Genomic DNA, 72,089 nt, shown 5'->3' on the forward strand with positions numbered 1-72,089 from the left:
TGCATTAAATGTACTTTTCATTTAATCTTTTTCAAACTTTTCGCGGGGCAGGGGACTTCCTATCAAAACTTTACTTGAGGAAGGCTCCAATGCTGAAATTCAGATCCGGAATTACATCTGGCTTTCAGCATTGCCAATTGAAGATGCAAGTGGAGCCAATAGAGTGAGTGGGTGGAGTCGGGGAAAGTGGGTGTCGGCCTCCAACAAATATTTGAGCACCTGCACTTCATATTTTATTTTACAAATTAAGCACTGCTTATTCCTAACCTGAGAAAGAAAGCTTAGCAGGGTGTGGGCTTCTGAACATTTCCATGTATTCTTGTATGGGAAACCCTTCACACTTGTAACCGATCTGATTGGCTGAGTGTTCCTAACTACATGTGGCACCTGACTTTGTGGTATTTTGGGAAGGCGCGCCCTTAGTGTTTTATTGGGGCCAATCTCCTCACACCTTTTGTGGTGTAGCTGCATATCTGTGGGATTGATCTGGGTTTTCCCTGTTAGAGCGTTTGTTTTCTTGCTAACTTTAACCTCACCTGTGACCTATCAATTGGTAGGCTTGAGTTTGGCTCTGACCACGTATTCCTGACTGGGGGTTGATGGGGAGGTCATGCATCTCAGGTGGATTCGACAGCATTGATCCGAGTTCGCTATTATGCGTAAATATAACATGATGGTCATTGATATTGCGTTTACCAATATTAACATTATTATGCGTACATTTGTCATGGTGTACATCAACATCGTATTTGCCATTACTGTCGTTGTTATGCATACATATATTATGGTGTACACTGACATCGCATTAACCGATATCAACAGTAATGTAACCCATGTACATATAAAGCACACCAATACCTTCGGGTCCAGTTTGCGTTATGTAAAACTGCAAAAATGTGCCTTTTAAAAGATTCTTGTTCTGCAGCAGACAAGGATGTAGTTCCACCTTGGAATGCTGACATTTACCCTGATGCTGTTGGACATCGAACTAGATTACACGATAAGGAATAAAAAGCGTCCTACGTGCTTAATTATTTTCTGGGATTCCTCGAAAGAGTAAAGCAGGTAACTTTTGCTCACTATTAGTTTACCTGCATGTTTAACATTATAATTTCAGGTTTAACTAGCAACATACTTAGCACCCTTGGTTCATTAATGGTTAAAGGTTATCCTTTATTTTGCCTGAGTAGGGGACAAAGAGAGGAGACAGGAGTGAAGGGAGATAAATGAAGCAGTCAAAGGGACAAAAGATGATTGGGAGGCAGGCGGACAAAGAGAAGGATGGGGGAGTAGAAGGGAAAGTAGAGGAGAGACAGCAAACAGATAGAGGAAAGGAGACCTAGAGAGCCAGAGAAGTAGAGGCAGATCATGAAGATAGGAAAGGGCAAGAGATAAAAGAAAATAAGGTGGGGAAGCAAAATGTAGTGGAGGGAGGCGAAAAAGAGCGAGAAGACTAAGCATCATAGTGAATGATGAGAGGGGAGGGGAAAGTGTTTTAGGAGTTTTCTGATCCATAACAATAAGGAAAGTGTGGATATTGTGACTGCAGCACTATTTCAGTTCACGTGCGACCCACCAGTCTATAGGGCTGGATTTCAGGTTGGGATTTAATGCAGAATATTCAGCTTTCTAAATGTAGTTTTAAATCTGGAGTTAAATCCACCAGTGGAATTCCCTTCATATACGCATAGTACTGCAACAGGCGTATTACTGGTTGAGCCTGGTCTGGTTTTACCACGCCCTGCAGAAATACGATTTTTAATTGCATTCCAAAGAGGGGGCTCATTCCAGATATTTACCTCCTTACATGAACGTAACTGCTTTATCCTCTTTAAATTATCAGTCATGATGTCACAAATATATGCGCTGAAAATGCAACACATATGAGAAGTGAAAACTTGGCAGCTAAATACAGAAACCAGAGTGCAAGATAGGTACCCATGAGCTTTATGCAGATATGACTTTATCATGTAATTGTTCAGCCTGCTGTTAGTTGTCAAGGTTTCCAAATACAAGACTTGCCCGGCCTGCTAAAATTGTTAAAGGCAGTAGATTGTTTTTTAATTATTTTTGTGATAGATTCTAAGCTAGGTATAAGATTTAGACTTCCAGTGGTTCTAAGTTCCTCAACAATTATCCATTTTACTTCACTTGTTCGTGGCCGAAATACAGTCACATGATGTACATTGATCAGTGACAGTAATGTTAGTTAGAATCGCAGTTTCACGTCTGTGTCAAGGACTTAAACTCGGTACAAAAGGGGGTGGTGGTGGTGATGGACGGAGCATCTGAATCAATCAAACACTCACACCCAGTCAAAAGATCTGGGTGTAATCCATCACCGTTCTTTAGCCCACTCTGCCACCCCAGTTCAGACATGGCTATATGCAAATCAGTCTGACCCTGTGCATCATGGGAAAAGTCCAGCCCGAACTGCCAAGCCATGTCTTCCCTGGACCGGAAACAAGCTTCTAAGTTCCTCAACAATTATCCATTTTACTTCACTTGTCCATGGCCGAAATACAGTCACATGATGTACGTTGATCATTGACAGTAATGTTAGTTAGAATCGCAGTTTCACGTCTGTGTCAAGGACTTAAACTCAGCAGGGATTTTATCTCATTGATATAAATTTGATTGAGTTTGTTTATAATATAATCCTTGAAGATAAAAGAACCATATAAATGGGTTGGTACCAATTTTAATTTAATTATTTTAAGTCCTTGAGTAATAGCACGAACTCCAAAGATGCTGGAAAATATCTGATCTGGTAACAGTGATTCCTTCCTTCCACTTATTTTCTCTATGCTTAGACCAGGTTAGATAATTTTCGACAGCTAACAGCAAACAGTCATATGACTTTACTTCTTCTATATGACTTCCATCAATGAACCATCTCAGACCTTTTCTGATCTTCCCTAAGATCAATCTCTTTGTTTTCTCTAGGTTTACCTGTAAGTCGTTCTTAGACTTAAATTCTGCCAATTTAGTTAATTGATTTTGCAGTTTGGTTGAAGTTAAAAAGAGAAATATAATACCATCTGCCTATGCTAGGTAAATGATAGGCTGTTTGCCAAGTTTTGGGTCAAAGCTACTCGATGCCCCCGATATAGTGTTAGGGCTGAGATGTACAGTGAGAAAAGTAAACGAGCCTGTATACAGCCTTGCTTCTGAGGACCGGTTTCTGGCATTCCAGCCGTCTTCAGTCCGGCTTGCTTGAATCCAGTGGCAAAGTGAGCAAGGGACTCACGTCTGAGCATACCCTGCCACACTTATGGCGGCCAAAAGCGGTACAAAAGGGGGTGGTGATGGACGGAGCATCTGAATCAATCAAACACTCACACCCAGTCAAAAGATCTGGGTTTAATCCATCACCGTTCTTTAGCCCACTCTGCCACCCCAGTTCAGACATGGCTATATGCAAATCAGTCTGACCCTGTGCCTCATGGGAACAGTCCAGCCCGAACTGCCAAGCTATGTCTTCCCTGGACCGGAAACATGCTTCCGAGGACCGGTTTCTGGCATTCCAGCCGTCTTCAGTCCGGCTTGCTTGAATCCAGTGGCAAAGTGAGCAAGGGACTCACGTCTGAGCATACCCTGCCACACTTATGGCGGCCAAAAGCGGTACAAAAGGGGGTGGTGATGGACGGAGCATCTGAATCAATCAAACACTCACACCCAGTCAAAAGATCTGGGTTTAATCCATCACCGTTCTTTAGCCCACTCTGCCACCCCAGTTCAGACATGGCTATATGCAAATCAGTCTGACCCTGTGCATCATGGGAAAAGTCCAGCCCGAACTGCCAAGCCATGTCTTCCCTGGACCGGAAACAAGCTTCTAAGTTCCTCAACAATTATACATTTTACTTCACTTGTCCATGGCCGAAATACAGTCACATGATGTACGTTGATCATTGACAGTAATGTTAGTTAGAATCGCAGTTTCACGTCTGTGTCAAGGACTTAAACTCAGCAGGGATTTGATTGAGTTTGTTTATAATATAATCCTTGAAGATAAAAGAACCATATAAATGGGTTGGTACCAATTTTAATTTAATTATTTTAAGTCCTTGAGTAATAGCACGAACTCCAAAGATGCTGGAAAATATCTGATCTGGTAACAGTGATTCCTTTCTTCCACTTATTTTCTCTATGCTTAGACCAGGTTAGATAATTTTCGACAGCTAACAGCAAACAGTCATATGACTTTACTTCTTCTATATGACTTCCATCAATGAACCATCTCAGACCTTTTCTGATCTTCCCTAAGATCAATCTCTTTGTTTTCTCTAGGTTTACCTGTAAGTCGTTCTTAGACTTAAATTCTGCCAATTTAGTTAATTGATTTTGCAGTTTGGTTGAAGTTAAAAAGAGAAATATAATACCATCTGCCTATGCTAGGTAAATGATAGGCTGTTTGCCAAGTTTTGGGTCAAAGCTACTCGATGCCCCCGATATAGTGTTAGGGCTGAGATGTACAGTGAGAAAAGTAAACGAGCCTGTATACAGCCTTGCTTCTGAGGACCGGTTTCTGGCATTCCAGCCGTCTTCAGTCCGGCTTGCTTGAATCCAGTGGCAAAGTGAGCAAGGGACTCACGTCTGAGCATACCCTGCCACACTTATGGCGGCCAAAAGCGGTACAAAAGGGGGTGGTGATGGACGGAGCATCTGAATCAATCAAACACTCACACCCAGTCAAAAGATCTGGGTTTAATCCATCACCGTTCTTTAGCCCACTCTGCCACCCCAGTTCAGACATGGCTATATGCAAATCAGTCTGACCCTGTGCCTCATGGGAACAGTCCAGCCCGAACTGCCAAGCTATGTCTTCCCTGGACCGGAAACATGCTTCCGAGGACCGGTTTCTGGCATTCCAGCCGTCTTCAGTCCGGCTTGCTTGAATCCAGTGGCAAAGTGAGCAAGGGACTCACGTCTGAGCATACCCTGCCACACTTATGATGGCCAAAAGCGGTACAAAAGGGGGTGGTGATGGACGGAGCATCTGAATCAATCAAACACTCACACCCAGTCAAAAGATCTGGGTTTAATCCATCACCGTTCTTTAGCCCACTCTGCCACCCCAGTTCAGACATGGCTATATGCAAATCAGTCTGACCCTGTGCATCATGGGAAAAGTCCAGCCCGAACTGCCAAGCCATGTCTTCCCTGGACCGGAAACAAGCTTCTAAGTTCCTCAACAATTATCCATTTTACTTCACTTGTCCATGGCCGAAATACAGTCACATGATGTACGTTGATCATTGACAGTAATGTTAGTTAGAATCGCAGTTTCACGTCTGTGTCAAGGACTTAAACTCAGCAGGGATTTTATATCATTGATATAAATTTGATTGAGTTTGTTTATAATATAATCCTTGAAGATAAAAGAACCATATAAATGGGTTGGTACCATTTTTTTTATTTAATTATTTTAAGTCCTTGAGTAATAGCACGAACTCCAAAGATGCTGGAAAATATCTGATCTGGTAACAGTGATTCCTTTCTTCCACTTATTTTCTCTATGCTTAGACCAGGTTAGATAATTTTCGACAGCTAACAGCAAACAGTCATATGACTTTACTTCTTCTATATGACTTCCATCAATGAACCATCTCAGACCTTTTCTGATCTTCCCTAAGATCAATCTCTTTGTTTTCTCTAGGTTTACCTGTAAGTCGTTCTTAGACTTAAATTCTGCCAATTTAGTTAATTGATTTTGCAGTTTGGTTGAAGTTAAAAAGAGAAATATAATACCATCTGCCTATGCTAGGTAAATGATAGGCTGTTTGCCAAGTTTTGGGTCAAAGCTACTCGATGCCCCCGATATAGTGTTAGGGCTGAGATGTACAGTGAGAAAAGTAAACGAGCCTGTATACAGCCTTGCTTCTGAGGACCGGTTTCTGGCATTCCAGCCGTCTTCAGTCCGGCTTGCTTGAATCCAGTGGCAAAGTGAGCAAGGGACTCACGTCTGAGCATACCCTGCCACACTTATGGCGGCCAAAAGCGGTACAAAAGGGGGTGGTGATGGACGGAGCATCTGAATCAATCAAACACTCACACCCAGTCAAAAGATCTGGGTTTAATCCATCACCGTTCTTTAGCCCACTCTGCCACCCCAGTTCAGACATGGCTATATGCAAATCAGTCTGACCCTGTGCCTCATGGGAACAGTCCAGCCCGAACTGCCAAGCTATGTCTTCCCTGGACCGGAAACAAGCTTCCGAGGACCGGTTTCTGGCATTCCAGCCGTTTTCAGTCCGGCTTTGTCAGGTGTACTCCACGGGATCCAGTCGATGCATATATGGTTCCACCTCCAAATGTCACCAACACCCTGAAGTGTAAACACAGGGTGTTCGAGCCATTAGGCAGGGGAGAAAAAATAACAAACTAAAATAAAAAATGTGGGATGGGTAAAGGTAGGGTCAGCAGGGAAAGGATACCTGTAACAGAAGACAAGACAGGCATAAGTGAAGTGCTGTTCCAATATACCAGGCTACTCTTATATAGTCTCACTAAATAACCTAGGAAGTAGACAAGTACCTTAGCACAAAGAAAACACGACCATGGATAGGAAATGCTATTGCCCTTCTGCCACAATCTGTGAGGAAAGCCTAAGAAACACATAAACATATAGTTAACGAACACACTCCTGTCGTACCAACCACACTTGCGTCATTTGAAGACATCAGACCCACTACTCACAACATACCACAAATATGGTAGAGGACTCAATGTACAAGGGGGTTCCAAATAGTCAAAGCAAGGATGTAAGTTCCAACACAAAGGAAGGGGGAAACGGTAGTGTGTAGGAAGCAAGAACTACAACACTCCGCTCTCCAAGCAATGACACAGTAGAGAATATATGATGAAGGTCAAACAGAAAAACGTAGTTGCGACCACCACTGAGTTCTGCCAACAACACACCCCACGGTGCACAACACAATGAGAACTGGGGTTGCCTGTAGTTACCTCACTACATGCCCAGTTATGGAGGTTCTTGAAAATGCACAGATGTACAACGGAGACGCGTAGTTGTCCTTACTACTGCGCCCTGTTTATTAGTACCAAAACAATCCCCTATGTGAACGGTAACACGTGGTGAGACCCGCCACTGTGCTCCGCCACACAATACCGCCGAACGGGAATTTCAGCAAAGGAAGAAATCAGTTAGCCAACAGTCACTGAAACTCTCATAGGATCCGTTCAGGAAAGTAACAGCTGACCGCACGGGCGGTCGAAGAGATTAGAGCGGCTTTACCTGCAGGCGCTGGAGGTCCGCCACCCGCCGATGAACAAACACGGAAGCACTTCCCCGCCGAGCCTCAGGAGGAGGGGAAGGTGAATGATCACAGGAGACTCTCTAGAAAAGCATGCCGAGCGTCCGCTCTCATGCCGGATTTGCACTGAAACCAGAATAACGCGCAACAGGAAGCGCGTCTGTCCCACAGATAAACTTCCTGCAAGCCTCCCGCCTACTCATGGGAAATGTAGTTCCGTAGTGCGGTAGGCGCTAGGGGCCGCGGAACCTGACAGTACATCCCCCCTCCCTAGCGCCTCCTAGGACCAGGGCGCAGGGGGAATTTACGGTGGAAAGCACGCACCGCCGCCGGGGCGTGAATGTTCCCCACAGGCTCCCACGAATCATCCTCCGCCGAGTATCCCTTCCACGATACCAGATACCAAAGGACGCCCCTACACAGTTTGGAGTCTTTGATACACCGTACCTCGTATTCAGCCCCACCAGCCCGGAGCACCGGAGGGGTGGCCAGTCTTCTTGCCGAATGAGCTGGTTTCAGCAAGTGACAATGGAACACTGGATGTATACGCAAAGAACCAGGCAGTTTCAATTTAAAGGCAACAGGGTTGATACGTTTCACAATGGTATAGGGCCCAATGTATCGTGGATGAAACACACTACGCAATTTGAACCGGATGTTGCGAGTTGACAACCAAACCTTGTCCCCAACCTGGAACGAGGGGCCCTCCTTACGATGTCTATCTTCCCATCTCTTGTACACTGTTTTAGCCCTCTCCAGATGCGCCCTGACCTTCTTGTGCAGAACACGGAGCTTTCGTACCTGTCCCAAAACCGTAGGCTGTCGAGACACTTCCTCAGGGATGCTTACCGGAAGGATGCGTGCATCAAACCCATAGTTAGCATGAAAAGGCGAGATCCCCACAGAACAGTGCCAGGCGTTATTGTACGCCATTTCTGCCATCCATAACAGGGAAACCCAGGACTCCTGGGCATCCTCAGCAAAACACCGCAGATATTTTTTCAATGTTTGATTCAACCGTTCTGTTTGGCCGTCCGTCTGTGGATGGAAACTGGTTGAGAGGGAAGACTGTATGTGCAATGCCTGACACCACGCCTTCCAGAACCTTGCAATGAACTGGGGCCCCCTGTCAGATACAATAACCTCTGGGACTCCATGCAGTCGGATGACGTTGATTAGTAACAATTGCGCGGTCTGCCCCGCAGTTGGTAAGTTAACACATGGAATGAAATGGCCTAACTTAGTGAGGCTGTCAACGACCACCAGCACAGCCGAATTGCCCTGATCAAGAGGTAGCCCTGTGACGAAATCCAGACTTATGGTCTGCCAAGGCTTCCTTGGGGATGGCAATGGCATCAACAACCCTTTCTTCTGTCCGGTTGTGGATTTCGCCCTGGCACATGTCGCACACTGCCCAATCCATACAGGGACATCGGTGTTAACTGTCTCCCACCAGAAATGCCTTTTCATGAGCCGTAGGGTCTTTTGCACCCCCTGATGACCTGCCAAAGGGGACTCATGACACCACATGAAGGCCTTTCTTTGCAGTACTGGAGAGGGAAGAAACAGTCTGTTATCCTGAAAAGGCAACCTCTTCACCAAAGAGCGATTTCCCCCGCTAGTGACCCAACTGACCCAGTCATCATGGTTCTTGGCTTGTCGGACAAGGTCCAAAAAAGTATTGGCCTGTATTGCGCAAACCACCTTCTCGGGACTGACTATTGATGCTTCGACGTTTCCATTGTCTTTCTCCTCTGACTGGTCTCGTCGGGATAGGGAATCGGCCTTCAAATTGTCCGTCCCTGGTCTAAAGGTAATGGTAAAGTCGTATTCCGCAAAGAAGAGCATCCACCTCATCTGTCTTTGCGTGAGATGTCTTGCAGTCTTCATATACTGAAGGTTGCGGTGGTCTGTATAGACGGTAACAGGGAATCTAGCCCCCCAAAGGTATTGTCTCCATTCCTGAAATGCTCGTTTGATAGCTAGCAGTTCCTTTTCGGAGATGGTATAATTCTGTTCGGGAGGGCTTAGTTTTTTGGACAGATACGCCACGGGATGGAGCTGACCGGTGTCCTTATCCCTTTGTGACAGTACTGCACCTATTGCTTCGTCAGACGCATCTGCTTCAACCACGTAAGGATGTTCTGGTCTTGGATGTGCCAGAATGGGAGCTGTTGTGAAAGCCTCCTTTAGGTACTGGAAGGCCGATGTGGCTTCGGGGGACCACGCAAACTGCACACCTTTGCGCAACAGTCTCGTCAAAGGGACTGCTACTTGGGAAAACCGTGCTATAAATCGGCGGTAGTAATTGGCGAAGCCTAAGAACCTTTGCACCTCTTTCACACAGGTTGGGGTTGACCACTCCTTCACCGCCTGTACCTTTCTATCTGACATTTGTAGTCCCTCATGGCTTAACATGACTCCTAGGAACTCAACCTTGTCCACGCTGAATTCACACTTGCTCAACTTGCAGAACAAACAGTTTTCTCTCAATCTTTGGAGCACTTCCATTACATGACGTGGGTGGTCTTTGACGTTTTCCGAGTAAATCAGGATATCATCGATGTATACCACCGCACTGATATCCACCACATCCTTCAACACGTCATTCAAAAAATATTGAAACGCCGCAGGGGCGTTGCACAGCCCGAACGGCATCACAGTATATTCGTACAAGCGTATCTCGTTTTGAAGGCGGTTTTCCATTCGTCCCCTTCGCGGACACGGACCAAGTGATATGCTCCTCTTAGATCCAATCTGGTAAAAACCTTGGCATACCTTACTTGGTCCAGCAAAACAGAGATAAGCGGCAGTGGATAACGATTTCTGATAGTGTTTTTATTCAGCATCCGATAATCCACATAGGCCCTTAAATCTCCGTTGGCTTTTTTGATGAAAAAGAGGGGCGAGGCAGCAGGAGACCTGGAAGGGCGAATAAAGCCGATGTCCACGTAATGGTCCAGGTACTCCTTCAAATGAGTGGTCTCAGGATCGGACAATGCATAAACCCTACAGGATGGGATGGTAGCTCCCTCCACTAGATCAATCCTACAATCATATGGCCTGTGCGGAGGCAGATTCTCAGCCTGACTTTCACTGAAGACATCCTGGTAAGCCCTAAACTCCGGAGGTAGACACACATCTGTCTCTGCTGCTGTTGCTATCACCAAAGGAAGAACAGACGGCGAGAACCCAACGTCCTCTTCCATATGTTTTTTGCATTCTTCAGACAGGAATCGAATCGACTTCTCTTTCCAGTCGATTGAAGGGTTATGGTGACTGAGCCAGGGCATACCGAGAATAATCTCGTATTGAGGGGCTTTGATGATGTTAAGCACCAATTCTTCCCTATGCCGGCCGTTGAGTACAGCAACTGAAAGTGTTACCTTCTCAGTTTGTTCTGTAATGAGGCCAGATATTAATGGTTTTCCATCAACCGCCAATACTTCCTCAGGGGTGTCTCTGGGTACCCTGTCTATAGACAAAGAGGTCACCAACCCGCTATTGATGAAATTCCCGGTGGCCCCCGAATCTATCATAACCATAACATTGTATACCTGCAACTGACACTCCAGCCTCATGGGCAGCAGTATATGGGATTCAGATTCACGTAAAGTGAACACCGTTAATGATGGCACCTTCCAGGGCTGTGGTTCCTTCTGATCTCTCTCTCCCTGAGCACCTGCTTCTTCTGGAGCGTTGCCCGCTGCTATGGCTACACTTTTATTTCGTGACCATGACCCAGTACTTCTGGATTTGGAAGGGCAGTTCCTTACATAATGTCCTTTTTTGCCGCAGTACAGGCAAAGACCTGCGACACGACGACTCTCTTTTTCTTCCCTGGTTAGGGGGGACCGAACTGCACCGATTTCCATCGGTTCAGGTGGTGCATCTGCAGAAGGCAAAGGCCTACGTGGACTCCATTCCGAACGGGGGGGCCCCCTGTCCCATCGTCTCCTATCCCCCGCTCTGTCTGTCATTCTACCATCCAATCTCAGAGTCAAATTTACCATATCTACACAAGTGGTTGGTTGAGGATCTATCTGAGCAATGACGTCTTTAAGACCATCCCTCAAACCCTGGTAGAATAAAGACATTCTCTTTTCCTCCGGCCACGAAGTTTCAGCCACCAGTCGGTTGAACTTGGTAAGGTAGGTTATCAAATCCGACCGCCCCTGCCTAAGTTCCAGGAGTTCTCTATCTGCACTGAAGGTGGTTGCCCTACGATCAAACACCTTTTCGAATTCAGTTCGGAAAGTTGCCCAATCTGAGAGCATGGGATCGTCGTTCCGTACCAACGGTACATCCCAATTGGCTGCATCCCCTGTCAGAAAAGAAATCGCAAAAGCTACCCTAGAATGGTTATTAGGGAACGAGGCAGGTTTGCAAGAAAAGTGTAACATGACTTGTGTTATGAACGCCTGAGTTTTAGAAGGATCCCCAGAATATCTTTCCGGACTTGCTAGAGGGATAGGGGGAGGAACCGTAACTTGTACCTGTGGTACCGAGGTAGAAAAGGGATTTCTAGATAGCTTATCTACCTTTTCTCTAAGAGATGCGGCCTCTGCCTTAGATGCGGCAAGCTCCTGCTGCACCAAAAGCAGAGCCTGCAGCACATCCTCCATGGTGGCCATATTGCAACAACTGGACCGGGCAGAGCAACGTTCGTGGGCGCGTTATTCTGTCAGGTGTACTCCACGGGATCCAGTCGATGCATATATGGTTCCACCTCCAAATGTCACCAACACCCTGAAGTGTAAACACAGGGTGTTCGAGCCATTAGGCGGGGGAGAAAAAATAACAAACTAAAATAAAAAATGTGGGATGGGTAAAGGTAGGGTCAGCAGGGAAAGGATACCTGTAACAGAAGACAAGACAGGCATAAGTGAAGTGCTGTTCCAATATACCAGGCTACTCTTATATAGTCTCACTAAATAACCTAGGAAGTAGACGAGTACCTTAGCACAAAGAAAACACGACCATGGATAGGAAATGCTATTGCCCTTCTGCCACAATCTGTGAGGAAAGCCTAAGAAACACATAAACATATAGTTAACGAACACACTCCTGTCGTACCAACCACACTTGCGTCATTTGAAGACATCAGACCCACTACTCACAACATACCACAAATATGGTAGAGGACTCAATGTACAAGGGGGTTCCAAATAGTCAAAGCAAGGATGTAAGTTCCAACACAAAGGAAGGGGGAAACGGTAGTGTGTAGGAAGCAAGAACTACAACACTCCGCTCTCCAAGCAATGACACAGTAGAGAATATATGATGATGGTCAAACAGAAAAACGTAGTTGCGACCACCACTGAGTTCTGCCAACAACACACCCCACGGTGCACAACACAATGAGAACTGGGGTTGCCTGTAGTTACCTCACTACATGCCCAGTTATGGAGGTTCTTGAAAATGCACAGATGTACAACGGAGACGCGTAGTTGTCCTTACTACTGCGCCCCGTTTATTAGTACCAAAACAATCCCCTATGTGAACGGTAACACGTGGTGAGACCCGCCACTGTGCTCCGCCACACAATACCGCCGAACGGGAATTTCAGCAAAGGAAGAAATCAGTTAGCCAACAGTCACTGAAACTCTCATAGGATCCGTTCGGGAAAGTAACAGCTGACTGCACGGGCGGTCGAAGAGATTAGAGCGGCTTTACCTGCAGGCGCTGGAGGTCCGCCACCCGCCGATGAACAAACACGGAAGCACTTCCCCGCCGAGCCTCAGGAGGAGGGGAAGGTGAATGATCACAGGAGACTCTCTAGAAAAGCATGCCGAGCGTCCGCTCTCATGCCGGATTTGCACTGAAACCAGAATAACGCGCAACAGGAAGCGCGTCTGTCCCACAGATAAACTTCCTGCAAGCCTCCCGCCTACTCATGGGAAATGTAGTTCCGTAGTGCGGTAGGCGCTAGGGGCCGCGGAACCTGACAGGCTTGCTTGAATCCAGTGGCAAAGTGAGCAAGGGACTCACGTCTGAGCATACCCTGCCACACTTATGGCGGCCAAAAGCGGTACAAAAGGGGGTGGTGATGGACGGAGCATCTGAATCAATCAAACACTCACACCCAGTCAAAAGATCTGGGTTTAATCCATCACCGTTCTTTAGCCCACTCTGCCACCCCAGTTCAGACATGGCTATATGCAAATCAGTCTGACCCTGTGCATCATGGGAAAAGTCCAGCCCGAACTGCCAAGCCATGTCTTCCCTGGACCGGAAACAAGCTTCTAAGTTCCTCAACAATTATCCATTTTACTTCACTTGTCCATGGCCGAAATACAGTCACATGATGTACGTTGATCATTGACAGTAATGTTAGTTAGAATCGCAGTTTCACGTCTGTGTCAAGGACTTAAACTCAGCAGGGATTTTATCTCATTGATATAAATTTGATTGAGTTTGTTTATAATATAATCCTTGAAGATAAAAGAACCATATAAATGGGTTGGTACCAATTTTAATTTAATTATTTTAAGTCCTTGAGTAATAGCACGAACTCCAAAGATGCTGGAAAATATCTGATCTGGTAACAGTGATTCCTTTCTTCCACTTATTTTCTCTATGCTTAGACCAGGTTAGATACTTTTCGACAGCTAACAGCAAACAGTCATATGACTTTACTTCTTCTATATGACTTCCATCAATGAACCATCTCAGACCTTTTCTGATCTTCCCTAAGATCAATCTCTTTGTTTTCTCTAGGTTTACCTGTAAGTCGTTCTTTGACTTAAATTCTGCCAATTTAGTTAATTGATTTTGCAGTTTGGTTGAAGTTAAAAAGAGAAATATAATACCATCTGCCTATGCTAGGTAAATGATAGGCTGTTTGCCAAGTTTTGGGTCAAAGCTACTCGATGCCCCCGATATAGTGTTAGGGCTGAGATGTACAGTGAGAAAAGTAAACGAGCCTGTATACAGCCTTGCTTCAGGCCATTTTTGGTGTCCATTTTAGTCGAGAGGACCTTTTTAGGTCTCGCACTCGTTTGGCGAGACTTTTAGTGAGGGCTCAAAAAATGCCACCATGGCCAGCCTAGAGCTACAGTGCATGTGCGTGGGCGTGCGCTTAGGCACAGAGGCGCCATATAGCATACCTCGTCATGCTCATTAAGCGCCCGCTATCACTTTCGTGGTGCCTCTTTGATGTTCTCAGTGAACCGCGCGGTGTAAACATCCAGCCCTTGAAACCCTTAAAGCATGGCCAGGCTGTCACCTCTGTGTATGGGGTTTCCCTGTGGCTGCATTCCAATGTTGTGAGGCCCTTCAGCATGTCCACACCTGCTTCGCAAAACACCATGCAGATAGCGCAGTATGTTTACTGACTACACACTCTCTGTATGCACTGCTATTATGTAGCCACTACCCCCTACCACTCAGCCCTCACTGCCCCCTCCCACGCAGCCCTCCTCCTCTGTAGCAATCCCCTTCCCTGCCTAGCCTTTCCTCATGACCAACGCATAAACACACAACACACACATAACTACACACACAACCACAGACACACACAACCACACACAACCACACCCACAACGTTACACAACCAGTACCACCCACAACCACACACACACAACCACACCCGCAACCACACCAGCACACAACCACACTCACACACACAACCACACACACAACCACACACACAACCACACACACAACCACCAACAACCACAACCACACACAACAACACCCACAACCACACACACAAACAACTATACACACACAAGCACACCCAAAACCAACCACAACCACACCCACCCACACACAATCTCACACAACCACACAAGCCCACACACCCAACCACACACACACACAAGCACACAAACAACCACACCCATACACACAACCACACCCACACGCACAAACACCCACACAACCACCCAAAACCACTGACACATCCACACACACAATCACAAACACACAACCACATACACAACCACACCCATACACACAACCACACCCATACCCATACACACACCACACACACAACCACACACACACAACCACACACAAACACACACACAACCACACACATAACCACACAAACACCATAACACAACCACACACACAACCACACCCACAACCACAACCACAGACACAACCACACACAGCCACACACACAATCACACACACAACCATACACACACACTCAACCACACACACACAACCACAAATATGACCACACCCACAACCACACACACACACAAGCACACACAACACCACACACACACACAACCACACACACAAACACAACCACACACACAGCCACACAAACAACCACACACACACAACCACACACACCACACACACAACCACATACAACCACACACAACCACACAAAACCACACAACCGCACAAACAACCACACACACAACCACACACACATTCTCACACACAACCACCCCACACACAACCAAAACCACACACACAACCAAAAGAAAAACCACACACAAACACACACACACAACCACACCCACACACAACCACACACACACAACCACACACAACCACACAACCAACCACACACACAAACACAACTACACACACAACCACCCAAAACCACAATGGCACACACAACCACACACACATACCCACACACAACCAAATACAACCACAACAACACACAACCACATACACAACCACACACACACCCATCAAACACACACAACCCCACACACACAACCACAACCATACACACAACCACAACCCCACACACAACAACACACAACCACAAACACACACAAACACACACATAACCACACACAACCATACATATACACAACTACACACACAACAACAACCACAACCACACAGACAACCACACACACAGCCACACACACAACCACACACACAACCACAACCACAGAACCACACATACAACCACACACAAAACCACACACACAGCCACACACACAAAACCAGACACACACAACCAGACACACACAACCACACACACACAACCACACACACACACACACACAACCATACACACACAACCACAACCACACACCATACACACACACACAACTACACCCACCACACACAACCACACACACACACAACCACACAACCACACACACACACACACAACCACACAACCACACAGCCAACCACACACACACAACCACACAGCCAACCACACACACACAACCACACACATACAACCACACACACACAACCACACACCCACACGACCACACACACACACAAATACACACACAAAACCACACACATCAGCACACCACACTACCACACACACACAACCACACACAACCACACAACCAACCACACACGCACAACCATACACACACAACCACACAACCAACCACACAACCACACACACACAGAACCACACAACCAACCACAAACACACAACCACACACCCACAAAACCACACACACACAACTACACACACACAAAACCACACACACAACCACACACACAACCAACCACACACACACACATAACAACACAACCAACCACACACAGACAACCACACATACACACAACCACACAACCAACCACACACCCAACCACACACAAACAACCACACATACACCACCAACCACACACACACACACACAACCATACAACCACAACCACACAACCACACACACACAACCACACACACACACAACCACACACAACACCACACAACCACACACAACAAACCACACACAAATACATAACTACACAACCAACCACACACACAACCACACACACAACTACAACCACACACAAACAACCACACACACACAACCACACCCACAACCACAAACACAACCACACACACAACCACACACACAACCACACAACCACACACACAACTGCACACACAACCACAACCACATACACAACCACAACCACATACACAACCACAACCACACACACACAACCACACACACAACCACACACACAACCCCACACACACAACCACACACACAACCACACACACACAACCACGCACACACAACCACAACCACACACACAACCACAACCACACATAATGCCACATACACAACCAAACACACACAACCACACACACAACCACACATCCACACACACACACCCACAACCACACCCACAACCGCACCCACACACACACAACCACAACCACACACAACCACAGACACAGCCACATACACAACCACACACACACAGCCACACACACACAAACACAAACACAACCACACACACAACCACACACACAACCACAACCACACACACAACTGTACACACAACCACAACCACACACACAACCACAACCACACACACACACGACACACACACACACAACCCCTCACACAACCACACACACAACCACACACACACAACCACGCACACACAACCACACATCTACAACCACAACCACACCTGCACCTAGGAAATGGGACCCCCGGCCGGCCAGGGCTTGCGCCACAGCCAGTCAGAGACCACCACCCCTATATAAAGTCGACCCCTGCTCGCCCTCTAGGTAACGCGGCGCGGGCAGTCAGGCCTATCTCGGAGGACATGTGTGAAGCATTTGCGCAAGCACCCCCCAACAGCAACATCCCAGGCCTCCCACAAAAGGAACTCCACACAAAGTATATATGAAAATAGTCTTTGTATTAGGAAGGACACACAGGAACATACACTTTACAATGTGCTCAAGGCACGGCAGGGGTTACAAGGGGAAAGGTCCAGAGCAGGGCCAAGGGGCCACTGCCAGGAAGGTGCACATGATGGAGTTGGCATTTTAGAACATATAACAACTGGGAGCTTCCTCGGACTAGGACTAGAACACATAATCACCAGGAGCTTAGCATTAGAATACGTCACGCCCCGGGGTCTCATAGGACTAGCAATAGAACTCACTCTAACCAGCATAGACATACATGAGTTAAGGTACATAACACAACAGAGGCCCCCATCAGCAGGGCAACACATAAGAATTCTCAGCATCCCATTGATAATAGTCAGTAGCGCCCCCTAGGCCAGATGGCCTTCCTGGGGCGAGGGCGCCTGAGAGTCTCGATGTCCAGAGTGGCCTGCAAGGGGCCCGGGGAAAACCTAAACGTGGCAGCGGCCCACGAAGTGCTGGGCCGATGAGGGACTTGGACATAGCCCTGCAGGCTCGGGGGGACAGGGGGGCAATGGTGGAGCCTCTTGCAGGCTCTGCAGGGTCAGGGACACGTGGTGGGGCCTCTCGGGGCCCAGGCAGGGAGACAGGGGGGGCAATGGTGGAGCCTCTCGCAGGCTCAGGATAGGTAGGGGAGTCCCTCTCGGGGGACTCGATCTTCCGGGGGCCCCACGGGCCAGGACGGTGCCTCTCGGGGCTAGGGAAACATGAGGTGGACTGGGAGCCTCGCAGGCTCGGTGGAGCAAAGGTCCAAAAGGTGGAGCCTCCACGGGCTCAGGGAGAATTGGTGTGGGCAGGCGGGGCCCCCCTTGGGGGGCCCGGCATCACTGGGGGCCCCAGGGGCCATGACGGAGCCTCGCGGGGCTCAGGGACAAGGTTGCGGGCAGTGGGATCCCCCTCGGGGGACCCGGACTCACTGGGGGCCCCAGGGGCCATGACGGAGCCTCGCGGGGCTCAGGGACAAGGTTGCGGGCAGTGGGATCCCCCTCGGGGGACCCGGAATCACTGGGGGCCCCGCGGGCCTCCCGGCACAAGGGTGCTCGCGCTGGAGGGGAGGGGCGAGCACCGACAATGTGTTCCGACGCCCCGCCTCCCCTTCTGGTACTCCTTAGTTGTCCATGACTAGGACCAGGCCCTAAGCCATCCAGATACCACTGGTCCCTGCTAATCCAAAGTGGGGGGTGGTAACCCCTGGCCCACAATAGCCATTCTCCACTCCCTTTCTCAGTGTAGCCACGACTACCACTCCACCTAGGGTCCGCACCCTCAGGTTTGCCAGAGGTCACGGGCAAGAATGCCCCACCCTACCTCTACTTCTGAGGTTCCGCGTTCTCCCAGGAGAAACACCCTCAGAACACACTTTCCTACCAGTCTTGGAACTTCCTCCCTCCACTGGTCTTCCACCTGGGAACTAAGCGTTTAGCTCTCCCCTAAAGCAAGCCGCGGCCGAGCCAGCAGGTCTTCCTTGACCGGGATACCACTTAACATAAATTCAGCCAGGGCGACACCTGACGCCTAAAACACAACAAGATGAGCCGCGGCAGCGCCAGCAGGTCTCAGTGTTCAGCTCTCCCCAAGGCAAGCCGCGGCAGCGCCAGCAGGTCTTCCTCGTCCGGGATACAACTCAACATAAATTCAGCCAGGGCGACACCTGACGCCTAAAACACAACAAGATGAGCCGCGGCAGCGCCAGCAGGTCTCAGTGTTCAGCTCTCCCCAAGGCAAGCTGCGGCAGCGCCAGCAGGTCTTCCTTGTCCGGGATACAACTCAACATAAATTCAGCCAGGGCGACACCTGACGCCTAAAACACATTCAGCGGGGTAAAGGGGGGACACCTGACGCATCAAACACAGTCAGCGGTTGTACAGGACACATGATGCATCCAACACATTCAGCGGGGCAAGGAAGGACACTATTATCGTTGATTCAGCAAGCTCCCCATCCCAGAGAACTTACACTCCATTACTCAGCACACCTCAACATTCATCCACACCCCGTCCCCTAGACTGGTAAGACAGTTTTCCACCGCCCCTGATTCCTCAACCTGACCCTTGTGGCACAGGTACCATTACTCTAGGGAAGGGACAAGGACCACACACTTGAACACAATTACGCAACTACTACTGGATCCCACCCTTCTGGTGAATTCAGAAAACCATATTGTACTAGGGAGATTATTTACCCTCCCAAGCTAGGGTAACCTAACTCACAGTGTATACGCACACATTTTTCCACAGAACGGACATTTAAGTAACCTTAAAAAACTTTCCACAGAACGGGTACTTCTATTAATCATTAAACATTTCCACAGAACAGACATTTTTAGCAACCTGACCTGACCCAGGTGGCGCAGGTATCATTACTCCAGGGAAGGGACAGGGACCATACACATTGAACACAATTACGCTGCCACCACTGGATCCCACCCTTCTGGTGAATCCAGAAAACACATTGCACTAGGGAGTTGATCTACCCTCCCGAGCTAGGGCCACCTAACTCATAGCGTACCAGAATACATTTTTCACAGAACGGACATTTAAGTAACCTCATAAAAACAATAATCTCCTTTCTTTGCGACCATTTACCATGCAGAGTTTTGTAGGGAGGCCAGTTATCGTTGTGGTACTGGGCAAACACAAGTCCGAATCCCACCGCTAGCCACCAGTGTAGGAAATGGGACCCCCGGCCGGCCAGGGCTTGCGCCACAGTCAGTCAGAAACCACCACCCCTATATAAAGTTGACCCCTGCTCGCCCTCTAGGTAACGCGGCGCAGGCAGTCAGGCCTATCTCGGAGGACATGTGTGAAGCATTTGCGCACGCACCCCCCAACAGCAACATCCCAGGCCTCCCACAAAAGGAACTCCACACAAAGTATATATGAAAATAGTCTTTGTATTAGGAAGGACACACAGGAACATACACTTTACAATGTGCTCAAGGCACGGCAGGGGTTACCAGGGGAAAGGTACAGAGCAGGGCCAAGGGGCCACTGCCAGGAAGGTGCACATGATGGAGTTGGCATTTTAGAACATATAACAACTGGGAGCTTCCTCGGACTAGGACTAGAACACATAATCACCAGGAGCTTAGCATTAGAATACGTCACGCCCCGGAGTCTCATAGGACTAGCAATAGAACTCACTCTAACCAGCATAGACATACATGAGTTAAGGTACATAACACAACAGAGGCCCCCATCAGCAGGGCAACACATAAGAATTCTCAGCATCCCATTGATAATAGTCAGTAGCGCCCCCTAGGCCAGATGGCTTTCCTGGGGCGAGGGCGCCTGAGAGTCTCGATGTCCAGAGTGGCCTGCAAGGGGCCCGGGGCAAACCTAAACGTGGCAGCGGCCCACGAAGTGCTGGGCCGCTGAAGGACTTGGACATAGCCCTGCAGGCTCGGGGGGACAGGGGGGCAATGGTGGAGCCTCTTGCAGGCTTGGCAGGGTCAGGGACACGTGGTGGGGCCTCTCGGGGCCCAGGCAGGGAGACAGGGGGGCAATGGTGGAGCCTCTCGCAGGCTCAGGATAGGTAGGGGAGTCCCTCTCGGGGGACTCGATCTTCCGGGGGCCCCACGGGCCAGGACGGCGCCTATCGGGGCTAGGGAAACATGAGGTGGACTGGGAGCCTCGCAGGCTCGGTGGAGCGAAGGTCCAAAAGGTGGAGCCTCCACGGGCTCAGGGAGAATTGGTGTGGGCAGGCGGGGCCCCCCTCGGGGGGCCCGGCATCACTGGGGGCCCCAGGGGCCATGACGGAGCCTCGCGGGGCTCAGGGACAAGGTTGCGGGCAGTGGGATCCCCCTCGGGGGACCCGGAATCACTGGGGGCCCCAGGGGCCATGACGGAGCCTCGCGGGGCTCAGGGACAAGGTTGCGGGCAGTGGGATCCCCCTCGGGGGACCCGGAATCACTGGGGGCCCCGCGGGCCTCCCGGCACAAGGGTGCTCGCGCTGGAGGGGAGGGGCGAGCACCGACAATGTGCTCCGACCTCCCGCCTCCCCTCCTGCAGCACTCACCGGTCGGTGGCAGACGCGCCGGTCTCTCCTCGCTCTCCGGGGCTCCCTCTTGCTCCTGGGGGCCCCGGGGGGTGGGGGGGGAAGCGGCACTCCTCTGGGTGGACGCAGGGGCGCGGAGTTGGCTCCAGCTGCCCCCTGCATTGCTCGTCTCTCGGTGTCTGCACGGCCGTTCCCCGGGGCCGCCGGCCAATCAGAGCGCGGCCCGGGGAAACGTCATCGGGCCAGCCGCCAATCCGAGCGCGGCCCGGGGGCGGGCTTCACGCGGGGTCCCGGGCTGCGGCGGTGAACACAGGGGAAATTGACGAGGGCCCGGCTCCCTCGATAAGGCAGCCAGGAGGGAAATAAAGCGAGGTAGGCACTCGCTGGGGTTGCAGAGCCTCTGTAGCACGGGGCAGACGCCGGGTGGGCACCGGTCTTGTTGAATAGAGCGCTCCCAGCGCGAGGGTATGGATGAAGCGCCCCAAGGCGCTAGGCCAGCAGGAGAGCGCTCCCGAGCGCTAGGAGCACGGAGGAAGCGCCCCAGGGCGCTAGGACCGTAGGGAAGCGCTCCCACGGGCTAGGGGCATGGAAAGCAGAATCCATAGGAAGTTCAGGGAGTCCGTAGTTCAGGAGCAGAGCAGGGCCCAGGGGGGCACGCCCTTCCCTGAGCCCAAGCAGCAGCACGACCCAGGCAGGGTCCCAAGCAGGAAGAAGAAGAGAGAGAGAAGAGGGCCCACCCTCCTTTTATACAGGAGCTTCCTTTGTCTCCAAAAGGGGCTGGCAGGGTGAGAACTAGCCAGAACTGGTTATAAGGAATTTCAGGTTACTGGCCAGGCCAGGGACACTGGACGCACCCCAGGGGGGTGGAGCCAGCCTGGTGGGGGAAGGCCCGGCCGGCTTCAGCCAATCAGGCGCCAGCACACCTACTGCACACACACACCAAGGTCTAGAAGTGGCACTTCCCTTCTAGTCACACACATGCCGCATACATCATCTTGTAGCATTCAACCTCACGAGCGCACACATACCAAACACGACCCGGCATGCCCCACGCATCAGGAACTACCAGAGCCACATACATTCCCCATGCATTCCTATGGGAGGCAGGTCTCTCTCACCACACACACACTCAGAAGGGGAATCACCATTCCCCGGACACATATAATAAGCACAAAACTTCAGGGGTGGACCTGCCAGACGGGCCAAGTCCAACACACCCACACACACAACCACACACACACACACACACACACACACAACCACACACAACCACACATACAACCACACACACAACCACACACACACACACAACCACACACACAACCCCACACACAACCACCCAACCACACACACAACCCCACACACACAACCCCACACACAACCACACACAACCACACCCAACCACACATCCCCTCACACACAACCACACTAATTCACAACCAACCACACATCCCCACACACACTCACAACCACACCCGCACACACGACCACACCCGCATCCACAACCAAACCCGCACACATCCACACACACACTCACAACCACACCCACAACCACACCCACACATACACAACCACACACACACACACACACACAACCACACACACACAACCACACACACACACAACCAACCACACACACAACCACACCAAGCATTGGAATGGCCAATAGGTCTCGCCTTTGGGACCTTATAAGTGTTTAGCCACGCAACACCTGATGTGGTTGCATCAAGGATATTGTGCTGCATAACTAAATACTTAGACGGTCCCAAAAGCGAGACCTATTAGCTATGCCAATGCTTGTTCAGAATGGATGTGACTTGGCCAATTTGGAGGGATTCAGGAACATAGCCTGATGAAAGAGAGGCGTTGATGATTTTGGTCCAAAGTGAGGAGATAATATGGTTGAGTTTCTGTACTAGGATGGAGGGGAGGGGATTGGTAGTATGGGATGGGGGCATCAGGTTCGTGATTATTTTGAAGACTTCTCCTTTGGTCATGGGTTTCGAGTCTGTCCACGATCATGATTGTTTTCGGTTTTTCCTTAGGTCACTCTAGTCTTTTGTTAATGTCTTGGAAGGGAGATAATAGGGTCAATGAAGGAGACAGGCTGGGAAGTCAGACTGGTGTTATGGATAAGAGATTGTTTGATTTTTGCAACTTTGTCAGTGAGGAAGTTAGCTATTTCTTAACAGCGTTCATTGGTGACTTGTTTCATGTTGGGAGATGAGGGTAGTTTGTTGTTTTATTATGTAATAGCTCCCTTGGTCTGTTCTTCGTATGGTCTAAATAATTGCGAAAGAATGTGAATTTTTCTCTAAGGATGTGTTTCTTGTCGGAGAGCAATTCAGCTCTTAGGAGGGTGAGGTGTGCCGGTAAAGGGTTTGGTCTCCGTAGTCTTTTGGTTTGCCTTAGTTGTTTCCTCTCAATGTTAAAGTCTAAGCTGAACCAGGATCTGGAATGGATTTTTCTACATTGCAATTATCAGTGACTGAGATTAATTCAAACATTCCAGCAATCACTATTTTTATACTTTCATATATCGCCTTAAATTGGACGGGTATGCCCAGATGTAGGTTCCATGTAGACCATGACACTGAAACTATATGTGGCTTCCAACTAAGGCCAACCTGGTTTTGGGTTGCTCGTGTTTCAGTTCAGAGAGGACCTGGCTGGCAATTTGAGCTGGACTGTTCCCAGTGGAATAGGAGCAAGAAAGATTTGCATGTGACTGGGTCCAAACTGAGGTGGCGTGGTGCAAAAAATAACAATGAACTGGGATGAAGCCAGGTAATTACCAGTGGTTGAAATTAATTCAAAATTTCATCCATCACTTTTTGCATACATTAGGATTTCTACATGTAACAGTGAGGGTGAACTTGAAAAGAAAGGAAACAAGATACCAAAACAATTCTTGTGTTTCCAGTGTCTAGTTGCTGAAGGGCCTGCTTTGTCCCACTAAATGTATGTCTCTAAGTTTCAGCATATACAAATGGGGACATACTTTTTTTATATTTATTTTTATTAAATAAAACAAGCAAGGCAAACACAATATACATAGCGCTTCGTTCAAATGAGGTCAGGTATACAGTATATCAAATAATAAGCAATCATTGTAGGGAAGGAGGAGCACAGGGGAGAGACAGAAAGTAGACGAAATTACAAACAGTGAATGTGGGGTCAGGGGGAAAGTGGGATATCAATGTCATCCATTGCAGGTGGTGTGCATATGTCACCTCGAAACCTATTCCATTGCACCCAGATTTTCTCGCATTTCCGGGGGCGGCCCCGGGCCAGATACACCCTTTTTCTTCCGAAACATGCACCAATCCATGTTTTCCTTCCACATCTCAACTGTAGGCGATCTTTGGGACCCCCACAGTTGTGCGATATCACGTTTAGCAATCATGGCCCCCAGGGTTGCCCACTGGGCCTGGGCCACGTTATAATCTGTGGGTTCCCAAAAATTTAGCAAACAGCGTCTGGCCTCCGGTAGGAGAGGGACACCCGTAACTTCTTCCATTACATCATACACCCCATTCCAATAAGCCATCACGTCAGGACATTCCCAGATAATATGTAGAAATGTCCCCACCAGACCACATCCCCGCTTACACAAACCCTCATCGGAGAAGCCCATGTGAACCAGACGGGGGCCTGTGACGTACACCCTATGAAGGATCTTAAGCTGGACCAGCCGAAGTCTCGCTGGGATCGCAACCTCCTTGGGAGAGGAAATCGCCGATTGCCAGTCCTCATCATCTAATTCAAGACCGTCCCGGACCCAGAGATCACGCAAAGGCAACAGAAGATCCGATCTATCATTAATCAGCTTTTTATATACTAGGGAGATTGTACTATCCGGAGCATGGCCATCTAGTGATCTATGCTCCAGCGGGGAAGACTCGGGTATCGCCTCCCCCACCGAGAAGACAGACAACAAAGCATGGTGGACCTGAACATAGCGGAAATATTCAGAGCTCCCCAATTCAAACTCCTTCTTTAACGTATCAAACGACTTCACTTGTCCATTGACCTATAGGTCTCCCACCTTGCTAATGCCAATGAGGTCTCATCTATCAAACCCTTTTGTCTTCCACAGAGTACCAAGTCTATCTGAGTCAAAAAGTGGGGTCGCTAAAGTCAGGCGGTCCTTCCAACCCATAGAAGCAGTTGCATCATGCCATACACGAACCGCCGTCCTATTGGGCCTGGACAATGACCTGACCGCTGATTTCGAGTACAGTGCCTGTTAGACGGACCGGGAGGGTCGGCCGAGGACAAGGGGAGAGGTCTCCGGGGAGAGCCGTCTCCAGCGATCGTACAGACAAGTAACTTCCCCCCCACAGACGGACACCACACCAGGATAAGGTTCAACGATACTTTATCAGCAATTCTTTAGTTACGGTAAAATTATACAAGGAGGTCTGGACTCAGGGGTCCCCTCGATTCTGGTCTCTGGATTGGGAAAAGGGTAGCGGGACAGTCTTGTTACCAATAGATGAAAATAGCTCTCAATCCTCGAGCTCGGCGTTCTAGATGATCGGGCCGCGGCGGAGCCAGCAGGTCCCGAGATGGATGAAGGAAGCGACAGTCCGCGGCGGAGCCAGCAGGTCCCGATGAAGATGGTGGTTACAAACGGTCCGCGGCCACGCCAGCAGGTCCCGACGACGATGATGATTACGAAGGTCTTGGCAGCGCCAACAGGCAGGACGATAGTTCGCAAGGCAGGGCTACGGCAGCGCCAGTAGTCCGTCAAGGATGAGTTCTTCACTGCGTCTCTCGACTCCAGGATACAACTGCCTTCCTGCTCTGGAGCTGCCCCAGTTATAGGGCTGATCCTCTTTGATGTCCGGACCCTCGCCCTTGGAGGTTGGGGGGTCCGGGATGAAGGGGTCCAGACACCCAGCAGGGGGGTGGAGCCAGCGCCCGGGGAGATGGTGGGTGAACGGCACCTGGCGAGGGAGAGCCATCGACACCTCTTTCTCCCATTGACCCGCCAAGTAGTCCGCTCACCTCCTGGGTGGATGATGGTGCCGGGATGTCTGAGGCCTGGCCAGGCCCAGGGTTGGGGTCGATCGGGGGCCACGCGGCCTCGTGGCGGAGTGTCCAAGATGGCGCCCAGGCTGGGCGCGCGGGCCAGTGCGGGATCGGGCCCACGAGGTCGATATGTTCAGAGGCAAGGGTCCCGGAGGGGACGGAAAGCGTGAAGTGGTGGTGTGTGACACTTGAGGGACCGGGCTCGGGCCTGGTCGGGCAGAGGGGGAGCGGCCCTTCACGTGGCCTGTCCAACATGCGTCCCCCCCAGCTGAAGGCGGGGAGAGTCACCCATCCTCTTGGGGACTCTCCTCGTCGAGGCGGAAAAACCGGGACAGGCCATCTGCGTTGGCGTGGTCTGGCCCAGGCCGGTGTTCAACAGTGAAGTCCATCCCTTGTAGGGAGATGGACCAACGTAGTAGCTTTGGGTTTTCCCCCCGCATCTGCATCAGCCACTGCAGGGGTCGATGGTCGGTCTGCACCCGGAAGTGTGTGCCAAAGAGGTAGGGCCGGAGCTTTTTGAGGGCCCATACCACGGCGAAGGCCTCTCTCTCGATGGTGCTCCAGCGTTGTTCTCGAGGTAGGAGTCGCCTGCTGATGAAGGCCACTGGCTGATCAAGGCCTTCGGTGTTCAATTGAGACAGGACCGCCCGAATGCCGTGGTCGGAGGCGTCCGTCTGTACGACGAATTCCCGGCTGTAGTCGGGGGCCTGGAGCACAGGGGCGGAGCACATGGCGGCCTTCAGTTGTTCGAAGGCTGTTTGACAATCTGGGGTCCAGTTGACCTTCTTGGGTTGATTTTTGGACGCGAGCTCCGTGAGGGGCCCCACTATGGTACCATAGTCTTTCACGAACCGTCTGTAATAGCCCGTGAGTCCCAAAAAGGCGCGGACCTCGGTCTGGGTGATGGGGGGCTGCCAGGACTGGATGGCGGCAATCTTAAGCTGCAGGGGGGCCACCAGGCCGCTTCCCACCTGGTGTCCGAGGTAGGTTACGGACCCCTGACCAATTTGGCATTTGCTGGCCTTGATCGTGAGGCCAGCTTGCTGAAGGGCCTGTAGCACCACTCAGAGGTGGTGGAGGTGGTCGGACCAGTGGTGGCTGTACCCAGCGATGTCGTCTAGGTAGGCGGCGCTGAATCCTTCGAGCCCGCAAGACACGCGGCCTCGTGGCGGAGTGTCCAAGATGGCGCCCAGGCTGGGCGCGCGGGCCAGTGCGGGATCGGGCCCACGAGGTCGATATGTTCAGAGGCAAGGGTCCCGGAGGGGACGGAAAGCGTGAAGTGGTGGTGTGTGACACTTGAGGGACCGGGCTCGGGCCTGGTCGGGCAGAGGGGGAGCGGCCCTTCACGTGGCCTGTCCAACAGTGCCCTATAGTAATTGCCCCCCGGCAACAACCATTTGTCCATAGCAAACGCGGGATTCAGTTCAGGACCATACATGCCATGATAAATGGCCCCCAACTGAGACACCCAATAATATCCCTTGATGTCCGGGAGGGCGATAGCCCCATCGTACCACGGGAGCGTTAGTTTGGACAGTGCAATGCGAGGTCGACCGTCCCATATCAATTACCTCTGGAGACCCTTGATGTTTCAAAAATAACTGGCGGGGACTATGTCGAGCTTGTTTTGGAGGGCATATAAGAAGCGAGGCAAAGACATCATCTTAAAAAGGGCAGCGCGTTCCAACGGCGAGAGTGGAAGCCTACGCCATCCCACGACATCCTGCCGCAATCGAGTTAACGGTGAGAGAAGATTAAGCTCATACCGGGCTACAGGGTCTATGGAGACCCAAATACCCAGATATTTAAATCCCGATTGTGTCACCGGTATGGGGCAATTACGCGGGAGGAGGGGGGCATCGCCAGAAAGAACATATAAATAGGATTTTATAATAATTAAACCCGAGTTTCTACCGAAGGAGGCCAGGACATCACAGAAAACCATCAACGACTTCCTGGGCGAGGTGAGATATAGCAATGTGTCGTCAGCATAGAGCGAAATGTGATCTTCATAATCATTGGCCCACTGAATACCCCTTATCGAGGGCTCCCAGTGGATCCAGGCGGCGAGGGGCTCCAGGGCCAGGGCAAACAGGAGCGGTGATAGGGGGCATCTCTGACGGGTACCACGCTCGAGACTAAACGGGACCGAAACTCGACCATTGACCACGATCTGAGCAAGCTGGTCTTCATAAAGAAGCCGGACCCAACCGATAAAGCTGGGACCGAAACCAAATGTAGCTAATGCAGCCCACAATTAAGGCCACTCAATGGTATCAAAAGCCATCGTGGCATCCAAGGACGCCAAGATGTCCGGCTCACGCAACGTCACAGCCCTCGCGAGAACTCCATGCAGACGCCTGAGATTCAACGCAGTGTTACGATGGGGAATAAAACCGGATTGATCCGGATGGACCAGGTCACTAATGACAGTGATCAAGCGATTGGCCAGCACCTTTGCGAGAATCTTAGGCTCAGCGTTCAAAAGAGATATAGGACGATACGACCGACACTTGTCCCTTGGTTTCCCTTCTTTGTGTATTACAACAATCGTCGCAAGTCGCTGGTCTCGGGGGAGAGAACCACACTCACGAGACTCCAAAAACATATCTCTCAAATAGGGGGCTATCTTGTCAGGTCGCAACTTGTATAGCTCTATCGGCAGCCCATTAGGACCCATGGCCTTACCAGACCGCAATGAGCGGATCGCAAGGGCAACCTCATCGTGGTTAGTGCGCTGTCCATTCGCTCTCTATCAACGTCCAAGAGACTCGGCAATGCAATGTCACGCAGCAACAAATGAGAGTCCTCCTCCGGCCTATCCGACACGGGGGAATATACCGTCCAAAAGTGATCAGCAAAGCACTCAACAATCTCCACTGGGTCTGAGACCCACATACCACTCACCCTCTCAATCTCAGGCACGACCCGACTAGGCCTGTCCTTCTTGTCCAACCATGCTATCAATTTACCTGCCTTGTCTCCCACGTCATATAGACGACCCTGTTGCTCTCGACTCATGGCCTTAGCAGCGTCTGTAACTAGAGCCCTATATTCCAACTGTTTCAATCTTAACATATGTGTCTTCGCACGGGTTACCTCCTGTTCCAGGTCTAACTCAAGGTCCGCTATTTCAGTTTCAACATTCACCACCGCCTCATTGTTCAGTTTTTTAACGCCAGCAATCAAGGACAGGGCTTGACCCCTGAGAACTGTTTTAAAGGCCACCCAAAGCGACACTGCAGACGAGACAGAGCCCTCATTTTCTGAAAAATATAGATCAAGTGACTTTATCAAATTGTTACGAGTTTTAGGATTACGAAGATACCAAGGGTTGATCGGGGCCACCCGCCCCTCGGTCCCTGAAGACAATTCAATTCGAAGCCACAGAGGAGAGTGATCAGAAATTCCTCAAGCCATATGCTTAACCTCAGCGACAGCCGCCGCCTGTGCAGCAGGCACCAGAACGTAATCAATCCTCGAAAGGCTACCGTGGGCACCGGAGTGGAACGTTTATTGCCGCTGAGCGGGATGCAATAGTCTCCAACAGTCTACAAGGCCTAAGGTATCGATGAGACCACAAAGCCAGTTCTGTGCCCCCCCCCTTAAGGTCTCTAGGTGGATGTCTATCAAAAATACCAGACACAACTGCATTAAAATCACCACCCAATATCAATGACCCCTCGGGGAGAGCCAGGAGAACCCGTCCCAGATCTGCGAAGGTAGTGGACTGCAGACCGGGAGGGACATATACGGATACCAGGGACAGGGTCCTACCCTCCCAACCACCAGTAAGGACAACATAGCGCCCTCTATCATCGAGAACGGTTGCATCTACCTCCAACGGGAGAGAATTCTTCATAAGAATACCCACCCCTTGGGAACCTGAGGAAAACCCTGCATGAGCGTCCAAACGATACCCCTTCCTATTCATAGCATAGCATATATTTCCTATCAAGTGAGTTTCCTGTAGTAGTACCACATGAGGGGAATGGCATTTTAACTGCTGCAGTACCACCCCACGCTTTATCCTATCCCCCAGCCCATTCACATTCCAGCTCAGAAGTCGCGATCCCCTTCCCCCATCCCACACAAGGAGAAAATTCCAAACCCAAGAGGAACCCAGCACTCTAATCAGAAAGTCTCGCAATACATTGCCTTGCAGAAAACGAAACTGAAAAAACAACAACACAACCCCCCTCCTCCCCACCAAACAACCCCTTACAACACCCCCCACCCTGCACCCCTGCATAAGACTAGAAAGCCACCCAAACTTGCAGTGTGTGCCTGTCGCCCCAACATCTAAACTAATCTACAGAAAGTCAAGCAGAGGAGGAAAACGACCCCCCAATAGCCCCGCAACCCCCCGAGATACCTCATAAAATCATATTACACAGTTAGTGCGCCACAGTTCGAAGCTTCCAGAATACCCCAGGAACCAGTCAATGATAAAGCTTATTCCTGGTCCATCGATTCGCCCCCCGCGCCACCACTCTGTCCGTCCTGTGGATGATGGGCCGGAAGAGTATCAAGCCAGTCGGACGCTACGTCTGGTCTGTCGAAAAAATAAGTCAGTTCTGCATGTTTGATACGCAGCTTGGCCGGAAAAAGCATGGCTTATTTGAGGCCCATCTCTCGGAGTCTCCTTTTCACCCCAAGAAAACCAAGTCTCTGTTTCTGCACAGCTTGGGTAAAGTCTGGATAGAAACTGATGGTAGTGTTCTCAAACTTTATGGGACCGCCTGATCGCGAAGCCTGCAGGATAGCGTCTGTCGCGGAAATTGAAAATGCGTGCTATTATAGGCCGCGGCGGTGCACCCGTCTTGGGTTGTCCACCCGGAACTCTGTGAGCTCGTTCCACATTGAAGAAATTGCTCAGTCCCTTGGGTGCAAGGTGATTCATGATCAGGTTCTCCACAAAAAGATCAGTTGCTGAATCCTCCGCCTTCTCCGGAACTCCTATAATATGGACGTTATACCGCCTAGACCTTCCTTCAAAATCCTCCAGCCGACGTGCAAGGAGGTCATTGGAAGACCTTAAGTTGCGAACCTCCGTCTGTATCTCGACAACGTCGTCCGTCAGGCTAAATGGATACATACTTGAAAAGAAAGGAAACAAGATGTCAGAACAATTCTTATTTATCCACTGTCTAGTTACTGGAAAACTTTGCTTTGTTCTATCAGACTTCTGTCTCTGGGGGGCTCATTATGGGTACAGTGGCTGCCCCAATCTGGATTTTAGTGTTATATGTGGGAGGACACTAGGGACTTTTACCCCATTGAAGGTAGTGTCCATAAGTCATCCCCACCCACTAGTTTGTGACAGGTATAAATGTGACTCCTCTATGCACACACTTCAGAACACTCCTGGACTGGAGTAAGGACTGGGAGTGCTGTCTATGACCTGAGAGGAGCCATTAAGGATAGGACCTGCTCCTTCTTGTACCCTGGACAAAAGGTGTGGTCTCCAAGAGTCATAAGGTTGGACTCCTATTAAAGCTACAGGCACACAATAGGCTCCAAGAGGCCTTTTCCAATAACTGCCCAGCAGAGTAGTGGCAACTGGACCTGAATTGGACCCTGATGTTTGGCCTCTATCCAACACCCTGTGAGTCTCTATGTGCCTCTCCTGAGGTCCTGGGGGAATTCGAAAGTGTTCTCATCTGGTAGATTGGGATTTAAAGGACTAAAGTTAGTAGGTTAGTTGGACAAACCTGGTTAGTGTATCTCACCCGTGCTCTTCTCAGTCAGCATCAAATTCCACCTATGTCCCAGTCTACTGCAATCACTGTCTATCATTAGCACTTTGGGTTTCTTGGTTCTATTTCTACATAAAACTTTCAAAATTCATATATATGGTTCCCCTCACTAGATGTTTGTCATTTTGTTTGTTACTCTATTTTTATAATTTGTTTTTGGGATTGTTATTCCAACTGTTTCAACGACTCCAATTTCAGGAAATCATTAAAAACAGTATTGCTTTAGATCACATACACAGGTTCGAATTGACAGATCGCCGAGATACCCCTGCGGGGTGATTTGTCTGCTATATCAAATTATGTTAATAATGATAAAATATTATTGTCAGAGTGGGGACCCTTGCCTTTATCGGTGGCAGGTCGTGTGGCGCTTTTAAAGATGGTGGCACTTCCCCGGCTACTTTATTATTTCCGAACACTGCTGGTGTGGATACCTGCTTACTTATTTTGGCAGCTCCGGTCTATGGTAGGTGGTTTTGTTTGGGGTAACGGGAGACGGAGAGTAGCACTTGATACATTGATACGCCCAGGGGTGGAAGGAGGTCTGGCGGACCCTGACATCGAGCTATATTACCTAGCCGCACAGTTTCAGGGGCTTACCCAGGCAGTGGCGCTGGAATTCAGAAGCCCTGAAAGAGACTATGAGCCGGACACACCTAGACATGTGCTGGCGTTTATCATCCTCCAGCAGAAATTGCATATGAACTCGCTGTCCATTGAAGAACGCACTTTGAGGCTTTGTTGGAAACGTTACCACAGTAGAGTCAGGATACAGTGCCCTTATGCCCCGGAGATACCTTTAGGTATGTGTACCGCCCTACCGCATGGCGGGGATTGGCTGGCCCTCGCAGAATGTGAATCTCTTGGACTACAAGTAGTGGGCGACCTGTACAATAATGGAACCTTGTTACCCTATGGGGAGTTGCAGGAGAGATTCGGGCTCCCACGAGGGCACTATTTAATTCATACTGCCCTGATAGCAGCCATACAAAAGTATTGGAGAGGGGGGCTGTTGGAACCGCCAGTGAGTTCAGCTTGCCAATATGTAGTAATGGCGTCAGGTACCTATAAAGCTGTCACCTGCTTATATAAACGTATGCTGGAGGAGGGCTCGCTACCGCTGCAGAAATTACACGACCAATGGCCAACGGATATTGATAGAGACATACCGGACCTGGCCTGGTCGCAGATAGTCAAAAGGGCGTGGAAATGCACTAGAAATGCTAGATTTCAATTGATTCTATTTTTCATACTGCATAGGGCTTACCTCACCCCTGCAAAGATCAACAATTATTTTCATTCGGACACAGCGCAGTGCCCCCGCTGTAGACTTGTGGACGCGGGTCTTTTACACATGTTATGGGACTGTCCACAAATGGGGACATATTGGGGTGACGTAATGGCGTTATTATGCAATATTACGGACCGGCAGGTTACACTGGACAGGGGTACATGCCTGTTACATTGGTTCCCCCATACTAGCAAGACTAAAATAACGAGCCAGTTCATCGATTTGGGACTGGTATTGGCTAAAAGGGAAATCACACTCCACTGGAAAGATGCGGGAGTGCCGACTTTCGCTAGGTGGAAAGCTGCGCTACTTATATGGACGGGGAGTGAGACTGTAACTCGGCTGCAACAGGCCCAGAGGTCCCGTAATGAGAAGGCACTGGATGCAGCCTTAGCGTAGGAGTCCCTAGTTATTTAATTGAAGGCAGTAGATGAGGACTCTGGATCAGAACTGAGTGAGCATTCGGGAGGTGGGACTTAACGGATGATTGCGCCACTATGGGAGATGGAATAGATTTATATACTCCCCCCCCTTTCCTAATGTAGATATGTTTTGATTTTTTGTTGTTATTATATAGTAGTATATGGATAGTACCCTGTACAGTTATGTTGCTCCAACTGATTGCAGAGATAAGTTACGCTGGGATAAGTGACACGCCGGTGGGGGAGGGTGAACAGTGGGAGGGACTGGGAGGGAAGAGTAGTTGATTTCAAGCTATATAGCTCTACAGCACGTGTATACCTATGTTGCAGATGGCTTCCTTGCTAGTATTCTAGGGGTGTTAAGGCTATAAGGCTATGTAGGTGCTGATTCATGGTCGACTGATATTAATCCTGGCCTTTACAGTGTTTGTATTGCTATATGCCGTAAGCTTTTATAATTCTTCGTGAGGACATTGAAGTGCCTGCTCGACTGTAAATTACTACTGGGTTGTTGTTTGTGGTTGAAAATCAATAAACAGATAAAAAAAAAAGATAAAATATTATTGTGTTGCAATTCAACTTTATTAATGTTTTAGTACTTTATACTTCCCACTTTGCTCCAAGCTAACCATGTCCACTCTGTGTCATAGCCAGTAGAGTGTTGGGCTCAGGTTAATTTAGTGACCTTAGAGCTTTACCTGGATAGACAATAAAATAAAACAGTATGCACTATATGAAGAACCAATAAGCATTAAATGCAAAATATATTCAAATTTTAATAATTGTTAAAAATGTACGTGATGGAAATGACATAATACATTATAATCTTTCTATATGTATATACAGTTGGGTACTCTATTTGTATGCAACTATCATAAAAAACAAACATATAAAAGTGGCAATTTAGTCTCAATGTTGTCTCCGACGCGCGTTTTGGCGTACAACACGCCTTCTTCAGGAATAGCCACAATATACTCTGCAAGTTAATAAAATACATAATTTAAAATTACAGAATTGTTACATAATTTCATCAAATTCACAATACATAAAAAAAGCTTAATATATCAAGATACAGTCTTATACAGAGATTGCTCATTCCATATGTACATGTATATTACCAATCATATGTACTTCTCATAAATGCATACTTTTAATATAAAAATGTCTGAGTACTCATATCTAAAAAACACTGCAACGTTAGTGAAGTCAGGAACCTGAAATATAGCTAATAGATAAATCATTTTTTCTTATGCGGTCAGAAATGGTAAAATTCATTTATGTCCGTTCTCATCTTACTGTGCTTCACGTCTGTGTTAATAATCAGTAATTATGAAAACGAAAATTTGATTGATAAACCTATACACTATTGTATATATATATATATATATATATATATATATATATATATATATATATAGATATAACAAGATTGACTTACTTTTTATTAAAAAGAAAGAGCAGATGTTTAATTGATAGCTTTTCACTTCTGGTTTATGGAAGGATATTAATCTATGATAAAGAGAGGTTCCTGATTAAGAATACCTATTACGTCCGAATAGCTTAATGACGTTCTTTATAGTTTGAGATATTTACCTGACTTCTATTTGTTGATGTTATAGAGATGTCCTTAACTACGGTTCTGGAACCAACACGATAAGGGGTCACAACGTTCCTTCTCGGAATGTGTATAATCGATAAACTGAGACAAGAGAAATAAGATGAGGTTCTATTATTTTTTCCTTTTTCTCCCCTTTATATTTCTAGTTATCTATTTCCAACTAATTTACCTTCTGTCTTGTAAAAGATAACTGAAAATATCAGGTGATCTTCGGCGTTTTCATAAAAATGTCAGGTTGTACCTTTAAGAAACAAAGAGAACTCTATTTACAGAAGGTATACTGACTATGGAACAGGCTACAAAAGTTGTCGAACTGTTTTATATATACCTGATATTCTCTGTTCAGAAGCCTAACAATGTTAAGCGGAAGATGGACAACAGTGGAGAAGAAAAGGGAGACGAGCACCGTCTTCTTGATAGAGTGGATAGGTCTTTACTATGCAGACATATGTAATGGCGCAATCTAAAACTTGATAATAAAGGAGACTCAAGTTATAATTGTGTTCTAACTATAAAACAACTTGAGCAGTAATTACTCTGTGCAGTGTTCACCTGATGTAGCCGCTGTTCGCCGGTGCTGCCGTGTGTGTAGAAGCACTCGGCAGGGCAAGTAAAATGAACAAGACGTGTAGCGTCTTCTGAATTGCAGGTAGGGAACCGTTTCTATACGAATGTGCGTGATCTTGCAGTCTGAAAAATACAAAGCAAAAAGGTACCACTTGCAGCTCTATTCTAACTATATAGCAACTGACACCAAATGACAGCTCGGCGGTATGTACCTGATATTGCTGCTTAATTCCTTGATGCTGCCGTGCAGAGATTGGCGACTGGCGTCTTGGGATTTCGACAACCGAATCTCGCTCATTTAGCGCACTGCTTTATGCTACACAGTGAAGTCTATGGTTAGTCATGTGACTAACTAATGAAAAAGACTAGACTGCTTAAATCAGGCACTGGGAGATCCAATGTCCAGAGTATTTTAACATGTTCCTTAACTTATAAAACAAGAGGGATTGAAAACAAGATAATTTCTTAATAAAACATTCTTTGTAGTTTTATATGGTATCTGTATTTACAATTATTATGTTCTCAATTTTGAGACATCTCAAGGTGTCATGACGCCCGACATAAAAGAAAGACTATGTCTTCATTGATATTGTAAATGCATTTATCAAAATTCATTAAACTTTATTTATAAAGATTCCTATTAATTTTTCTTGATTATGTTGGGAGCGGGGAAACAAACCTCTAATTGAATCTGTATGGCAAAAAATACTAACATTGGACCTATCAGACTTGGTCCATGGTTAAATCAGTGCGTTCTCCCAAGGCATCTCACTGTTCAAACCATTTTTTAAAATGTTGAGCAAAAAAATCCAAAATAACTCACGTTTCTTGCGAATTTTCAGACCACCTTTATTTTCTGCAGTATTTATTTTTTCTAAAATTCTCCATCTGATGTCTTCTGGTCTATGATTTTGTTCAATAAAATGTTTAACTAGAGGGGCCAGCAGTTTAGCAGTTCTAATCGCAGAGCGATGTTCGGTCAGTCTAGTTTGAATTGCCCTTGCGGTTTCGCCTACATATCCTAACTGACAGGGGCAAAGGATCAAGTAAACAATATTTTGAGTCTTACAATTCCACATATTGGAAGCTTTGATGGTATAGCCATTGTGGACCAAGGTTTCTCCTTCTATTATTGAGTCACAAGACTTGCATGAAGAGCATTTTACAGTGCCTTTAATCGGTCTATTGCCATCAATTGATTTCTGACAGTGGACTATGTCTTTTGAGTCTTTTCCAAGGTGGGAATGTACAATCATATCCTTAATATTTTTATTTCGCTAATGGGCGAACAATGGTTTAATCAATTTTAGCTTTTGATCTGGGTTACTATTTAAGATATGCCAATTTGCATTTATGATTTGTTTAACTTTGGAGTCCACAGTGGAATGTCGAGTGACACAAACCAATTGTTGATCCTCCCTACATGTGTCTGTATTTGTTTTTGGCCGCAAAAGATGGTCGCGGTCAAAGAACTAGCCGGTGCGGATAACCTTATCCTCATGATAGCAGCTTGTTTATCAAAGTCTTTGATATTGGAGCAATTCCTGCGTACTCTCAGAAATTGGGAGAAGGGGATGCTTTGTCTTTGATTTCGAGGGTGGAAGCTGCTGAAATGCAGCAATGTATTACTAGCTGTTGGCTTTGTGAAGAGATCAACTTCCAAAATTTGAGATGCGGTCCGGCGAGGGAGAGAAGTAGGTGTTCCGGCCCGGCGGCTCCTAGTTAGAAGAATATTTCAAAGGGAGTCACCGCCCCCTCAGGGACCATGAAGTGCGAGTAGGCACTTTGACAAATATACTGCGAGGAGTATAAATCGTATGTATATGTTTTCTCACGCATGCTTGTATTAGTAGCAGCGTCCATTTATTATTTATATATATGTTTTCCTATTAGCGTTTAAACAGGAGTGGAATACACAGGGATGGTCCCTGTGTGGTCCTGAAGAAAAGCTAGGGGAAGCTTGAAACATGTTGACCTAAAAACACTGGTTCCATCTCCATTACAGCTGGTACACAGTGTTTTACCCCATTTTTAAATCAAACCAACCTAGGAGCAAGAATAAAATTGTTTAGGCCCACTAGCACGGTATTTTTAAATCACTCACACCCACTCCACTACACTGTACACCACACATAGTCCTTCACAAAATAGTGCGCCTACGTAGTTCGCAAGTCGTAACACGCCCCAGTTCGTAGAGAACTGGGAAGGCCCCAATGATGAAGCATGTAACCGTGGGGCAACCCCGGTGAGTGAGGGGACTCAAAAAATAAAATTTTCTTCCTTTTTGGGCTCTGTCTGACCACATTGGCCAATAGCCCAGCCACAAGCTAGATCTCTTAACCCAAGACCTTGGGTTTTGTTTTTCATGATACTTATTCGGAGGATGATCTAGCATTGTATACCTCCTTCTCCCCCATGTACATGTAAAGGTTGTGATTATACATTGAGGTGGGCAGTCACCCACCCCAATTGATATTCCAAATTCTTACAAGGAGCTTTTCAATTGTGGAACTGCCTATATTGTTGGAGAACAGTGACCTAAATGGGAAGGTGTTGGAGACGGTAAGTTCTTTCACACAGTTTGGAGTTTCATTCTAAATCTCCCTCTTCTAAATCAGGCCATGTTATAGGAAAAATATGCTTATTGAGTGACATTATAAGTGATATTGCATTTGAGCTCTAACCCCTTTACCACCTCCTGCAGTAACTCTTGACTGCTTGCATTTGAAACTTTTGATAAGTTTAGAAAGTGAACAACTCTGCTATCCAAATCGACTGAAGTAGTCTTAAGCTTAGAAACACCAATGGCAAATATCAGTATCTACTACATACACTGTCCAGTAATAACCTACTGCAAGAGGATCAAAGGAAAACATAGTTAGTGCAAAACAATACTGTAGGGAAGTGGGTTTCTGTTGCAGTAACCCACCCACTTTTTGCCTGATACCTGATGCGCTTTTCCTTGGTGTGCCCTGGGTCTCTGCCAATCAGGTACCCAGGGCCTGTGTTCCTTCCCTAAAGCCTAACCCCAATTGGCATCTCTGGTCACAGGTCAGCCCCTGGTAAATGGTACCCTAGGTACCCAGGGCACTGTGACCAGAGGAGACCCCTAAGGGCTGCAGCACTCATTGTGCCACCCTTAGGGGGCCTGTACCCTGACACCCATACAATGCCTTGGCAGGCTGAGTGTCTTGGCACAGAACTAAACAGAGATTCGACATGGCACACATCCCTGTGTGCTATGCCCACAGACACACTGCTCTGGCATACATCAGTCACCCCTCTAGCTGGGTGCCCTATGCCAGTGGTGTGGGCACAGGTGCATGAGCCTATGCCCCTTACAGTACCCAGGGACATTCCTGGGCACTGTAGGTGCAGTGATGCCATTGCGAGTATATGGTGCAGGGAGGTCGTCATTATGAACTCCACAGCACCATAATGGCTACAGTAGGGAGTGAGAAGTTTGGTATCAAACTTCTCAGCACATTAAACCCACACTGATGCCAGTGTGGGATTTCATGTAAAAAGCACTACAGAGGGCATGTTAGAGATGCCCCCTGAAGCCTAACCTATAATCCATGTCTTGTCTGAGAGGCTGCCTAGGCTGCCACACAGCAGCCATGTTGCTGGACCCCTGGGTGGAGAGCCCCCGCTCTCCTGGGCCTGCAACAATACACATCCTGGGTGAGGTGCTAGGTCTCCTCCCCTAGGATGGGCAGGGGAAGCTCCAAAGGCATACCACCTTTGTGAGCTTCTCCAGGCCATTTGCTGTACTCAGCAACTGGCCCCCAACAGTTCTGACTCCTACTCTGGCGGGAAGACTGGCAGGAAACCCTACATCAGGAAAGGGGGTGTGCCAGCCTGTGCCAACTCCACCCCTCAGGTAGGAGAGGCGAGGTGAAGCACGACCCCGGGCTACCGCCATCTTGAGGATGGGGAGCCTTACCCACTCACAGCTAGACACCTGCCCCCTTCCCACAGGAGAGGAGTTGGATAGGGGGTGTACCCACCCCAGGACAGGGACCCATTAGTCCCTGCCCCCACCCTACCTGTTACGCCCTTACGTTTAGTACCTAGGGTCACCCTGAACCGACCTTCATCAAATCCAGATTCCGAAACAAGAAAGAAGAAGAAGGAAAAAGAAGACCTGCCGTGCAGCTGCTAAAAAGAGGAAGACGCCAACTGATTTGGCCCCAGCCCTACCAGCCTGTCGACCCTCGAACCTTCCTCTGCTAAACCCCAGCGTCTCCAGTGGTCAGCAACCTCAAAAACCCTGGAGGACCTAACTGCCTTGTGACTCTGACTACCTGGGTCTCCCAAGAGCAGTGGTACTGCTCAAAGCAAGTAACAAGCCCTGGCATCAGCCCGGAACCGCAAATCCTGCACACTCTGCACCTGCCGAGCCTGGCTTGTGCTGGAGTAAATCAAGGCCACGAGGATGTCCCCCCGGTGACTGGTACCCAAAGTCCAGTGCCCAAAGACCCTCCTAGACAAACCAGACGACCCCTGCAGCCTCAGAACCAGGGACCCCCCTTACCGCAACCAGCTGAGGGTAAGGTTTCCCGGTGCCAAAAGACACCCCTGCACCCGGCATCCCACGGCCTCCTGTGTCCAACTCCTGGGTGCCCACCCCTCCTCCAGCTTCCCAACTTACCTCTCGAAGTGGTGGTCGCACCTGAAGAATCTCCGTCCCCGAGCCTGCAGCCTTTGTTCACTTTCCAAGATCTCTATTAAATAATATTGAGCGCCCAAAAGCTCAAAAGCACCCGGCATTCAGCCGCCCGAGTGCCTCTGGCAGTGCAACCTTGGTCCTAACCTACTTCACCATTTGCCCTGAGCAAGTGACCAGGAGCCCAGCTCCCACAGCCGCGTGGCCTGCTTGCCAGCAGCCACCAACCGAAGGCCCCCTGCCTCTCATCGGAGAACATTGGGCCTAACTACCTCTGCACCCGGCTGCCCCTGTGTCGCTGAGGGTGTACTAACTGTACCTACTTGACCCTGGGGGACCCCTGAGTCTATGCCCAGAACGTTAATTCTGCCAGTCGAGTACTTACCTAAAAGCCGATAATTCACTTTTCTTCCATAAGGTAACATGGATTGGTTTCACTTGAGCATTCTTCTAAGTGTGGAGTTTTGAAACTTTAAAATATTCATCTAAAATCAGCTGAGCAACGAATTCCAATTTACTCACCTGCTATCAGGAGAGACCCCAGTGCTGGATAGTGGTGCCCAGCACTGACCCTGAAAAATAATTACAACCGTACTTACCACTAACCCAATTTTCTTCGATAGGAAATCATTGACTGTTTTTCTGTGAAAATTCTTTTAAGTGTCGATTTTTGCAAATAACAAATATTCCTTAAAAATCGTACAAACTACAAAAACATAATTACTTACCTGTTTAAGATAAATGTCCCAGTGCTGAACCTAGGAGCCCAGCACTGGATTACAAAAGTAACGCAAACGTACTTTACCTGCAATTTGAATTTCCTGCCATAGGATAACATTGCCTGGTTTTTGCTGAAAAAGTTTCTGTCGATTTTGCAAACTTACAAATATTCGTTAAAAATCAACTGTATAACAAAAACACAATCTTTCAACTGTTTACAGGTGGTGCACCAGTGCTGGATCTAGGATCCATCCCTGAGTTAGAAAGAGTACCCATAACCCCACTTACCTGCTATGTGAATTTCTTCTATAGGAAATCATTGACTGTTTTTCTGAGAAATTTCTTCTAAATGTCAACTTTTAAAATACCAAAATATTGCTTAAAAATCACTACAGTGACTTAATCGATTTTGCTCAACTGCTTACAGTACATGTCCCAGGACTGAATCTAGGATCCAGTCCTGCAGTTAGAAAAGTAATCCTAGAAGTAATCTATTGCCTTCTTTTAGAAATTCTCCTTGAGCTCAATGTGTTATTGTGTTTGAAACTGTGTTGCCTATGAAAACAACTGTAACTATCCTATTCCAAAGTCTGTTGTCTATTGAAAGTATTTATCTAAAAGTAACTCAATCTGAGAAAGTATATGTTGATACCTATTGTTGGTTCTAAAATAAAACAACTGTATATTTGTATACAAAACAATTAGCCTAGAGTTCAGTTCTTGGGTGTGTGAGACCATTTGCTGACTGAGTATGCACAACAAATGCTTTACACTGTCCTCTGATACTGCCTTACTGCTCGACCAAGCTACCACTTTAGAGAGTAAGGTTATATCTAACTTTAGTCTTTGCCAAACCTCTGGGGTCTGTGGACTCTGTGCACACTGTACCTATTTGGGAACAGTATATACAGAGCCACTTTCTCACAAATACCCTGGCAGTCTTGTCAACAAGTAGCAGTGTGATGCAGTCTAGGATTTACTACTTTAATAAATTGTTTGTTCCTGGGCCAAATCGGGGACTCTCTGTGTCTCCATCCACTGGTCTGGCAGTATGCAAGCACTCTGAAACAAGCTTAATGAAAGAAATAAAAAACAAGGGCATAACACACGGATATGCTCCCAGACCTTCCAACTCACACTGAAGTGCTGATATCCCATTGTGTGCACAGAGTGAAATGGAAATCCTTACAGACAGCAGATTCCCAGCTCCTTGTATTGAGGCTGTATGCAGCCAATGTTCAGACGTCCAGTAGGGTTTTTACAGCGTCTGCATGTTGTCAGGCAGCCTTAGAATCCTCTGTAAAAACAAGCACTGGCGTTGCCAATAGGTCTCGCAGTAGGAAAGTTGGAGCTATTGGTTTTGTAAATGACATTTTATATTTATATATCGTTATTGGCATTGTCAATAACAATATATAAATATAAAATGTCATTTATAAAACCAATAGCTCCAACTTTCCAAATGCGAAACCTATTGGCAACGCCAGTGCTTGTTTTCTTTGCTTAACAACTTAAAATAGCCATAAAAATAAAGTATAGCTGAAAAAGAGGAAGAAAAATGCACGTTAAAAGTGTATATGCAAGAAAGCAAAAGAAACATGTGCAGAAGTGTTAGTGAACGAGAACCCTGCACAAATTAACACCAAGGTAACGTTTACAAAAGGTCTAAAACTGTATTTGCACCTTCTTGTTTTCATTGTCATTGTCAAGCAGCGGGGGCCGCCGTGTAACTCTCCCCACGCTGCAGAGAGTTGGTAAACATTCGGATTTAAGGGGTGGGGGAGGGGGGGAGGGGGCGTTCCAGAAAGTACTTTTCAGATAAATACACAAATAACGTAACTGTTTAAAATGTAGAACATGGCGAAGCAGTCAGGAGCATTTAATGCATCAAAGAGGCCGAGCTATAAAGTTACAGACCTTGAAAGTATGTCAATATCTGACCTAGAAGCATAGTGTGGACACAATGGACTCAAGCTCGAGAACGTGGCGCTGTGTCAAATAAAGTACAGTCCTGGTATATTACAGAGCCTCTGGGCAGGTACTTTCCCAAATGGCAGTTTTGTGTTTTTTTCCATTCATTTACTGCTGCCTTTGCATCGCCTGCAGCCACATGTGAAGAAGAGAAAGGCAGCGCCTGTGTCATCGCTTGCCAGGGTGCCACCTCTCAGCATCTAACTGGAAATCTGTGTTAAATTATTTTATAGAAATATTTTATTCTCCTGGAAAGAATATCTTTGTGAAAAGATGCTTGCATTTAAATCCACCGTGAATAATACATAGTTGAAGTTCATTTTTAAGGGATGCACCAACTGTTGCCTTCTGACACATTCCACAATAATGAGGGCATCGCTCCCTCATGTTTTTTGATCCCCGCGCCATAATAAAATGCCACAGAAACACCAATCGAATATGATAGTTGAGCAGAAAACACATTTAATTTTTTTTGAAATCCCAAGGCAACTGCCTCACCATTTTTTTAAAAATCCACTCATATATCTTATGCTGCACGCATTTTCTTAGCCTCATGAGTTTCCAGGCCATGCCTTCCGGTTCATGTTTTAATCAATAGAAACGCACTGCTGATCAAACTCCAGTAGACAGTAATAGTCCCCTGGATGTAATGATAAGCTGCGGCATTTCGCTTAAGTTGAGCCCATAAATCATGGCAATACCATTGAGGTTGTTAGTATGTGGGTGTGAATGCTAATATTAGCAGTCAGATACGTGAACGGATATAAAATTAGACCACTTGCATGATTCATTCTCTGTCTGTGTGTTTGATGCATAGCGCTGCCGCTCCGACACACTCCAGTGGGACTAGTACTAGCGCTGCGATATTAAATAAATATAAAAAATAAATTGATAAGTACTTTCCAAATCATTAGTGTAATTACGTATACGGTCAGATACAGCTGACATTCTTACAGTGCAGACCCATCTCGTACACACAGCGGTAGAACAAACTCCCAAACCTGCCTCCAAATCAGTTTCAGGTAAGCACTTGTGAAGTGATTAAGAGGAGTAGGTGCCACTGCAGAGTCCCTCGGTTTTACTGTCTCGTTGTCCTGTGTGGGGTTGCTGCGCAGAGGGCATATGCGAACAGATGTCCCACTCCCACGACTTCCAATGCCCTCTCCTTTCTTACTTCTTCCCTTGTCCCTCCACTTCCATTTGGCGTCTGACCTGCTGGGAGCCGTTTTCCCTGACAGAGTTTACTATGCACCGCACGTTAGATAGCGGGTCCTGTGTCAGAGCCAGTAACAACAACAGTCAGTGAAGGCCTGTGAGGCGTCACGTTCTACAAACCACTCAATGTTCGCAGAGAAGATTTGCAAAGTCCTGGTTTTCAGCCAGAAAATGAGTTTACAAATAAAAAGGAAAACGAAAGCGTAGCTATGGCTATGGGAATGTATTTATTGTAGTTTTGTTTGAGACGAACCCGTGTCAATGCTAGAGCGCGCAGTTTTCCCCAGGTCACCCGGGATACCAATTCTCTAACACGCACTGGGCCCTTGGCGTGAAGAACACATTAATTTCATTTGGGTGAACCTGGGTGAGGATTTCTCCTCCTGCACGCTGCTAGGAGTAATCAAGTTTGGATTTACCTCTGCTTACCATGCACCCGACTTACCACAGGCGCAATTCTTTGACGGACCTGGAGCTGTTAAGGAAAAGTAGACAGGCCTAACATCCAATACACCTTAAAATCCACAATATACTTTCCACAGTTTTGTAAAATGACCACAGACACCTGATTAAGTTCGAGTTTTTATATAAGAATTCAAAGTGAAGAAGCCAGAATAATAAGCGATACACAGAGTAATATATCAAACATCAAAATCAATACCAAAAGATAACTTTGCACAAACAATATGACCATTTGGAATATATGGGAAACTACAGGGAGAAGTTTAGCACATACTATTCACTGCAACTTTATACTAGAACATAGGAATGGGATGGGACCTAGAACATGTACTTAACCTAAGTATTGAACTATTCTTGCTACTTTACTGCAATCCACTAAAGGAAAGGGAAAAAACGGGAACATGCTATGGTTATAAAATCAATGAATTTCTAAAGGAAAGGGGGAGAGAAGGAACCAACTAAAAGTCAGGCACATATAAGTTCAATGGCAATAAGGCAATAACACAGGTAAGAATGCTTTAATAGATCAGAGAGAGAGAGAAAAAGGAAGAGATAAAAAGATACGCAAACCCACAATCTATATTTACCTAATTCAGATTGAAGACCAACCCTGGCCACGGGTCAGTTGGGAAGACGGGGACAGGGACCCTCAGAAGAGGAATGCCAGACTGCGAGCAGGTACAGCTCACGGAGAATAAGGACAGGATACCCCTCAGGTTCGGATCAAGGACTGGGCCTCCCAGGGTACGACCAACACCCACAGCTTCGGACAGCAACGCCTGCGTTACCCCCTCCTGCAAGTAATCCGCCAGAAACCCTGATTGGATTTCGAATTCCCCAGCAAAGTGCTTCGCCAGCACTTAGGATTTTCCACCCCTTGGGAGTTTGTGGAAAGTATGGACAAAGTGCTCCGCAGCACTTTCAGAATGAGCACCTATTGAGATCGTAGGGTCAGTGACAGGTCTGCTACTCGGACAAGTCGGACAATTTTCATAAGCTAAACGAGGATAATTATACAATTTTGGGGACCCTCAGACCACCCCCTAATGTTGCAAGTGACAGTTTCCCATATTGTGATTGGTCAGGAGAGGTGGTGCGGTCTTTACCACCTCCTAGAATTCAGTTTCTCATGATAAATATGCAATTTTGAATACCCGCCCCTCAGGTTCACGTTCCCATGCATAGAATACAGCAGTACAGAACAGTCTTTACAATAGGTAGCAACAGTGTCGCTACTTTCAAGGTGAGGCTCCGTATTCCCAGTGATGTTCCCAGGCGCATTGTGCTTCAGGTGCCAGCTGGCTAGGCTTAGCTTCTGCGCAGATGGAACTTTCTCCGGTCACGTGACAGTGCCCAGCAGAGCTTCAAGCATGGCTCCGCTCATGATTACCCAGCCCACAAAGACGCGGTACATGAAAAGTAAGCGAAAACAAATTAGAATCATACATAAAAATGATCACACTGTATACCACGATAAGAGATAACCAACCCTTACTTTTATAATAACTATAGCATTAGGGATTAATGCGAAAGAATAGATAGGCTAAAAGCTGCTGCAGTAAGCAGAGAGCGTGGTGAGAGACAAGCGGCCATATTCAGCATCAATGCGCATGAGCACAGAATCCCTCCAGAATGCGAGTGCGTCACATCACATGGGTATGACCGACGCATGCGCAGACTGAATTGCGGCAAAGCAGCCATATTCAGTGCAAGCTTCGTTAGTACGTGAAAAGACAAACAAGCAAGCATCCTAGGGACACCCGCGTGTAGGGGAAAACACTTTACAAATGACGAACAATGGTGTTAATATTATTATTCCATTTAGACAAGGGTTTTGCATACAAGCAAGGCGCTATACGTGCGAATCCTTGCTTCATCAATCCCCTCTTTGATTATATTTACTATCATCACTACATGAAGGAAACAGATGCCAACTTTTCTCATTCATTCATATCGTCCATTTCGATTTCAATAAACTTATTGTTTAGTTTTCTTTCAGCTTCCTTATGAGAGTGGTGATTTTTCGCCTTTTTATAAATTGCACTTTTCAGCTCTTCTAATTCTAATTCATCAATGTTTCTTTTCACCCCCCTCGGATTGACGGTATATTTCTTCTTACACTTCTGACATTTGCAGCAGATAAAAATGATCAATACAATCACACCTATTATGACTATTGGCATCAGTATTTTCCACAAAATATTTCTACCTAGATTAGTAAACCAACTACCTATTGAGGAGAGACCTCCAGTCAGTCTCGTCCAGGCACTGTCAACCTCCAATGGTTTGAGTTCCTTTTCCAAATTAGTTATGTTCCTCACATATTGTTTTAATTCGATACTCTTGTCAGGAATGTAGGTGCAACAATGTTGCGCTTTCAGCATTCTACAGACTCCGCCCTCTTTTGCTAATAGGGTGTCAAGGGCAAGACGGTTTTGTAAAACCATTGATCTGATCGCAACCATTTCAGTATTGACCAGCAGGAAACCAGCAGCAGTGTCCGTTGATAACCGGTCCACTACTGTAGACAATTTGCAGATTCTATGGGTGTTCAGAACTACCCCCATTCCAGGTATCAGTGCACTAAAAATATCACCTACAATTTCGCCTACACTTTCGCGTCTACTACGCACTAAGCCATTAGTTTCATCATCGCTTCCAGCTGCATTGTTCACATGGTATATTTTCGGGAAAACAATGCCAAAGTAGCAGCTCCCATACCAGTGATCCGGCAATTTGAAATAAGCCTTGTTCCCACATATATAATATATTCCGGGAAACACAGGTTCTGACCCATTTTTGAAACCCCAACCTCCAATTACCTTATAATTATGTTCACACTCGCTGGAACCGATGAATACATTGTTATAGTACTCTGTCTTTTCCCTATGGATACAAAGTTTCCCCTTTCTTTCAAAATCCAGCAACAAGGCAGGACTGGCTTCGCCTTCTGAGGTGATATTCATGTGCTCAGCCCACTTAGGGATTCTATCCTTCTCGTCATTTGCCTTCTTCTGAAACTTTTCTCTCCTTCTGTCTGCCATCTTTATAAACATCTTTTCCTGCTCTTGCAGTGAACAGGTCAGATTGTCTTCCCTTGCTTGATCTAAGTCTATGTTACCTATAGTCAGGAAATATTCTCCCATATAGCGGGTCACGTCACTTGTAGTATGTACACGGTTCAAATGTCCTCTAACAGGAAGTTCAGAAAATACTACGTCATCATTTGAATAATAGTACTGCAAGGTGCTTCTATAGAACAAGCTAGCCAGTATACTACAGGATATTCCATAGGTCAAAGGTAGGTGGTGGTATGTCACGCCTTCAGCCACTGAAGTTGGCAGCTTCATGCAGACATAACAGTCCTCTATTTCCATAGCTTCTACATAATGCACTAACAAGTTAGCAAAAACATTTAAGTGCGTCCTGTTCTTCAACTTGTGAAAATGTAGTCCATCCTCATCTGGTGCTTCTAAATCAGGTCGTGTGTGTGTCAGTCCTACTCTTTTGTCGCGTCTCTCTTGTCTTCATGGTGTTTCTGCAGTCGGTACAACCCCTACATCTACTGCTTCGGGTTCAGTAGGGGACAAGTTAGGATTCTTACTTATCATAAAAGGTAGAAAAACTGTTAGTCCTATCCATATTACTATTAGCATAGCTACACTACACAAGCATATCTTACAACAGGTTTTGAGACACCCACAGCGGGATCTCCCAGAGACACTCGGATCAGACATATTTAGCTTACAGGTGGCTTTTGCTACCCCTCTTCGTTTCTCTGCACCAAAGGCTCACTTCGGCTCTCTTAAGGAGGGTCTTCGTCCGAACTCCGATCAGCAATGGACTCGTGGTCACTGTTGCCACTGTGGTGAGGCTCGTCAATTTCTTCCAACACAAAGTACGTCCACTCAGGGCTCCGATACAGTCGGTTCTGTTTCTTTATTCTGTCGCTCTTTCTCAGCGATTTGCCTTGGGCTGCACTCCTTTCACTTAAAGCCCTTTTTCGGTCTTTATCGTTTTCTTCGACTGTTTTTAGTCTGAGCCTTAGTCTCTTGACGTATCGAGGTGTATTTCTTCCTCCGTGCCTCCCAGTGGTTGAGGAGACTTCTCCTTCTCCGTGCACTCTTTTCACCTTTTGTTGTGGCACTTCTGTTGTCCTGCCTGTCTGACTAGTTCCAGGTCTTTCGTCTATTTCTTCTGCCTGGTCGCTAATCTGTTCCTGCTCAGATTCAAATCGCACTTTCTTCTTACTTTTTTTTACTGTTGTTTCCGTTGTCTGAGCACTTTGATCTAGTTCTATCTGTTCCTGTTCATGCTCTTCGACCTCTTCGCTTTCTTCTGCATGAACGTCAGCCCTAATTTCTAACTGTCCCTCTCCCTTCTCGGGAGTTTCAGGAGGAGTTTCGATGTCCTGATCTGACCCTACTTGGCCTACTTCCTGATCAGGTGGGTTATGGCTTTCGTTGACCTGACCTGCTTCTTCTATTTCTGACTCACCTGGACTATCCCACTCACTGTCTAAGTAAGAATATTTCCGGGTTCGTATTGGATCATGAACCGGTTCGTCGGCGGGATACCATTCAACGTCTTGACTTGTGCTCGGCAGTTCGATGTCAGCTAGCTCCGGACTCTCTTCCTCGGAGGTCTCTTCAGCTGTGCTGCCTTCAGCTCCAGTCGCGTTTTCTCCAGATACCCGCTTTGTGTGGCTGGCGTGGATCCACTTCGGTACACCAGCGCACTTCACAGCAGTGGTAGTGACGAGGATCACTTGTCGTCGCTTTCCCCACCTTGGCTTTAAGCAGCTGCTTCGGGTGTGTTTCTTTAACACCACCCAGTCTCCTGGCTGCAGGTTGTGTGCTGGAGTCTTTGGCCACTCGTCTTCAGTCTCTCCAATCTGCTGAGAGAGAGAACGCACTTGGTCACCCAACTGCTTGCAGTATTCTAGCACCATATCATCAGAAATGCTTAGCAGTTTGTTTCCGGGTACCCATGCCTGGCGCATCACTCTTCCCATCAACACTTCATGGGGACTCAGGCCAGTCTTTCGATTTGGGATACTTCTCAAACTCATCAGTACCAGGGGTAAAGCTTCTATCCAGTTCATTTTTGTGGAATCACACATTTTTCCCAGTCTGGACTTCAGAGTGCCATTTATTTGTTCCACTACCCCAGAAGCCTCTGGGTGGTAGGCGCAGTGCAATCTTTGCTTCATTTTGAATGCTCTACAGAGTTCCAATAGGACATCGTTGGCAAAATGCCCACCTTGGTCCGTTTCGATTGTCTCTGGGATCCCATACCTAGGTATCAACTCCCTGAGCAATAGCTTGGCTGTGGTGATAGCGTCATTTTTCTTAGCTGGATATGCTTCCACCCACCTAGAGAATAGACAAACTATGACTAAAACATATCTGTATCCGTTGCATCTGGGCATGGTTATGAAGTCTGCCTGTATTCTTACGAAGGGACATACTGCCTTTCCAATATTACTCTGTTTCACTACAGTCTTCTTTCCTGCATTGAATTGCTGACACACTAGGCACCTCTGGCAAAACCTGTCCGCCTGGTCCCTGAACCCTGAATTGCAGAACACTTGTTCAAACACCCGACACATCGCATCTCTTCCCATATGTGTTGGCTCATGTATCATTCTGACCATGGGGTCGATCAAACTATCAGGCAGTACAGGCACCCCATCCGGATTTACCACCACACCATCTTCTCGCAACTCGCATCCCTTTGCGGCCCACTTGCCTTTTTCTTGCCTGTCTGTGGCTTGTTGTATCTCTCTTAATTCTTCCCACGTTGACACATTATCAAACAACATAAGTTGGCAGCTGGTTCCATCCCACCGGGCAATTTGTAGGGACATCTGGTGTCGGGCACAAAACTGTGCAATTTTGTCAGCGTACCTATTACCGGCAGTCACGTCGTCATTTCCAGACCTGTGAGCCGCACACTTGACCACAGCCAATTCTTTGGGCAATTGGATAGCTTCCAGTAAGTTATGCACTACTTTCCCATTTCGGATAGGTGTGCCAGAGGAAGTCATGAATTCTCTTTGCAACCACAATTGGCCGAAGTCATGAACAACCCCGAAACAGTACTGACTGTCGGTGTAAACAGTAATTCTTTTGTTCTTTCCCCTCTTGCATGCTCGAGTTAACGCTATAAGCTCCGCCACTTGTGCAGATTTCACCTCGCGCATGTAAGATGCCTCGATGACTCCTGTCAGAGTAACCACAGCATAGGCAGCACTCAGACTCCCACTCTCATGTCTCAAACACGAGCCATCCACAAACATTGTTTTATCCCCGTCCCGTAGTGCTATTTCACGAATGTCAGGACGGGGCTTGGTGCTATATTCAGTCAGATCAATGCAATTATGTTCCCCACCCTCATCCGATTCTGCATCCAGAGGGACAGGTAACAGTGTCGCAGGATTTAGGACATTGCACCGGGAGATAGTTATATTTTCAGCACCAATCAAAATTCTCTCATACTTAGTCAGCCGACTAGGTGTGAGGTACTGGGTCCTAGTTCTAGTCAGTAGGATGACAACAGAGTGAGGAACATAGACAGTGACGGGATGTCCCATGACAATGCTCTCGCTCTGTTCCAGACTGACGCAAGTAGCAGCAACGGCTTTTAAGCAGCCAGGCAGTCCAGCCGCCACTGGATCTAGGGTGGCCGAAAAGTAGGCGACCGGCCTTCTGACTGATCCGTGCTCCTGGGTTAGGACTGAAAGAGCACAATTTTCTCTAGTGTCACAGAACAGTTCAAAGGGTCTATTGTACTCAGGCATACCCAATGCAGGTGCGGTACACAGACAGTTTCTCAGAGTTACCCAAGCATTCATACTTTCACTGTCCCAATGGACGGGGTCCTCCACTCCTTTCTTTGTCATATTTATCAGGGGTCGGGCTAGAGCCGCAAATCCTGCAATCCATTGCCTGCAGTAACCCACAACACCCAAGAACATTCTCACCTCTTTCTGAGTTTTGGGCAGTTCCATTGCTCTAATTATTTTGATTCTTTCGGTAGTTACTTTCCTGATTCCTTTTTCTATCTGGTGCCCCAGATACTTCACTGAGTTTTTACAAAACTGCAATTTGTCAGGCGACACTTTATGTCCTCCCTTTCCTAGGTGATTCAGCAAGGCAATTGTGTCAGTGACACAGTCAGACTGGGTTTTAGATGCCACTAACAGGTCATCTATGTACTGCACCAAAACAGACTCTCTGGGCAGCACTAGGGATTCAAGGCACTTTTTCAGTATCTGGTTGAAAATCGATGGACTTTCAGTGTACCCCTGAGGGACACGATTCCAGACATAGATATGGCTGTCGAATTCAAAACTGAAAAGGAATTTGCTTTCAGGGTGCAATGGGATGGAAAAGAATGCGTGGCACAGATCAATGACAGTGAACCATTCTGCATTCCAGGGAATCTGGTAGAGAATGACTGCAGGGTTGGGTACAATAGGACAGCAAGGTACGACAATTTGGTTTACCTTGCGCAGATCTTGCACTACCCTGTACTTCCCACTAGGCTTTTTGATCCCAATGATAGGCGAGTTACAGGGGCTGCTCAACACTTCTTCAATTATTTCTGCTTCTAGCAGTCTCGTTATTTCAGTCGCTACTCCTGCCTTCACTTCTGCACTCATTTTGTACTGTCTTGTTTTGGGGTATACAGCATTTGTTTTGATTGTTATTTTAACCGGGTCCACATTTGCCATCAGGCCTACATCCTTTCCCGTGAAATCCCACACTTCGGGTACTACTCTTAGCTGGAGTTCCTCAGGTAAATCCTCAATTGTCAAAGGCTTGATATCAGCATCTTGTCTGACCAGCATTAGTTTGTACAGGCCATCTTCATCGGGGGTCTGAATTTCAACGCCATTTGGTGTGCAGTAAATGGTACAACGCATCTTGCACAACAAATCACGTCCCAGTAGGTTTACAGGACTGGAATCACAGACCACAAATCTGTGCATTTCCTTGAAATTCCCTATAGAAATTTCCATTGGTTCAGTTACAGGGGTACTTATTATCTGATTTGATACGCCCACTACTTGGATCGCTTCTCCCGAGAGGGGTAGGTTAGGAACATCCACTGTTCTTACAGTAGATCTGGTAGCACCAGTGTCCAACAGAAAGGTGACGTCTCTTCCTTCAACCTTTCCTTCAATGTATGGTCCAGTCTGGTCTACCGGTAAGGAGGCGCCAAGTACGCACTCCTCATCCTCCCCTCTCAGGCCCCGTCAATCTTGATCTTCACAAAGGAAGGTATCACTTAGCAGGTACTGTGGAATGACCGCATTTCTTTCACTCTCAACCTCCCATACTTCCGCCCTCTCATTCTGCTGACCCTGACTCTTAAAATTCTGTCTAGGAGCGCGAGGTACTGGAGGTAATTTTACCTGTTGCTGTGTTTTCCTTGTCCCCTCTTTCGGCACCTGTGGATTTAAACCATTTACAGGGGCATTACCAGCCTGTAGGTGTGGACACTCGTCTCTCCAATGCCCCATCTGGCCGCACCCATGGCACGGAAACTTTTTCATGGCCTCCTCACGACTCATTTTAGGTCTGGGCTTTCCTCCCCCCCCAGAATTGGTATTCTGAACATTATTATCAGAAGTCATTTTACTTAACTGTTTTTCTTGCTGTTCAGCTAATTTCACCTGTGCCCACATCACTTTCTCCTTGAGGGCTTTCTTTTTATTTTCGATTTCATCTTCGCAGTATTTTGCATATTTCAGGACATCATCTATGGGCTTTCCCTGCCAACTGATTTTGTTATCTCGAATCCACTGTGATATTTCAGGCCTTAATCCTAGCACAAATCTGTAACTGAAATGGGTCATGTCTTTCATGTCCACATTATCAATACCACTGTAAGTTTTGAATACCTGTAGTAACCTTTCGTAAAATGAATGCACTGTCTCATCACGTTCTTGGGTTGTCCTATCTATTCGGGTCCAATCTGTCTCTTTGGCGGGAACCTTTTTCTTGAGATATTGTATGACTTGATCATATTTCCTCATTACTTCAGGTGCAGGCGCACCTGTTTTCTCATCTCTTGGAAATTCCTCACTGGGCCAATCAATTTCAATTTTACAGTCGGTCCACAGATCTACAGGGACCACAATGTCGAAAAACCCATCCAGGTCTTTCAACAGGCATTTCTGAACCTTTATGAACCGCTCTACCTGTCGGTACCAGTCAACTGGTTTCTCACGTAATTTTGGGAAGTCATTTGTAAATGACACAATGTCTTGTCTGGACCAAGGGACATGGACATATTTTCCTCCCGGGACCTCCCTCATGGGACACAACTTTTCTGTTGGGGTTACTTCCTTTAATACAAATTCTGAGGTTACTGACCCAGCCCTGCTGCCTTCCTTTTTCTTTGCCCACCTTGTTCTCCACTTCCCCACTTCGCCCCATTTCTGCAGGAGTTTTAATAATTCCTTTACTTGGATCTGTTTCCCCATCACATTCAGGCTTTCTAAGTCTTTGTCTGTGAAGTCTACTCTGTAAGGTTTCTGAAGAACTTTGGAGCGACTAACATCAACTCCCATCTCTGTAGCGGCATCCATTATCTTTTCGTGGAGCACCCTAGCACTCCGGGTAAGATTTTTACTGATGAATAGTAACTCTTCTTCATTATACGAGCTCAGGCGCTCAACTCCCACGTTCCCAGCCATCATTTCTTCTATTTCTATTCTTAATTTATATATTTCCAATGTTTTAGGTTGAGAAGTGGTCTCTTTCTCTATCTCCTTTGTCCACCGGTCTAATTCTTCAGGGGAAACTAAAGAGGCGTTCCTAATTCCAGATGCACTTTCAATCAGCACTTCCTTTTGTCTGGGCTGACTCCTTGTCCCTATTACACTGGCCCTCGACTCCCTTATGGGCAAATCCATTAAACTTCCAGATTCACACTCACTTTCCTGATCCTCATCTATGAATACTTCTTTCCTCGGGGTCTGGCAGCTAGGAGTAGGCAGTATTGGGGTGATGACAGGAGGAAGGGGACTAATCAAGTCATTCTTATACATCGGGATAGCAGGACCAATAGTTACCGGAATGGTCAAGGCCTCAGGATGGGGATGCATCTGTGCAATGGTTCTGGCTAAATCCTCTCGTTGTTTACAGAGGACTTCTCTCTCTTTTTCCTGCAACCCCCTTTCAACAGTATTGCCATGTAATACCTGGGGTACTAAGGATGGATAAATACTCGGGGCAGTCGGGGTAACCAATCGAGGGGGACTTTCCCCGAATGGCTGATAATTCGGGACTGTGGACTTGGGTCTGCAAAACTCATCCCTTCCACTAGGTTTACTGCTTGTAGCTATCCTGTCTGTATCACTTTCCCTCCTACTCCGGGGGTAAGTGGTAACAGAGCTTTGAGAATGCATCGAATCTGATTCAGCTACATAGGGAGGTGGATCCTTCATTAACAAGTCTTCCAGGTGTTCATCTTCTACATCCCCCATAGGTGCTAGGTGATGGGTTTTTGCTTTACATTTTCCTTTCTTCTCCTCTGATACTCCCATCATGGGAAACAGTCCTTCAGTTAACATAGACTGCCTCCACTGTTTCATTTTCTGCTCTTTGGTCGGCGTGGGAAGTCTGGGATACCACTTACTCACTCCTTTATCCATTCGGGGTTTATCTCGTTCTGCAGCCTCAATTTCCCATTCCTCCAAAGCTTCGTACTGGGTCAACCTAGGTCTAGGGTGTAATTCATTCATGCGGGTCCTTAAGTTAAACAGGATCCGACCATTAAATGTACCTTCAACAGGGAATGCCAGGACTCCGTCATCTATAGTATACTTTGCCCAATTTTCTAGCCAGACACAAGTGTGATACCCTTTATCAAACATCATGAAAGAAGCAGGGGTATTTGGTGGGGGAATGAGTACACCTTCTCTTGTTCTAATGGGCTTGTCAGTTTTGAAAAAATTCTTTACTTTATCCGAAAATGACAATTTTCTCTTTATTCCATACATCATGTGCGGTCTACCTCGTCTAAGCTGATCCTTATAAAATCCTAGGTACTTTGGATTTGGTATAAAATCTGGATACCACATATAATCTTCGGGACTTTCTTTGAACTCGGCTTGATCAATTTTGTTTACTTTTGTACTTCCAATGCTAGCGCGACTTTTATTTCGCGCCACCCAATCAGGTCAGAGAATACAACTACAGTCAACCAATGGGTGCGCGGCCTTTTCGCAAGACAGAGTCTCCTGCTTCGGCGCTCACCCCTCCTTCACAAATTCAGCTCCGCTACACGCCCGCTGTCCTGACCAATACCAGCGCGGCACGGAGTGACGTCAGAGCAGCTCTCCGACTGACTCCCGCCTTCACAAGGTAACGGAAACTTTTTACTCTCTCTAAAGTGCGAGTGCAAGTTTTAGTTAACAATACGCAACGTTTGCCACTATGTCTGAGTGTTCTAAAAAGAGAAAAGACTTTCCTTTCGCTACTAGTAAACCACTTCTGTCTACTTTTCATTCACTCTGGATAGACTTCTTTGCCTGTCCCTTCACACTAGTAACATAGAACCCGTTATTCTTCTGGCTCATCCACCTTAGTCGGGGATATGTACTGAGCCAGGATTTCACCAGCGAACTATTTTACTTACCAGACAAGCCTCGGAGACCCTACTACTCCTTCCGTATGCGACCCTTACTAGGTGATATCGCAATGAAAGTTTTATAATGGACTCGTAGCTATCATTCACTCCAGAAACAAAGGTCCTAATTAGTGCTTCCAGTTATTCTTTTAACCCTGCACTAATACCTCAGGCTTAGTGACTTCAACAGCTAACCGGATTCTACTCACCGTTAGCTAAAATACTTCCCCGGGGATTCAGACTACACTGAACATTTACAAACAATTCTGGGTTAATTCAACATGCAGTATTTATAACAGCAATGCAAATTCATGAACATTTACATATAAAAACACATTTCAAAATTATTGTAAAAATACAGTAACAATCAACAGCACGTTTTTGTATTCACGGTTTGTTTATGACTATCCTGTCTACCTAATCTAACTAGTCCAAACCATCCTCTGCTAGCCAGAAATTACTGCTAGAGCGCGCAGTTTTCCCCAGGTCACCCGGGATACCAATTCTCTAACACGCACTGGGCCCTTGGCGTGAAGAACACATTAATTTCATTTGGGTGAACCTGGGTGAGGATTTCTCCTCCTGCACGCTGCTAGGAGTAATCAAGTTTGGATTTACCTCTGCTTACCATGCACCCGACTTACCACAGGCGCAATTCTTTGACGGACCTGGAGCTGTTAAGGAAAAGTAGACAGGCCTAACATCCAATACACCTTAAAATCCACAATATACTTTCCACAGTTTTGTAAAATGACCACAGACACCTGATTAAGTTCGAGTTTTTATATAAGAATTCAAAGTGAAGAAGCCAGAATAATAAGCGATACACAGAGTAATATATCAAACATCAAAATCAATACCAAAAGATAACTTTGCACAAACAATATGACCATTTGGAATATATGGGAAACTACAGGGAGAAGTTTAGCACATACTATTCACTGCAACTTTATACTAGAACATAGGAATGGGATGGGACCTAGAACATGTACTTAACCTAAGTATTGAACTATTCTTGCTACTTTACTGCAATCCACTAAAGGAAAGGGAAAAAACGGGAACATGCTATGGTTATAAAATCAATGAATTTCTAAAGGAAAGGGGGAGAGAAGGAACCAACTAAAAGTCAGGCACATATAAGTTCAATGGCAATAAGGCAATAACACAGGTAAGAATGCTTTAATAGATCAGAGAGAGAGAGAAAAAGGAAGAGATAAAAAGATACGCAAACCCACAATCTATATTTACCTAATTCAGATTGAAGACCAACCCTGGCCACGGGTCAGTTGGGAAGACGGGGACAGGGACCCTCAGAAGAGGAATGCCAGACTGCGAGCAGGTACAGCTCACGGAGAATAAGGACAGGATACCCCTCAGGTTCGGATCAAGGACTGGGCCTCCCAGGGTACGACCAACACCCACAGCTTCGGACAGCAACGCCTGCGTTACCCCCTCCTGCAAGTAATCCGCCAGAAACCCTGATTGGATTTCGAATTCCCCAGCAAAGTGCTTCGCCAGCACTTAGGATTTTCCACCCCTTGGGAGTTTGTGGAAAGTATGGACAAAGTGCTCCGCAGCACTTTCAGAATGAGCACCTATTGAGATCGTAGGGTCAGTGACAGGTCTGCTACTCGGACAAGTCGGACAATTTTCATAAGCTAAACGAGGATAATTATACAATTTTGGGGACCCTCAGACCACCCCCTAATGTTGCAAGTGACAGTTTCCCATATTGTGATTGGTCAGGAGAGGTGGTGCGGTCTTTACCACCTCCTAGAATTCAGTTTCTCATGATAAATATGCAATTTTGAATACCCGCCCCTCAGGTTCACGTTCCCATGCATAGAATACAGCAGTACAGAACAGTCTTTACAATAGGTAGCAACAGTGTCGCTACTTTCAAGGTGAGGCTCCGTATTCCCAGTGATGTTCCCAGGCGCATTGTGCTTCAGGTGCCAGCTGGCTAGGCTTAGCTTCTGCGCAGATGGAACTTTCTCCGGTCACGTGACAGTGCCCAGCAGAGCTTCAAGCATGGCTCCGCTCATGATTACCCAGCCCACAAAGACGCGGTACATGAAAAGTAAGCGAAAACAAATTAGAATCATACATAAAAATGATCACACTGTATACCACGATAAGAGATAACCAACCCTTACTTTTATAATAACTATAGCATTAGGGATTAATGCGAAAGAATAGATAGGCTAAAAGCTGCTGCAGTAAGCAGAGAGCGTGGTGAGAGACAAGCGGCCATATTCAGCATCAATGCGCATGAGCACAGAATCCCTCCAGAATGCGAGTGCGTCACATCACATGGGTATGACCGACGCATGCGCAGACTGAATTGCGGCAAAGCAGCCATATTCAGTGCAAGCTTCGTTAGTACGTGAAAAGACAAACAAGCAAGCATCCTAGGGACACCCGCGTGTAGGGGAAAACACTTTACAAATGACGAACAATGGTGTTAATATTATTATTCCATTTAGACAAGGGTTTTGCATACAAGCAAGGCGCTATACGTGCGAATCCTTGCTTCATCATCAATGGGGCGTCAGAGTCCTGTACAGACACATTAGAACAGAGTGAAAAGAACATAGCAGTTTGTGTGCCTATAATTAACACAGCTATTCTACGACGCTCTCTTCAAATCCGTAGCTCTTTTCCTTGTTTGGTAGTCATTACCTTCTTATTTGTATTTTTGTGAAATAATTTCCAAATTCGATGGATGGATCAATCATTTTACACCCCACCACTTGCAAATGTCACCATTCGCCACTGAGAGACAGACAGCAGAAAAGACTAACAGGCAAAGAAAGAAAGACACCCTGGAAAACAGTGAGAGGCAGAGACTGAGGCTGGTGGGAGGACGGACCGCTGTAGTAGAACAACGACCTCTGTTGCGCCTCTAGAACCTCAGTGGCTACACCAATAGTTTTACACAAAACAAATTAAATGCGTGAGTATTGCTTTCCCTCACTAAAAGGGGAGTCAAACTTTTTCGGCACAAACTGCAGCAACGCCTACACTTTACAGTCACCCTGAATGAATGTGCTCAAGGAAAAATGTGCACCCTGTGAACTGCCATATGCCGCTGACCTTCACAGCTGTCTATTCAAAGGAGACACTCTTTGAAAATAGAAATTTCTGCTCCAAAAACAGCTGCGGGGTCTGTTTTCACTAGATAAATAAAAGTCAACACTAATATTTCAGTGCTTGCCAAAGGGTTCACTCATTGGTTGCTTCCACCCACATACCAGTGCAATATGGGAAACTTCTGATATGATGAGTGAGTGCCCAAAGGGTGCTGCACTCACTCGTTTATAGCTTTTTATAGCTCCATACCTGCTTAGGTTCCCTACAAAAACGAAAAGTCTCCTCTCTTTGCACATGTAAGTGTTCAATGCTCAATACTTTCACAGATAAAACAAGAAAGGGTGAAATAAAATATTAACATGGCAGCCTAAAGTAAATAAAAAAAAACGAGGTTGGCGTCTGTGAGCAAAGAGTCTTTCCCCCAGCAAATAAAGCAGAGTAAACAAAACACGGACGCTTCTCACTACAAGGCAGGCCAATGAAACAAGACGGAGGGAAGGCAGAGAAGGGGAGGGGGGAGGAGAAATGCGACACTATGTGAAGCAGCAGGGGCCTTTGAAGTGAAGCTAAGCTTCACTTCAAAGGTGTGGGAGGAGTGCTGCTACGGCCTGGGGGAAGCTGGCTGGGGAGGGGGAGGAGAAATGCAAGTTCATGGCCCAAAAGCGCGTGCCTGTGGCCATGTGAACTTAATGAAAACCGCAGCAAAAAGCCTGTGGTTTCACGAGGATTTTGAGCACTTGAATTCTCGCTCCCTCAATGCGCTTGCGCGCATTGTAGGTCACGAGACCTAAAAATGTTTTAGGGGTTTCCTTGGACGGTGCCACCTTTAAGGTCCGTCCTCTTTCATTGGCCCGCTTATTTGTTGGCCAATGTTGAGGTGCTTAAAGCCACACCTGACTATGCACCTTCTAGGCCCCTTCCCCACTCAGAAAGTTAAAGTATTTTTAAAAAAGGCACATCAGAAGTCCCCAGCATATTTTTAATGTACATTTTCAGGGCTATTTATTGGCAGGTGGCTGTATTTGCATTTCTGTGGCTGAACGTGCTCCTAGTGAGGCTCAATGCAGGATCCCCCATGTGCAGCAACTTCTCCCTAGCCACCAACAGGCACCCAATTATAGCTAATATAGGGTTGCAAGAGTGAAGGTTGCTTATCATGTGAGAGGTTTAAAAGTGGCAGTAAACCAAAATGCATGGCAACTGGTGCGCCACAGCGCCTCTTTGAGGTCAGTGCATAAATGCCAATAGACCTGATTTAGGCTGGAGACTCCCAATTTTTTAGGCCAAAGATGGCTTTATTTTGGCTGTCTCTTGCATGAAATTGCCTCTGCTTCAGGAGAAGTCAATGAGGGAATTATATTCTCCTGATTCTTTTTTTGAAATCTCCCACTTTCCTCTTCTAAAATTTTGGTATGTATGGCAGTAGGACAGGAGCCATGACTGGAAGACAACCCGGAAAAATGTGGGATGACTGGCTAGCCTAGACTAGAAACTCTGACTGCGATATCTTGAATTGAGGTCTCCAGCTAGCAGCAAAACAATGCCAGGTAGTACCTGTTCTCTGTCTTTTCCCATACCACAAAACTCCATGGGCCTGGTTCCCAAAGGCCCTCCGCCCTCACGGCGGAGGACCCGCCGTCGTGGCGGGGGTCTGAACTTGTGGTGGGACCTCTGCATTGAGAAACAGCACTAGATTTATGTAATTCTTTTAACTTTCACTGGAGGTCTCTTGCTGCTCAAATTAAATCCATTTCTCTATACTCACTGCCTTCAATACTTCTCCAGAGGAATACCTTGAGTTCTAAAAAATCTCAGTAGTTATTAGGGCATCCTCAACTTGCACATGCACTAATCCTGGCGCAGCAAACGTGACTGTATACGAATATTAACAAATGTTTCCATTACACTGCATTTTCATGTTGAACATTAGCACCTCACCTGGTCCACCCCTTTCATATTTGTTTCGATCTCAACTGCTGTTTTTCACATGTTTGCATTGAAATTCTTCTAAAAAAACCTCCTGCTGGCCGATACAATTTTGGGGGAGTTTTACATAGCTCAAACTCGACCCGAAGATAGTGTAGCGCTTCACTTGAGTGCCAATTAAATTACACCAGCACACGTTCATTTTCTGTAGGCACGGGTAGATTGAGTGATATGTTCAGAATTACAGGATATTGAGCCTAGACTAGAACCTGGTTCCCAGATTCGAAGTTGGCAGCTCTTAACGTTTGGGACGAGTCTACAACATTCCGAAAAATAGACCAGAAGTTAGATATTGATGCTCCACAGAATTTTCAAATTGAAAAACACGGGTCAAGCTAAAACAGCCACTGACCGCTGACGAAGTACAGCCACGATGTATAGACTTATGTGTTCGCCATACCCTTGAGGATTGAATCTTGGTTATGAAGTTGTTTATGAATCCTAATGAGAGGAAGCATTAATAACACTGCAAGAGCAATCTACTATACATTTCCCTGACTGACGCCTTACTATTTCGAAAAGATATCAAAAAGAACATCATGTTTTTTAAAGTTTTGTGCTGAAGGAGGTGTAGTAAACCAACTGTGATCCACCGAAATGCCGTGTCCACAACTTGATAATTTGATTAATTGTTTTTGTTTCTTTGATAATTCAAAATCATGTTTATGTAAATTTTTAAGGGGAGATTTAGATATGTTTATTGTGTAGGAGAATATCTTGTTTGAGTATATTTATAAAATAAGGACGTTCTACCTACACAGTGCAGTGAAACTGTTATAAAGGACAATATTGAAGGAGAACAGTAAGAAAATATTAGTGATTTGTTTATATATAACACGGCTTTATAAACCCCTTTTCTTTATGATAATTTTATGTATACATTGCTGATATTCTTTTTATGAGATTTTATTGGAGAACAAAAATTTTATTTTTAATAAAAGGATAGATATCTTTGCAATCAACAGGTCTCATTGCATGATTGGGAGGATGAAAGAGTATTGATACATATGGTGTGTATGAAAAGTCTAAGGTAATAATACATATATGTGACACAGGAGGGGCCTTTTCCTTGTTGGTAGCTCTGGCTCTTACGCCATACCCTCTCAATCAAAATTAATTTCTCAAGCGATTAATAAAATACGTTTACTATAAAAAAACACTGTCAGGGGGTCCCTACCTGCCACGACTCTGCTACTGATGTTTGTCCCTCTTCGTTTCCGCCTCGGCACTCACAGGATGTCCGTACGCCTTCCACGGCCGCCTGGGCTTACCCGGAGGCGGGGCCTTCATCAGTGACGTCATCCCCTGATGTCCAATCATCGCTTTCGACGGCGCTGATAACGCGAGATTTCGAACAGAGGGGCGCGAACGCCGGAGCAGAACAGGAAGCATCGGACGTCTTCACCGCTGGACGAAAGGAGCCCGGAACCGGATTGCTGAGGGAGACCGTAGCAGGAGACGTGGAGAGACCGCCAGCACTACAGCCAGGAGGCCAACGTAACCACGCTCCGCCCAGCCACACTTCACCTGGAGAAGTGTGGCACCGCAAGGTACGGGCTCGTATACGGGGGCTCTTTCAGTCAGAGGGAGGGAACGGGTAGTAGAGGGTGGCTGGGTGGACAAGGGACGGGAGCGCTTAGAGTGCCAACCCCATTAAGGAAACACAAGAACCGGTGATGGTCCCTGGTGATCCCCCTCACGTCCTTTTTCCCACCCCTCACCTGTGTCAGATAATTAGTGCAGTCCAGTAATGTGGCGTATTCTTTCTTTCCTTTCGTTTCCGCACAACGCCCCTTGCGAGTGAGAAGATCTTTCGCCTGACGTCCATCTCGGGAGTCCTGGTGGAACAGAAGAAAGACCTATACGTCGGCCTACAGTCCTTTTCTACCATTGTTAATTCAATAAATCCCCAGTACCACTACACCTTACTTTGTGACTTTGCCTCTTTGCTCGCTACCCTAGCAACAGCAACCCTTACAAGTGCTGCCGTGACTCGGATCCCCCTCTGAACCGTCCTCTGATACGAGATGGAAGCCCTGATACAGCAAATGAAAGAGGCCCAGGACAAACTCGAGTGGGCAATAGGCCAAACCGCTACGCAGGCTGACACTGACCGCAAAACATTTTCCAACGCTATACAGGCTCAAGTCGATAACCTTGTGAAATTGGCTGAGGGACAGAACCAACTCATGACTGTGTTGGGTCAAGGTAGAACGAATGCCCTCGGTACCGTTGTCCCTCTACAAAAGTTCACCCCGGGTGATGACCCTTTGGCTTTCTTCCTTAATTTTGAAAGGGCTGCCAGGGCCAGTGTTTGGCCGGGGGATAGGTGGCCATTCTATCTTGCACCCCTGCTAACAGGCGAAGCCCAATCTGCTTACCAAATGATCAATAGAGATGGCACCGCAGTGTATGCCGTTGTAAAGAAATACATCTTGGACCCGTTGGGTGTAGATGAAGAAACTCACAGACTCAAATTCCGCCAGGAACGCGGAACCCCTGGGGATCTTCCTAAGACTCTGTTTTACAAACTAAAAGCAGCCGCAGACCTTTGGTTGAAACCACAGGAAGGGAACATAGACGATGTGATGAATAAAATATACCTTGAACAGTTTCTAGAGGCACTCCCCTATGGTACGCAACGTTGGTTGAAACAACACGCAGGACTAACTCTAGAACATGCCATTGAAATGGCCACTTTTTATGCTCGCGCCCAGGGACGTCCCCCTGTGAAAGAACCAGAGAAACCTCTGAAACCCTTACCAGGGAGGGTCGAGAAAAAGTATGCAAAGCCTCTGTTTGAACCTCCGCGCCCACGCTTTCCCAAACCGGAGGTACAACCTAATCCTGGTCCTCAATGTTATGAGTGTGGAGAGTGGGGACATATAGCGAGGTTTTGCAGAAAGAAACCGAAAGACAGGGATGAAGAACCCATGGACGTCAGTTACGCTCCATATTCCCTTCTGTTTGCAGAAGAAACTGGACCGGTATTTTACGTGAGTGTGACTTTACACGGGAAAGTAGTAAGGGCGTTACTAGATTCTGGGTGCAGACACTCGGTTGTGCGACAAGAACTGGTACCCCCCTCATGTCTAATGGGTGGGAAAACTGTGCATATACGCTGTGTTCATGGGGACGTTAGGGAGTACCCCCTGGCTACCGTCAGTTTGTGTACCGCTGCAGGAACTATAACGGAAGTGGTGGTAGGAGTCATGCCTACTTTACCAGAACCCGTGATCATAGGCACCGATAACCCGGGGTTTCTGCTCTATTAAAGGATGCCTTACAAACTGATCCACGTAACGCACTGCTTGTTCCTGAGCCCTGGGCTAGAGACACACACTTTAGAACAGCACAGTTGAATGACGCTACACTTGCCAATGCTTGGCAAATTGCCCGTTCCGGTCAGGATCCTTCGCAGAGGACATTCCCCACCTTTATTGAGAAAAAAGGGTTATTGTACAGGTTAGCTAAGCCCGATGACACGCCACAACTCTTAGTTCCTGTCGACTTTAGAGACCAGATACTCTTTTTTGCACATGCCCATTTATTGGCAGGTCATTCAGGGGCCGAAAAGACAGGGCAGGCCATCTTAAAACACTTCTTTTGGCCTGGAGTATACGCACAGATACAACGTTATTGTCAGGAGTGTCAGATTTGCCAGCGAAGGAATCCTTATGTTCCCCCACCAGTTCCTCTGAACCCCCTACCTATCATCGGGAAACCATTTGACAGGGTAGGAATGGACCTTATCGGTCCATTACCAAAATCAACAAGGGGACATTTGTATGCCCTGGTCTTAGTAGACTATGCCGCTCGGTACCCCGAAGCATTCCCTCTCAGAGCAGCCACTTCTACAGCCATTGCTCAGAAGTTGGTGGAAGTCTTTTCCCGAATGGGCTTTCCTCGTGAAATTATTACAGATCAAGGAACCCCATTCGTTTCACGTTTAATGGCCCAAGTCTGTAAACAACTAGGAGTCAAGCACATTAAAACCTCTGTATACCATCCCCAGACAGATGGCCTAGTTGAAAGGTATAATGGTAGCCTAAAACTCACCCTGAAGAAACTTTTGTCCGGGGATGGCAAGAATTGGGACCAGTTGTTGCCTTTGGCCCTTTTTGTCCACCGAAGCCAAAAACAAGCTAGCCTAGGTACCTCTCCTTTCGAACTGCTGTTTGGTCGCGCTCCCAGGACACTACTAGAGATTACGAAGGACAGCTGGGAAAAGGAGGGAGCCCAAGAGGCGGAAGCTCTCTTGGACTATACACGACAACTTCAGACTAGGCTCCATAAACTAAGGACGCTGGCCCATGAGCATCTCGCTGTAGCCCAGAAGAAACAAAAGACGTTTTATGATAAAGGAAAAAAATGGAGAGAATTGGATGTGGGCGACTGGGCTTTAGTGTTATTACCATCCTCTACACACAAGCTCAGGAAAGAGTGGCAAGGGCCTTTTGAGGTTCTCCGAAAAATAGGAAAGACCACCTATCTACTACATGTGAAAGGGAACAAGACTCAAATGTATCACATTAACCTGCTAAAAAAGTGGCTGGGAAAACCTCCCCAATCGGTGCAAACAGTCGAAACCATACCTCATACGGTGCACAACACTCCTATCAACCCAGAAATAACGGAAGCTCAGCGAGAAGAGATTCTGACTCTACTTCTCCGTTATAAAGATGTTTTTTCTGACCAACCCGGAAAAACCAACATAGCGGTTCACACCATTCCCACTCCACACGGTACTGTAGTGAAACAAAAACCATATAGGATCCCTGAGGCCAGAAGACAAGCCTTTCAGGAAGAAGTCAGCCAGATGTTACGTTCTGGAGTGATTGTACCCTCTAAAAGTAACTGGTGTTCTCCGGTTGTACTTGTTCCCAAACCGGATGGCAGTATCCGGTTTTGCATTGACTTCAGAGCTGTCAATAGGGTCTCAAAACAGGATGCTTATCCACTACCTCGCGTGGATGAACTGCTTGAGCGTCTTGGTGAGGCTCAATATATTACGACTATTGACCTCACCAAGGGGTATTGGCAGATTCCCCTACACCCAGCCGACCAAGAGAAAACAGCTTTCTCTACCCCCTCAGGCCATTTTCAATTTACAGTTCTTCCTTTTGGCCTGCATGGGGCCCCGGCCACATTCCAGAGAGCAATGGATACAGTCCTGTCCTCCCACCAGCAGTATTCTTCAGCTTACTTGGACGACATTATCGTCTTTAGTAAAACGTGGGAAGATCACAAAGTACATCTCGAGAAAATTCTCTGTAGCCTACGTACCACAGGTTTCCACATTAACGCCAAGAAAACCAGAGTGGCCTTCAAAAAGGTTAAGTACCTAGGGTACGTTTTGGGAAATGGACTTATCGAACCCCAGACAGAGAAAGTGAAGGCTATCCTAGAACTACCCTATCCCAAAACCAAAAGGGAGTTGAGGGCTATCTTAGGGTTGGTGGGGTACTACAGAAGGTTTATTCCGCAGTTTGCAGAACTAGCCAGTCCTCTCACGGACTTGTTGAAGAAATCTCACTCGTCCCCTAGGTTGCCAGCCCCTGGTCCTAAAGAAACCAAAGCTTTCCAGGCGTTGCAGACTGTCCTTACCACTTCGCCTGTTCTGGTTTCACCGAACTATAGGAAGCCTTTCATTCTCCAGACCGATGCCTCTGGGGTGGGTATTGGGGCGGTCCTTTCCCAGGAAGATTCTGATGGATTGGAAAGGCCAGTTCTGTATATCAGCCGCAAACTCTTCCCCAGAGAACAGGCTTACTCCACAATTGAGAAAGCATGTTTGGCTGTCCGCTGGAGTGTGGAAAAGCTCCGGTATTATCTGGAGGGTCGCCCTTTTGTCCTGTATACGGACCATGCCCCTTTGACATGGCTGCAATGCAACCGTGGCCACAACGACTGCATCCTTCGGTGGTTTCTTGCTCTCCAGCCCTTCCAGATAGAAGTCCGACATCGTAAGGTTCTTGACCAGGGCAACGCTGACTTCTTGTCCCGGTTTCCTCTTTCCCCCGATCGGGGAAATCCTGGGGGGGGATGTGTCAGGGGGTCCCTACCTGCCACGACTCTGCTACTGATGTTTGTCCCTCTTTGTTTCCGCCTCGGCACTCACAGGATGTCCGTACGCCTTCCACGGCCGCCTGGGCTTACCCGGAGGCGGGGCCTTCATCAGTGACGTCATCCCCTGATGTCCAATCATCGCTTTCGGCAGCGCTGATAACGCGAGATTTCGAACAGAGGGGCGCGAACGCCAGAGCAGAACAGGAAGCATCGGACGTCTTCGCCGCTGGACGGAAGGAGCCCGGAACCGGATTGCTGAGGGAGACCGTAGCAGGAGACGAGGAGAGACCGTCAGCACTACAGCCAGGAGGCCAACGGAACCACGCTCCGCCCAGCCACACTTCACCTGGAGAAGGGTGGCACCGCAAGGTACGGGCTCGTATACGGGGGCTCTTTCAGTCAGAGGGAGGGAACGGGTAGTAGAGGGCGGCTGGGTGGACAAGGGATGAATGAATGAATGAATACTTTCTTTTATAGCGCATGGCTACTCTTGAGCATCCCAGCGCTGTAAGACAAAGGAAAGTAAAGACACTATTGGAAAAGGTGCGTCTTTAAGCGCTTCCTGAAAGCAAGATGGTTTGACTCATGCCTGATGGGATGGGAGCGCTTAGAGTGCCAACCCCATTAAGGAAACACAAGAACCGGTGATGGTCCCTGGTGATCCCCCTCACGTCCTTTTTCCCACCCCTCACCTGTGTCAGATAATTAGTGCAGTCCAGTAATGTGGCGTATTCTTTCTTTCCTTTCGTTTCCGCACAACGCCCCTTGCGAGTGAGAAGATCTTTCGCCTGACGTCCAACTCGGGAGTCCTGGTGGAACAGAAGAAAGACCTATACGTCGGCCTACAGTCCTTTTCTACCGTTGTTAATTCAATAAATCCCCAGTACCACTACACCTTACTTTGTGACTTTGCCTCTTTGCTCGCTACCCTAGCAACAGCAACCCTTACAAACACCCAAAACTATTGACAATGCCAAACCCTCATACAACTACGTGAGCGCTTGAATCAATTTGTTTAAATATGAATAAAAGTTAAAACACAATAAAAAAATTAAAGTAGAGCCAGCATAGAAGGGTCATGGGCTCATTGTTTGTTGTTGAATGGTGCTGGCTCAGTAGATGTCACCCAATGCTTCAAAAGAAGAGACCACATCACACCCATTTTGTCTTCTCTTCGATGGCTTCCCATCGAGGCAAGATCAATTTACAAGACTGCCTGTATCACCCACAAAGTCTTGCACACTTCCTCCCGTCGATACCTGGCGAATAAACTTAAAATCTCCGGAGGCGCTAGACCATCTCGTAATGCTGAAAATGTACTGCTTGGGCCCCCCACCTTCAAAAGGGAAAGATCGATGGCTCAATCCTTCTCAGGCAATGCAGTTAGAATTAAAAATGATCAAACATACGTGACAAGAATTTTCAATTCTATTAAGGACACAGAGGCGAAGATTATGCTTTGTCATTTCTTCAATAGAGATGCTCAGCAGCCAATCACAAAACAGTAAAGAAAAACACAACTACAATACCCATGAATACTCTGGGTATCACCTGGTAAACCATAGAGTAACCACACTTTATAAGGAACCATAGAGAATAATACATCCTCTTTCTTTATCTATAGTAAAACAGTTCAATTGAAGAAAGTCGCAGTCCAAAAACGAAACCATGGATTAAAGGACAAGACCACAAAGCAGCAGTCCACTGAAAAGGAAGACGCGATGCTTGCAGCAACGGAAGAAATATTGGAACTTGAGGCAGCCATCAGGCAGATGAAAGGAACGGACAGGAATAACCTCATTTAGGATCAGAACCTGAAAAGAAACATAGAGTCGTAGTACACTATTCCATCATAGTAGAAATGCGTAATAACCAGAAGGTGGGGGGGAAACAACAAGGAGTATAGTGAAATAATACACAATATACAGTTGCATGAAAAAGCAATATTATCATCACATTTGAAAAGCAATTAGACAAATTGGGTGGGATAATCCTCGCCTCTGTGTCCTTAATAGAATTGAAAATTCTTGTCACTTATGTTTGCAAATTTTTAATTCTATGGCAGGACCAGAGGCTCCGATTATGCTTGTTTAAAGCTGTGCCACCACTATAGATGCAATATCAACAATAGGTTTAAAATAGAAAGATTTAGGGGCATGGCTAGAGGCCGGTGAAGATGGCTGCTTGCTGAAGAAGCTCCGGAGACGAGGTGCCCTTCCCTATAAATCCGACCACTTATTCTGCTAATTAACGGGAGGCTGGAGCACCTGTACACGTACGTGACCGAGCAGCGTTGAATGCCACGGTCCCGGTGCTAATCCGCCGCAGAAAACCAGGGACAACCGAGACCGAAGACTAGCAGCCTACTTCCGCGACGGAGGCTGGGGACTCGAGTGATTCGGCTGCCCGGAAGAGCTCAAAGGAAAGTGCGGCAGCGGTGGCCTTGGCGGGGCGGTAGGAGCCCCATATTTGCTGAGAGGCGGGCCTGTTCCCAATACTCCTAAGGATCCGTGAAGACGCCGCGGTAGGAGCACAGCCAGGGGGCCTAAAGCGTGGGACAGGGAGGCCTGGCAAAGTAAAAGAGCTACAATCCTTATAAATATCGGGAGGCTGGGGCTCCGGTGCCCGTCCATGACCAGACGGGGCTGAGTGCTGCGATCACGGTACTGCGGCATCGACGATCTCCAGGGACACCGGCAGCCTCGGATTGGCGGCCTGCTTTGGCGGTGGAAGCCGGGGCCTCGAGTGATTTGCCTGCCTGGACGGGCTCCATGAACTGTATAGCAACAGAGGCCCATTTCTGAGAGGGGGCGAGTGGGCACACAACGCTCCTGGGACTCCGTGAAGAAACCGCGGTGGGGGCGCGGCCGAGGGGCCTACTACGAGGGACGGAGAGGCCCAGCACTACATAAGACCAGGACCAGGGCCTGGAGTAATGGCGCACGCCGGGAAACTTTTGCAAAGAGACACACGGACAGACTAGGACGCAGCAGAGGTGTCTTTGTTCAGGATGGTCGCACGAACCACGGAGACCAAACGCATGAACATTGACCTACCGACTGGGCATTGATAGACGAGTTGAGACAAAACACCGTGGTGTGCAGAGAGACCCCCGCCTGATGTAGGTGCCCTACTCCACCCCACGTGCAGCCCCGCAGAGAGAAATCTTTACCTCTGTCGAAGAACACCAACCCCCTGGGAAGAAGACTTACATTCTCACTGGTAGTCATACTGGAGACACGGAAGAACACGAGCGCACCTTCTCGTACCCCCACCCCCCCATAGGTGGAGAACATACTGAAGTCCCGGAGTGAAGCGGAGGAAAGCAGGGGGAAAAATAAACCGAAGCAGGTTTGGGGTCAACCATAATAGTAACAAAACGGTCTCTGCTGCCGACTCTGAGTACCATCATGTCGGTCAGAGGCCCCAGAAACCTAACGACACAAGCCAAATTGGATAAATATGTGTATAATAAGGACTTTCCCCCATTGCAGGAGGGGAGAACCTCATCGAGTGGAGCGCAAGGAGAGGGCGCTGCCAAAAAAGTAACTTTGGAGGACATAATGGCGGCATTGGCTAACGTGCAGACTACAGTGGGCTCCATTTCCGCAGATGTATCGCTACTTCGTGCAGACTTCCAGAAAATCACCACCAGAGTAGC

The sequence above is a fragment of the Lissotriton vulgaris genome, chromosome 2_1, assembly GCF_964263255.1.
Source record: "Lissotriton vulgaris chromosome 2_1, aLisVul1.2, whole genome shotgun sequence".
NCBI lineage: Eukaryota > Metazoa > Chordata > Amphibia > Caudata > Salamandridae > Lissotriton > Lissotriton vulgaris.